The following is a 72089-nucleotide window of genomic DNA, read 5'->3' on the forward strand; positions in this document are numbered from 1 at the left end:
TGAGTTCATGGCAGCAGGAAACAAAGCAGGTGAGCAGAATCACAGTGGAAAGATGAGGGTCCAGACATAGATTCTGGATTTCTCTCCTGTCGCATAGGTCAATTTATCTATTTTTTAAAACTGGTATCATTCAGTTTTCATGGAAATCTCTATAAAATATGTTTTGAAGCCAGAGAATGTGATGTGTCTAGCTTTTTCCTTTTGTTGAACCAATCTGTAGTAAGTTTGTTGTTCTATACAAATTTTAATTTTTTCATGGTCTGTTAAAATAACTCTAAACATTTGATAGATATTATACTGAATGTAGGGAACACTTAAAAACATTCATAACTGATATGTACTTTTTAAAACAACCATGCTTTTGTCTGAATCTATCAAAACATGGACTTATTTGAATTTTAGCTACATAGTATTCTTCCCTAGAATTCTATAATGATCATTTCTTTTGACTGAGGTCCTTCACATTTTTCTTTTTTCTTTTTTTTTAAATTTTATTTAAGGAGAAAAAAAACAGAGAAAGGGTACAAGTTATACAGAGTTACAGAAAAAAATAAACAGTAGGAAATCACTAGTTAATGGATTACATATTGTCATCCTAGAAATAATTGTTCAAGTCACAAAATTAAAGCTTGTAAAGGTGGACATTCCAACAATGATACTGCAAACAGTTCTGTTCAATGATCCAATAAAACTCAGTGATATCATTTTCTATCTTATACAGTTAAATATACATGCAGTTGTATCGTTTAGAGCACTTTCTTTTCCTCTCTTTTGTACAATGACTATTACCCATTTTGGGTTTTATTGCTCCCACGGTTCTTATTACTTTTTTTGGAAGAGAGTAAAACCAAATGTGACATAACAGAACAGAATCGGTCAAATCAAAAGGGTGGACATAATAGATAATGTAAAAACATAATACAAGATGATCAACAATGGTTACCATAATGCCTACTGCTATCTCTAATAGAATTGCCCATATCATTAGTTATAATAAAATTGAACAAAACAGTAAAGAACAAAACCGACAAAACCAAAACTTTGGAGACATTGTAGGTCTTCAAAAGTAGATAAAAGTCAAAGAGAATGGGCGTCATAATGAATCTCACTATCTTCACAGCTGTTGCCTAAACTTTTGAACCTGGTACTATCCAGCAAAACAGAATAGTCAAAAGCAAGATGGTGAGAGTAATACAGGGCTTTAAATCGAGATAATGGAAAGTCAAAGTGGGTTACTATAATATATCCTGCTATGTTTATTTATTTTTCTGACATACTGATTTTTTCAACAAAATGAGTCAATGACTCTTTTTTTGTGGTTTTTATATATCCTCATACAGTATATCAACCCATTTGCTTCAGTGTTCAAGTTGTGGGCACTTATTTTTGCTAAGTAGAATTAAAAATATTTCCTGTGTTGTATAAATACAACTACAAATTTTAAATTCTATTAGCTAGGTGTATTGTCTATTCTTAATGTATTTAATTATAGTCATTACTCAACATTCATTTTTTCATTAATTTCTCTTTTATTTTTATTTGTTTTAGATGCCCCCTTTTTGTTGAGACAATATACTTGGCTCCTATAGTTTAAAAAGGGGAGTTATATTTGGTTAATGATTTCCAGTGCATTCAGTACCTAGCTATCTGACTCCAGAACAGAAAAAGAGGAAAGTTGTCATTTAACTCTTGGCTGTAAAGAAGCACAGAAGTTTGAAGAACTAAGCCCAGGTATTTATCTCTCTGCACACTGACACACTTCCAACCAGGCTGTACTTCCTAACAAAACATTCAACTTCTGAGCTCACAAATGTATGAATCCACTAATAAGAATGACATTCACATGATCTAATTACCTTCCAAACACATGACTTAAAAGTATTTCACAATAAGTATTTTTCCAGTACACTAAAACAAAATAATAATTGTTTGTAATTTCTTAATACATTTATAAGTGTTTTACAGTTCTTTTTTGAGCAAATTTTTAAAAATTTTATTTAAAGAGAAAAAAGCAAAACATAAAAAAGGGTAGAAGTAATACAGAATTTCAAAAAATAAACATTAAGAAATTACTAGTTGATAGATTACATATTGTCATCTTAGAAAAAGTCGTTCAAGTTACAAAACTAAAGTATAAAAGTGGATATTAAAACAGACTGCAAACAGTTCTATTCAATGATTCAACAAAAATTAGTAATATGGTTATCTATCTTACACACTTAAACATACATGCAGTTATATCATTTAGAGCACTTTCTTTTCCTCTCTTTTTTACAATTACGCATTTTGGGTTTTATTAATTCTACAGTTCATATTACTTTTTTTTAAGAGAATAAAACCAAATGTGACAAAACAAAATAGTGTCAGTCAAAACAAAAACATGGACATAGTATATGATGTAAAAACAAAATGCAAGGTGATCAACAATAGTTACCACAATGCCTTTTGCTATCTTCAAAGTAATTGCCCATATAATTGAGCAAATTAGTACAGATCAAAACGAATAAAAATGAAACATTAGAGACATTACAGGACTTCAAAAGAAGGTAATAGTCAAACCAGAATGGGTATCATAGTGAAACCTATTTCCTTCAAAGTAGTTGCCTATATTCTTGACTTGATACTATCAAACAAAACAAAATAGAGTAAAATCAGTCAAAACAAGATAGTGAAAGCAATACAGGGCTTCAAAGCAAGTTAATAGGAAATCAAAAATGGTTACCATAGTATATCTTGCTATCTCTGGAATAGCTAGCAAAGCAATCAAATCTAGTACAAGTAGACAAAATGGAACAGAATAAAACCAAACTAAACAGAACAATGAAAGCAATATGGGTTTCAACTCATGATACAAGATTAACAATGGCCACTGACTTCCCTTTTTAGACAATTCCTCCCCTTTCACTTTGACAGGGTGCATTGTACATTTTGCATCCCACTAACTTCTTTGGTTTTTAGATTAGGGAGACAGTCTGATAGTCACCTAAGTGATTCCGCACCTTTTTACCCCTGAGCATGATCTCAAGTTGTATTCAATTACCTACAAGAATCTTAAGATTTTCTTTCTTCATAGCTGAGTAGTTTTCCATTGTATCAAAGTGTTATGGCTTTCTAGTCAATCTGCAGCTGATGAGCAAGCTACCTCCACATTTATCTGGTTCCGTTTCACACAAAGCATTGTTTTCTCATCTTTTACTTTCAGTCTATAAATCCACTTTGAGGTTAATTGCATTTCTTATACAGAGCCTATTGATAGACTCTATCTCCTGATCAACTCTGCCTGTGTTACTTTTTATTGGTGAATCAAGGCCATTCATATTAGTGATTATAGCCAACTTTCTCTGCCTCATTTCTGCCTGGTTATTTTTCTACCATTGCTTATCTACTTTTCCCCTTCATTCCACTCTCTGCTCCATTCAGTGTTCCCCCACTGCTACTGTCCCTGAAACCATGGTCTTTTTTATTTCTCTCTAGAATGTCTTTCAGTATTTTTTGTAGGATTTGCTTGGTGGCCATGAACTCCCCCAGTTCCTCTTTGCCATGGAAGTATCTTGTTTCTCCATTAATTCTGAGATATAGTTTTTCAGTATACATCAATCTGGGTTGGAGGTTATTTTATTTTATTTTATTTTTTTGTGTGTGGTCTTTTTGTGAGATGGGGTCTCACTATGCATTTCAAGCTTGCCTTGAGCTCACTTTGTAGCCCAGGCTGGTCTCAAACTTGCAACAATCCTTCCACCTCAGTCTCCCAAGTGCTGAGATTACAGAACGGAGCCACCACACCCAGCTGGAGGTTATTTTCTTTCAGGATTTAGAGAATACTTCACTCCAAGCTCTTCTTGATTTGGTTTGTTTCAAGAAGTCTGATATGATTCTGATATTTTCCTTTATAGGTGATCTGTTTCCTTTCTCTGACAGCTTTTAATATTCTGTTCTTGTGGTGAATTTCTGACATCTTGATTATTATATGTATGGGTGTAGATCTATTTTGGTTGTAGTTGGCTGAATGCCGCATATATCTGAATATCATTTTCTTTTCTTGGAAAGTTCTCTTTAATTATTTCTGTAATTAGCCTTTGGGCAGAACCGAGCAATTCAAGCATCATTGTGTTTCAACACCAGATAATCTAACATAATAGTATTCACCATAGTGCCTCATTCCTTAAATTATTTGAGTGTAACTTCACATGCTATAATATCAAGCATATCTAGACAGTGTGAAGCCTTTCAAGAGAGTGCAAGAATTACAGGGTATTTAGAACCTGCTAATAGAAAATGAGCAATGGTTTCTATATTATCTCTTTGCCTATAAAGAATTTTGTTTATACTATAGCATATAGTGAAATATAGTAAGATACAACATGTTAAAACCAGTGGAAACAAATGTACTACAGCTTGATGGGACTTCAAAACAAGATGATATTAAATCAGCACTAGCTTTTATGTTTTGTTGCTTTCTTCAAAATAGCTATTCGTGCTATCATAGATACTAAAATCGAACAACCCAGGTTAAAACCATTGCGGTTAATGAGTGAAAACATTATATGACTTCAAACCAATATGATTGGGAATCATGATTATCACACTCTTCTATGTATTCTTACCATTTCTTACACTAGGGAAACTATTTGGTATTTATACATGTGAGTTTGATTTATTTCACTTATAAGTGTGGTCTCAAGCTGCGTCCATTTATTTATAAATGTCTCAATGCAGTCATTCTTTATATCTGAGTAGTACTCCATTGTATAAAAACACCACAACTTTTTTATCCATTCTTCAGTCGATGGACACTTAGGTTGTTTCCAAGATCTGGCTATTACAAATTGTGCTGCTATAAATATGGGTGCACATATATCACTGTGGTATGATGCTTTCAGTTCTTCTGGGAATATGCCTAGAAGTGGTATACCTGGGTCATATGGGGCTTCCAGTCCTAGTTTTCTGAGAATTCTCCAGACTGACCTCCACCATGGTTGCACTGGTCTACACTCCCACCAACAGTGCAAGAGAGTTCCTTTTTCTCCACAGCCTCTCCAGCATTTGTTGTTGGTGGTTTTCTTGATCATGGCCATTCTTTCAGGAGTGAGATGAAATCTCAGTGTGGTTTTGATTTGCATTTCTCTAATGACCAATGATGATGAACATTTTTTCATATATTTATTTGCCATTTGTATTTCTTCATCTGAGAATTGTTTATTCATCTCTGATGCCCATTTTTGGATTGGGTCTTTGAATTTTGGGGGTCTGGTTTTTTTTAATTCTTTATATCTTTTAGACAGAAGTCCTTAGTCTGAGGAGGAGTTCACTAAGATTTTTTTCCCAGTTTGTGGGTTTTCTTCTCACCACACTGGAGACTTATTTTGACATGCAGAAACTTTTTAATATGAGATGATCCCAGTTATCGATTCTGGGAAGTATTTCCCGTGCGGTTAGAGTCCTGTTCATGAATTCTCTACTACTCCTATATCTTCAAAGTTTTTATCCAATTTGTCTTCCAATAGATATAGTGTTTCTGTTTTAGTATTTAGATATTTGATCCATTTAGATTTTACTTTAGTACATGGTGACAGGCATGGGTCTAGTTTTAGTTTTCAACATATGCAGAGACAGTTTTTCCAGCACCATTTATTAAAGAGACTGACGTTCTCCCAGTGAACATGTTTGGTCCCTTTATCAAAGATAAGGTGGTTGAGTGTGTTTGTAGTTGTGGTTGTATCTTCTAATCGATTCCACTGAGCCTCAGCTCTGTTTTGGTTCCAGTACCATGTTGATTTTACTACGGTTTCTTTGTAGTATAGTTTCAAGTCAGGGATTGTGATACCTCCTGCCTTGCCTTTGCTGCTTAGAACTGTCCTTGCTATTCTAGGTCTCTTCTCCCTATGAGATGAATTTTAGGAGTGATTTTTCAAGTTCTATGAGGTATGTTAATGGTATTTTTATCAGGATTGCATTGAATCTGTATAAAAACTTTGGGGAAATGGCCATTTTCACAATATTTATTCTTCCTATCCATTAGCAAGGGATGTTTTTCCATTTTCTGAGATCATCTTCAATTTCATTTTTAGTGCAATATAATTTTCCCTGTACAGGTGTTTCACTTTTTTCGTGAGAGTAATTCCTATATATTTCATTTTTTTGATTGCTAGTGTGAAGGGTGTGGCTTCTCTTATTTCTTTTTCTGTGACTTTGTTGTTAGTGTATAGGAATGCTATTGATTTTTGAGTGTTGATTTTATAGCTAGCTACATTACTAAATATATTTATGGTATCTAGCAGTCTTTCAATGGAGTTTTAGAGTATCATGTCTTCTGCAAATAATGATAGTTTTACTTCTTCTTTTCCTATCTTTACACCTTTTATTTCTCTTTATTGTCTAAATGTTCTGGCTAATATTTCCAGTACTATATTAAATAATAGCAGGGATAAGGGACATCCTTGTCTTGTACTTGATTTTAAAGTAAGGGCCTTCAATTTTTGGCCATTTAGTATGATATTGGCTGTTGGTTTGTCATAGATGGCCTTTATTATATTGAGGTAAAGACCATCAATTCCAATTTTCTGCAGGGTTCTTATCATGAATGAATGCTGGGCCTTATCAAAAGGTTTTTCTGCATGTATAGAAATGATCATGTGGTTCTTACTTTTGGCTCTATTGATATGGTTTATTACATTTATTGATTTACATATATTGAACCATCCCTGCATGCCGGGGATGAATCCCACTTGATCATGGTGTATAATCTTCTTGATGATTTGCTGCATCCTATTTGCCAATATTTTATTGAGGATTTTTTCATCTGTGTTCATTAGGGAGATTGGTCTGTAGTTCTCTTTTTTAGTTGGGTCTTTCTCAGGTTTTGGTACTAGAGTAATTGTTTCCAGCAATGACTTAGGAATGATTGCTTCCCTTTCAATTTCATTGAAGAGTTTGAGGAGTGTTGGCATTAGGTCTGTATTTCTTACAGAATTCTGCAGTGAATCCATCTGGGCCTGGGCTCTTCTTTGTAGGTAAGGATTTAATTATGTTTTTGATTTAATTAATATAAATTGGGTTATTCAGTAGTTTTACATCTTCATGACTTAGTTTTGGTACTTCATATGCTTCTAGAAATCTGTCCATTTCCTCTGTGTTATCAAACCTTTGAGAGTAGAGGTTTTCAAAACAGATGTTGATGATTTTCTGTATTTCTGTAGGGTCCATAGTGATTTCTCCTCTTTCATTCTTTATTGCATGAATTTGAGCTTTTTCTCCCCTTTTTTAAACAAGGTTGGCTAGGGGCTTATCAATTTTATTTATTCTTTCAAAGAACCAACTCTTTGATTCTTTTTTGAATTGTTTTCTTAGTCTCTTTTGCATTGATTTCTGCTATGATTTTTAAAATTTCTTCTCTTCTTTTGGCTTTGGGATTGACTTGCTCTTCTTTTTCTAGCTGTTTGAGGTGTAACATCAGGTTATTTATTTTTTTTCATTCTGTTTTCCTGATTTGTGAACTCAGTGCAATAAATTTTCCTCTGAGGACAGCTTTCATTGCATCCGACAGATTCCAGTAAGTTGTATTTGTGTTTTCATTTTCTTGTAGATAGTGTTTAATTTCTTCTTTGATTTTCTCTGTGACCCACTGATTACTCAAGAGTGTGTTATTCAGTTTCCATGTGTTTGTGGGAATATTGTAGTATCTTTTATCATTAATTTCTTATTTCATAGCGCTGTGGTCTGATAGCATGCAAGGGATGATTTCAACCCTTTTGAATTTATTTATATATGTTTTGTAAATTAATATACAGTCTATTTTAGAAAATGCTCCATGCACTGTGAGAAGAACGTGTATTCTGTTGTTGTTGGGTGCAATACTCTGTATATGTCTATTAATTCCATTTGTTCACAGGTGCGATTCAGTTCTTTTATTTCCTTGCTGATTTTCTGTCTGGGTGATCTGTCCATTGGTGTCAATGGTGTGTTAAGATCTCCTGTTAGAGTTGTGTCACTGTTAACTTGGTTTTTCATTTCTGTTAGTACTTGTTTTACATAACTGGGTGCTCTGGAATTTGGTGCATATATATATATGCAACCCCAGGCAAATCATTAAAACCATTAAAATCATTATTTGTTCCTCTTTGAGTTCTTCCCTGACCAGTATGTAGTGACCTTCTTTATCCCTTCTGATCATTATTGGCTTGAAGTTCACATTGTCTGCAAACAGATTAGCCACCCGTGCTTTTTTTTTTTTTTTTTTTTTTTTTTTTTTTTTTTTGGGGGGGGGGGGTTCCTGTTGCATGAAGTATTGTTTTCCATCCTTTGACTTTCAGTCTGTGGGTATCCTTTTGAGTTAGATGGATTTCTTGTAGACAACATATGGTTGGATTTTGTTTCTTGATCCATTCTGCTAGTCTGTTTAATTGGTGCATTGAGACCATTTACATTAATGGTTATAACTGTTATATATTGGTTGATTGCTGACATGTTATCTTTCTGCTGTCACATCTTTGTCTTTCAGTTCTCTTTAATTGTCTGCTTTGTTTAGTGGTTTTTTCCTAGATGCATCTAGGCTGTCTTTCAGTATTCTTTGCAGGGTTGGCTTGGTGATCATGTAGTTTTTCAGCTGTTCTTTTTCATGGAAGTATCTTATTTCTCCAACCATTTTGAAGGACTGTTTTGCAGGATACATCAGCCTAGGTTGGAAATCATTTTCCTTTAGAATCTGAAATACTTCACTCCATGCTTTTCTTGACTTTATTGTTTGTGCTGAGAAGTCTGCTGTGATTCTGATAGGTTTTCCTTTATAGGTGATCTGTCTTTTCTCTCTTACAACTTTTAATATACTATTCTTTTGTTCAATTTCTGGGATTACCATTACTATGTGTCTGGGTGTAGTTTTGTTTTGATTATGGCTATTGGGAGTTCTATATGCTTCATTGATCTTGATATAAGTTTCCAATATTCTGTTTGGGAAATTTTCAGCTATTACTTCTCTAAATATCCTCTTGACATCCTTTATGTTGTTCCCTTCTTTTTCATTTATCCCTATTAACCTTATGTTGTGCCTCTTTGCATTATCTTGCAGGTGTTGAATTGTTATTTCCTGATTTCTTGTTATTTTTAAAAGATCTTTCCTGTCCCGTTCACTGGCTGCAATCTTGTCTTCAAGGTCTGAAATTCTATCTTCACATTCATTGAGGTGGTTTTTACAACTTTCGATGGAGTTTTTGATTTCCTATATATCTCTTTGCATCTGCTTTATATATTCTGTTTGTTTCTTATATTGTTCATCCAGGGATTCTAACTTTTTGTTTATCTCCTCAAATTTTTTAACTGTGTCTTCTTTAGATATGTTCAGCATCTCCTTCATTTCTTTTATCATTTCTTCTTTAGATTATTTCTAGCTTGATTTCTTTAAGGCTTCCCAGAGTTGCTTCTTTATTTCAGTTACTATTATTTCAGGTATTTCAGATATGTGGCATATATTTTCTTCTATGAACATGGCTTCTAGGCTTTCTTGGGATGGGCTGGATATTTGAGACTGCATTTTGGCCTTTTGTTTTGTCATTTTCCTATATTTTTGCACTTCAAGTTTTGTTCCAAGTGAGGTAGAGAGGTCAGCCAGGCTGGGATAGAATTTCCTGCCCCCTCCTTACTCACTGATTTCGACAGAAAGCTGGATCCCGGACCCCAGGAGAAGGAAACAGTTTGCCGGCCTAGGGTGGGGTTCCCTGCCTCTGCAGGTCTTACTGAACCAACAGGGAGCAGGGGCCTGGCCCCCAGGCAAAGAAGTGAGCTCCACGGCTCCACTGGACTTATTGGACCCACAGGAAGCCAGATCTTGGTCCCCAGGCAAAGAAAAAAGTCCGCTGGCCTATAATTCTGTTATAGAATTATCTTGGTAGCTTTCATATTTGGAAGTTGATTTATGTTTTAAGTAGGTATTTAGTTGATTACTGCATATTCTTTATGATTTTCACTGATTGTGTCAATTCTATTAAACTATTCTCTTGTGTATAACATCTTTATTTGAGTTCTTGGAATAAGATAGACTATATGGTATTTGCTATTATTCCAAAAGTGATATGACTTAGAATCTGAAAAGTAGAAAGTAGAAAAAATATATGAGGATAGGAAGTTGCTGGATATTCAGTATGAATGGAAAATTATTTATGCCTACATCTATAAATTTTAAGTATTATTTGAAATAAATTTTTCTTTTAAAATATGTGTTCACTGTGTATGAGACTTAAGTAGGATCAATTTTGTGCCTGGCCTTTGTAACTTAGCAACTCAGAGAAACTCTTCTCCAAAACAATAATTTTGAAAAGTTATAAAGATCTGAGGACATTTTTCAGTGCATTCAATTCCTTGGGGAGGAAATAAAAGAAAAAAAAAGAATATGAATGTAATAGATTTTATCCAACTGAAGTCTTAGTATGTCAGGTCACTGACTACTTCAGAATTCAATCCTTTCTGTGTATTTGGGGTACACAAATTAGAATGCTAACTCTTTTAATAATAAACAAAATATTAACAAAAGAGTTATCTGGATTAATGGACTCCGATCTGTGTTTGAAGGTGCTGTGAAACTTTACACTAAAACACAAATGGTATATTTTACTCCCTATAGGGTCAAATAAAGCCCTCAGACACAAGTTCTTAACAAATATGAGAAACTAAGTGAAATTTGGATGAGGCATGTTCACTCTTTGTGCCTGGAACTGAGAGATAAAACTAGAAATACTGTTATCAGAGTTGGCATAATGAAAGTGGTAGCCAAATTATTCTAAGTGGAAGGAATTACAATGTACATAGTGGAGGAATGAAAGGATCTATGATAGAACATTAGTGAGTCGATGTATTTAATTACATGCAGTAAGGCAGAAGAGAAAGAAGCCAAAATAGTTTAAATTACTGGTTTAATGCTCAAAAATAAACTGAGTCTAGTTCATTCAGGATCAGTTAATACTGCACTTACAGGGGAATTTCTGGGAGGGCCATATCAGATTCTGTTCACATTAATCTTTACCTCGTATTCACTTGAAATCCATTGTAAGTTGTCTCTTCCATTACAAGTCTCCCTAAAGTTAGAAATATTTTGATGTTTATCAAGTCTCTCTCAGACAATTATACAGGACAGACTAGAAACATGGTGAACCCACATGACATATACAGATATGTGCCCACCTGTGTATCTTTCTTGATGTTCTCATGATGGATGACGTCCTAAATTACAGCACAAGAATTGAAAATTGTGACATTTGAATGTTTGTTTCTGATCCAGATTACATGATAAGATTCTTTCACACATCAGGGTCATAACACAGTTGATTTTTAACAGAAGAGAAGATGCAGCAGGGAGAAATGAATAAAAATCAATTAATTGAGACAAATCTCATTTAGACTCCTACATACTGGGCATTAAAAAGGTATATCATGATGAGTCACTCTGGGGACATTACTGAATTTGCAAAAAGGGCATAAGCAAAATAAAACTTTGAACAGCAAGACTGCAAAAATCCAACAAGCAAATATGGATAAAGCCATAATTATGAAATAGAATAATTTTCTCTAAAAGAAAAAGAAAATATCGTCTCAGTGAAAGAAATTATCACAAGCAACTTTTAAAGACAGAGTAACACCAGTATACAAGTATTTCTGTGTCTAATAATGTTTTATAGCCAGTCTGTTGACACATATCTATAACCCAAGCACAAGGAGGCAGAGACAATAAGATTGCAAGTTTGAAACCAGTCAGAGGAACTTTGATTTCTTAGGAAAGTTACTTGAGAAAACAAAACTAAACAAAACAAAATAATCAGAGATCTAAGTGATTGCATGTGCCCTTGGTTCAATCCCAGTGCTACAAATTTATAAAAAAATCCAAGAGAGAGAGAGTAAATTTTTATAAGAAAACAGTCAAAATGTAGCTTATAGAAAGAAAATCTATACATCTCAAACATTATATGTTTAGCCTGTTAGGAAAGAAAAAAAGTACTTAGCGAGACTCTTGCATGTGTGGAGGGAATTTAAGACATATTAGGTCCTAATAGAAGAACCATAGAAGGTTGTCTTAATGTTTAGGTCCCTCATGATTGTGACTAGGGACAAAGAGAACCTTAATTCCAGTTCATAACTCTTCCTCCTTTTCCACATTTTCATCAGGGGACACCAACTTTCTTCTAAATTTGAGCTCAAGAAATCCACACTGTGATCTAAAATGCTGCAGACTTTGCCATGAGTTTTGTTACAAGGTAAACACACAAACAATGACTCAGACATTGAGAGGAAAAGAGCACATTTATTGCAAAGCCAGAGAAAAATGTAATAATCTATCCCAGAATTATTCATGCCATCTGATTGACACTTCATGGGTACCATTAAAAAAAACACAATGTATAATGTGTAAAGAATTGAAAGACTCAAATTAAAAATGGGCATCTGAGATGAATACACACTTCCGAGATGAAGAAATACAAATGATAAATAAATGTATGAAAAGATGTTCAGCATCACTGATCATTTGAGAAATGCAAATTAACACAATGCTGAGATTCCATCTCACTGCATAAATAATGACAACCATTAAGAAATCAACCTATAACAAATGATGGTGGGGTTTTCACGGTAGATGAAAGTATGGACTGGTAAAGTCACCTTGGAAACCCCTGTGAGGATTCCTCACATGTCTGGATTAGCGCTTTAATTTGACTTAGCTATTGCCTTACTGGGTATCTTCTTGGATGAATTAAAAACAACATGCTGCAGCAATATATACACACCCATGTTTAAAGCAGTACATTTTATAAGAGCTAAATCTTTGAAACAGCAAAAATGCTCATTAACTGTTGACTGGATAGAGGAGTTGTGTTTTTAACACTATGGAATACTATTCAGCCATAGACAAGGATAAACTTGAGACATTTGTAGGTGATGGATGTTTCTTGAAACTATATTCTTCCATGAAATAAACCAGATACTCCTCTGTAAACATTACATTGTCTCTCTGTTTTAAGAAGCTGAAAGAGTAAAAAGGATGGAAAAATACAATTGATATTGTGAAATAGGAAGAAATTGTTCAAATGGAAAGAGTAACTTGTGGGGAGGCAGGAGGAAGGCAAAGATGGGAAAAAGGAAAAACATTGAAAAAGTATAATTGGTAACAAGGCTTTGTAAATATTGAAGGGAAGAGGGGTTGAATGGTTTGGAGAGATGTGTGAGAAAAAGAGGAATTAAAATATATCATATATATGCATAAATTCATTATGATTAATATATTATTATGTATATCTAGATAGTATCAATAAACTTAATTTAAAAATCAATATTATATTAAAAATTAATGCAATATGGTTTGATCATCTCAGTAGCTGTTAATGAGGGTTTAGGAAAAATTGATGGGTTAATTATGTATTTTTAGTATGAAGATAAAACAAAATAAAAGTAATTTAACTACACAAACATATGAAAGAGGCAACACATTAGAATATTAGATTTCAAATGTAGAAAGAAAGAGAAATGTAAGATTTTTATTAGTATTTTTCTTTTCATTTAGTTATTTGATTGTTTTTATATCTTTGTGATCAATGTTAAATTGCTCTTATTTTGAAATTGTTATAACCAAATATTTTTTTACAAACTTGGTGATAATCACAAAGCTAAGATCTATAAAAGACAAATCAAAAATCATAAGAAAGAAGTCAAAACCTGGTACTAAAGTGATACACATTACTAGAAAGAAAGTCAGAGAGGAGAAATAAACAAACAATTGTAATAAAATTGGAAAATGAGTACCAAAATGTTTGAAGTAAGACCTTTATTGACCAATGGATATTTTGAATACAAATGCAAGAAATGTTCCCATTAAGAGAAAGAGTGAATAGATAAAGATCCCAGGCACAGAAATGAATGCATTGTATGCAAGAATCTTACTTCACTTTTGGAAACACAAACAGAATGAAGGACATGTGTGAAATTAGATAGTACATACAAATGGGATCGAATATAATGCAGGAACAGTTGTATTTTTACTAGAAATATTTAACTTTAAAGCCAAAACAGTATAAAAAACCACAAAGCAGGTCAGTATATATGACAAATGAGTCATTTTGTATAAAGAAATGACTCTATATGTAACAATATTTTATCATGTAAATACTTAAAGGTAATACTAATTGAATTAAAGACTCATAAACTCCTAAAATATGTTAAGGAATTTAACACCCTCATCAATGAAAATCATCAAGACAGAAAACAAAAATAATACAGCAGAATTAAACTCCATTTTTGAATGATTAATCCTAATCTAGTGCCTATGGAATACCCATTCTTCTCAACAACATAATCAATAAGCTCACAAGAGACTAGAAGTCATAAGACAAATTATAGTCTTTGTAAAAATAATGAAATCATGCTAGTATTCTTTTCTAGCTCTGCTGCAATAAAAATTTTAAAAAAAAACAAAAAATGGAAGCTATAGAAGCACATAAAGATGAAGTATATTAGTCATGAACAATGAATGAATTAAGGAGGAAATTAAGAAAAAAATTAAAAATTCTTGATACAAATGGTAATGAAAACACAACATGACAAAATTTATGGTGACACTGCACAAGTAGACCTAACAATGCCAGAATTGCCAGAATTATGGCAATAATTGAATACATAAAAATGGAACCAAACAAAAAATTTAACTAAATGACCTATAAATGTGTGACAAAAAACTAGAAAAATAAGGACAAAGAAAACCCCAAATTAGTAGAATGAAATAAATAATATCAGTGCAAACACAAATGAAATGGAGAGAAAAACTAATAGAAATCATTATGCCATTCTTAAATGTGGATCATTTGAAGAAATTGATGAGGAAATCATTGAAATCAGTGAGATTTATTAAAAATCTAGAAAGCATCTTTGTGAATGTGCAGGCGGAAGCACTTCTGTCATTTCTAGTCTAAAGTGGGAAGGGAAACCTTTATAAGCACTCTGACATGGTGGTGGGTGGAGAAGGGCACCTGAGGACTTTTCATGTCTTGGTAGAGATGAAGCCAGCATGAGGACTAATAGAGCTGGATGGGAGTCAGGGAGAAGCACTACAAACAGGGGACACTTTGGATTCTTATTTTCTTTCAGTATTTGTTATTGACACATTAACTCACAGGGCAAAAATGGATGTTGACAAAATTGATTACAGTTAGACATGAGGCAGGGTAGATAGAAAATAAATCAAACTTGTGGTTTTCCCCAGTATCACCCTTGTTCTAAAATTGTACCCAGTGTCATGTGTGGTGGTCTAGATAGTGTTCTTCCTACAACTCTAAAAGTAGTCATTTGACCATAACCTTCTCCTCATCTAGTGGGACATTCAGAATTGAGCTTATAACCTACAGATGGAAGAGTTTGGCAGTTGAGGGGAATATAGCTGCTTTGTATCACCTTCCATTGAATTGTTGACAAATATACACACCATGTGAGTAAAAGTATGCATTAGCATGGACCACCAGTGATAATCCTCTGAATTTGGGGTCCTTGATAGATAATGTGTATGTCATTTAAATGTCTACTACAATAATTGAAGTGTAAAGAAAATTGGGAGTATATTCAGAGTCAGGGGCAAAAGTAAGAACAAGTCATATTTCTGATAGTTTCAAAACAGGAATTAAAGAGACAGAGATGTGAACATTTTCTTGTCATAGGGCATCCTTTTTCCTTTTCATAGGCCTTTAATTTAAAATAAGTCATTTTCTTGTGAGATCAGTTACTTCTCGAGGTTGTAAATAGCCTATAAAGCTATGTACAATGGGATATTTTAAATAAATAACACTTTAAGATGGATAGAGTCAGACATTTTGCATTTTGTAAAGCTAGTTGTTGTGCTAACTGGAGCTGGTTTTATAATTTAAACTTTCCATTCTACTTTAATACATTTTATTTGTTATTGGTGCACATGGCAACATGTTACATGATATAGTTAGCCAACAGACATTTATTACTGACAAATATGTATGGGCATTATTCATTGAGCTAGTCTTTCAGTTTTAATCAGGTCATATTTACTTAATTTACTTTATTTGTAGGACCAGTACTACAGAATGAGGGAAACTGACATATGAATCTGAAGATTTGATTGAAAATCTTATCTTGAGTATTGTATGATTTTGAAGAAGGCAAGACGAATGACTGTCATTCTGATCAAGTATTATATAAAGCTCATTCTGATCAAGTATTATATAATGATAGTTTCTGTGTTATGTGCTGTTATTAAAGTCCTCAATAAGCCCTTCTCATTGGTGATAGCACATTTACAAATTCTATGTGATACTATCCTGTTCTAGATGTAAATCAATATTTTATTTCATACTATATTGCATCATCTATTTCAGATACTGAGGCAATAAACTTTTGAAAATCCCCAATGCATTCTTTCTTCTATAAAGTGTAATGTAGCACTGCCCTGGACCTTGGAGAGAGATCTTGGGAAAGGCCATAACTGATACTTAGGCACCGAGGGGGTTACAGGCTCTGTCCTGCATTTATCTTGGGCCTTGTGTCTCTGAGGACTGCAGAAGCGCATATTAGCTTATCCTGCTTGTACTGAGGACCAAAACATTCATTAATGACAAGAGGAATCATTCTATCATGTATGTAAGACTTCGGGGTAAGGGAACATTTAAATGGGAGAAAGTAGGAAGACATAAGAGGATTTTGAAAAGCAATAGGGAGGAGGACAAGAATTAAAAGTATGAGAAAAATTCAAGCACTAGTTCAGCAAATGAGCCGTTCTCACTTAAGTTTAGGACATAATTTTCACCAAAATATGTTTGTTGCTTATGTTTATGCTTGAAATTCCAAATTCTAGTAAGATTGTCAAATCTTAGCAGGAATCAAGGTGTCAGCTAATGGCTTGTTATTTAGACAAACTGGAGGACTATTTGTAGATATAAAAAAAAAGCAGCAACTTCAAAATGAGACTAGAATTTCACTAGGTAACAAAGTCCCTTCCAATTCCAAATATCAATGCTTTTAATATGCATTTAAACACTCTCCAGAGATCACAGCCCGCTTTTGTTCATCCACTAGACTTTCTGGTTTATAAGCAGAACACATATGGTCCTTCTTCCTATTCTAGGGCACCCTGGGACAGATCACATGGACATGTGTGTAAGCTTGAAATGATTTTATCAGGAGCAATAAGAGTGGGATAATCAACTTCAAGCATTGTCATACTATAAAGATTTATAGAGTGAAGGAGATCATTTTTAACGAATATATTTTCTATGGTGCCTATATATGTCATAGATACTTCAAAATATATAGTGCAAATGATCAGATTGATAGGTCACTGACATCTAAAGGATTGTATTCCTTGTCTAGGATAAACTTCACTTTTTATTTTGGACAATACTTCTTTAAAAATTGTCACTAAACTGAGTAAATAGGAGGAGAAAATGCAGATTTCCTAATTCTGACAATGGTTGAGAAACTGGAAAAGATGGATCAAAAATATATGAAAGAACTGAAAATCAAAATCCTAAGTGTCATTATGAGTGCAATCATTGAATAAACACTTGTGTGTGAACTCCCATATTCAGTGCACTGAGGTTTGATGTAGTTGTAAGGCAGAGTGCGGGAAACAGCAGGGCTTCATGCATCAAGTCCTAAATTATGTAGATAGAATTTAATGATATTATAAACAGTAAAAAAGGGTGAGTTTACTGTTCTTATTTGTTGTTCATAGTCTTTTATTTCCCAGAAAATTTCCATTAATGCCATCCTGATTAAATGGGACTTAAGATGATAAGACTTCTGGAAATAACTATTTGAGAGTTTTGAAAGGTATAAGGAGATTTTACAACACAGAAATGTACCAGTTTGTTTGCTCATAATTGGGGTAATTTGATGCATGGGTTTGAAATTAGCCTATAAATTTTTAACATCGTGGATGTTTGGCACATAATGTGAAATGTGGATTTTTAAGGGACAATTAGACTTTTTCTTTCAGAAATGTTTGTCTGGGCCATAAAAAAATTAAGAACAATATTTTTCTCATTTTATCTGTATGCAAAATTTTGTAGTGTCAAAGTCAGATGCTGATAGGGTATTATTCCATTGGCCTTTGTCTTTTGGTGGAAAGAACTACTCTCTAAAGAAGTCATCAGGTTTTAAATAGGAATACATTTCTTCATTTCTAAAACCACAGCCAGAGTTGTTTCAGTGTTCTCTAAATTATGTATTTTATTTAAATATTGTGTTTAAAAATTTATAGATTATCCCAGTAAAGTCTACCTTGATATTCAGTTAGCTCTTGGGATGACAGGATTAAAGCAAAATGCTAATAAAGTTGTCAGAAAAATGGTGCCTACAACATAAGTTATACAATAAGAGATAGAGTAAGAACAAGAGTGATACTATCCAGTTCTTTCTTGGGTTCTATAATCATTCCTTGTATGGTATTCTATTCTATGAAAGAGAATAGCAATCTGAGATAGATAAAAATTAAATTACCCAAGAAGACATTAAACAGGGCTAATGTCAGTCCAGAACCTCTAGACATGAACATTTCTATTAAGTACATATTAACATTTAATCTAGAAATTGTGTGTGTGTGTGTGTGTGTGTGTGTGTGTGTGTGTGTGTGTGTGTATCCCTGCCTGGGTAGCCTTTGAAATGTTATCCACATTTAGAGGGGATGTTGAATGAATTTGCATATGGGATGCAGCAATGCGGATCCTGGTTAGTATAGATCAATAATTGACAACCAACAATGAAATGAAGAAAGACCAAAGCAGAAAAGTTGTAGTGGATTAAGATCTAGAGGTTAACATTGAAGTTTATTTGATTTCTTTTATGTTTTTTTATTAGTGTATGTTTTTAGTACATAATGATTACATATATTTTGGGGAGTCTGTATTTGTACATAACATATGTTAATTATTGTTCTTTTCTTTTCCTGTAACTAACTCTCTTGCCTTTCTCCATCTGCAAAAGCTTTATTTCCATTTTTTGACCCTTTTTAAAAAAAATCCCTTTTCCTTCCATTCCTCCTTAATTACTGCAACCCTTGTTTACTTTTCCATTTAAAAAAAAAGTTTTCCCTATTTCCTATTATCCACCTGTGTTTCTTTTCCTGATGCAGCTCATGGACTTTTCAAATGTCCTTATCAGTGGAGTGTGACTGTGGAACTACACTGTGGTTGAACACTCATCTCCATGGGAACCTCAAACGTCAGCAGCACCCTGTCCTCCACATTCTATCTCACAGGTATCCCTGGCTATGAAGAATTTCACCACTGGATTTCCATCCCCTTCTGTCTCCTCTACCTTGTTGGAGTAATGGGCAACTGCACCATCCTGCATGTTGTCTGGGCAGACCTCAGGCTGCATGCGCCCATGAATTACTTCCTGGCAATGCTTTCTCTCACTGACATGCGCATGTCCCTGCCCCCAATGGTAACACTTTTCAGGGTGCTCTGGTCCATTTCTAGGGAGATTCAGTTGAATATCTGTGTGGTCCAAATGTTCATGATTCACACTTTCTCCTTCACTGAGTCACCTGTGCTCTTAACCATGGCCCTGGACCGATATGTAGCTATCTGCCACCCACTGCGATATGCTACCATTCTCACCCCAAAACTGACTGCTAATATTGGGATTTCAGCCCTGCTCAGGAGCACTATTTTAATGATTCCACTTCTGGCTAGTCTGGCATTCTTTCACTTCTGTCACTCCCATATTCTTTCTCATTCCTATAGTCTTCACCAGAACATGACTGGCCTTGCCTGTGGTGCCTCTAAATTTAATGTTATATATGGTTTGATTTTGGTTGTGATGCTATGGGGCCTGGACTCTCTGGGAATTTTAGTATCTTGTGGCTTCATCATTCATTCTGTGTTAAGAATTTCATCCTGAGAGGAGACTGAAGGCACTCAACACGTGTGCCTCCCACATCTGTGCCGTGCTCATTCTATATCTGCCTATGATAGGGTTATCTATTGTCCATCATTTCACCAAGCATTCCTCTCCCCTTGTACACATTTTCATGGCTCATATGTACTTAATGGTTCCACCAGTTGTCAACCGATCATCTATAGTGTGAATACCAAATAGATTTGCCAAGGAGTCCTCCATATACTATTTCACCCCAAAATTAGTTCTCTTAAGATATAGACATTTCCTTAACAAAATAACAAGTTTCTCACAACAATTGACATTAAACTATGATTAAATATCTCCACTAGCCATCCTGGAACAACTGTATTCGGAAAAATTCCTTAAGAGAATAAAGGTTAAAAAGCATCATGCAACTTTGGATCCAGTGGTTTAGGATAGCCTGTCTTTACAAATGCTTCATAATATTTGTATATGCGTGAATGTATTGCTAAGGCTTGTGTTGGAAATAATTTCCATTGATTTTCTCCAACTTCTATCCTCAAGCTTTTGTTAAGCTTTTGTTACATACCTGAGTACTATTAGAAGACTATTCATGGTTATATTTAGTATATTTTCATATTTATATTCTTCTTGACATCTTGTAGCATTTAATATGGAATCTTATGCTGCTTTGTTGTTTCACTGTGTTTTTTGAAAACAGGCTTATTTTAGCTTTTTTGAGGGTGGTAACATATATTTTGATATAAAAATATATTTATACTAAAAGCAGCAGTGATGAACTATGACACTGCTTCAGAATTGCCTAATTCTAAAAATTTATATTTCAATAGTCTCTCTAACTGAAGAAGAATAATTGCTTTGCAATTCTAGAAGCAATTTGTATTTTAGGAAAATTGATTTTGCTCACTTTTCTTGGGAAATCTAATCTCATAGAAAGCTGAGGATTATTTTTTTTTAATTTGTATGTATTATAGTGTAAACCTATTTGCAACCATTTTCTTAAAACCAACTTTGTCTATATTATTATTTAATCTGCCAGTTAAGGTGAACACTGTAACTCATTATGTCTTAATGACTTTCAAGTGCCTAACAGCAGGAAACAGATAATACAGAACTTTTAATATTTATGTAATTTTTAAAGCACAAAAATCTCATCTTTTTTAATTTTTAATTTTTATTAGTACAAATTGATACTCTTCAATGATTCCATTCACGTGAAGTGTCAGTACATGTACATAGCAAATCTTAGTTCTTTTTACCCTTTCTTGTCCTCCCCTCTATCTCTCTCTATATATATTTGATTCCTTTAACTTCACAAAAGCTCTAATTCTCAGCCCTTTTCTGTCTTTGGTTTGGTCTCTTCTAGTATCTCTGAAATTATATTGCATAGAATCATATATGGCTTGTATTATAATCTTTATGAAGGAACTAGAAAAATATTTCACTTGTTTATTGTTTTGAAGAAAAAACAAAAACTGAAAAATGTAAAAATGTTTTATAGCTTCTAATATTACAGACATCTTAATAATTCCAGCAAGTTTTTTCATTAATTTTTGTATTGATTAGGCAAGACCTGAGTTAGCACTTAACTTTGTTATAAAAATTGTCACTCTCCTAACACTGAATATTATATGATGGTGAAATAATCACGGAATAAATTAAGATCAGTTGCGTATATATTCTGAATCCAGTAGCCAAGCAGAACCCTTGAATTCTTGATTCAGATCTAACTGTGGACAAGGGATCAAGAGCTACTACGAATCCAAAGAGAGGTTGGGGAGAATGAACTATTCTCTCTACATACATCTACAGTTCATTTTGAGCAATATAACAACAACAATCCTGTATAAACAAGGGTTTAGGTTTCTCTCCAGCACAAAGTATGGTAACACACAACAGACTTCCAGCAAATCTCAGTATGGTAACTACCTGGTGCTGAGAAGCCAAAGTACTAGTGGGTGAAGAGAGAATGTGTAGTCTGCTTAGAACTTCTAGAAATATGGGTCCAAACAAAGCCAGATAAACATTTAATAAAAACTTTATCCTAAAATTAATTCTTAACCTTTCAGTTTCTGGAAGGTTATTAAACTGTCAAAAACCTTCAGGGTCATTAAAGAAACCATGATTTCAGCTAGTCCTCAACCTAGGGTATCAAAAATTGATAGCTAGTAATCAGTATGGGTTAATTCTAAGATTCAGAGTTAAAAAGTGCTGTGAAGAAATTCAGGGTTTTAGGGTTTGGGATTTAGCTCAGTGGTATAAGTGCCTGTCTTGCAAGTGCGCAGTCATGAGTTCAATCTTGGGTACAAAAAAAAAAAAAAAAAAAAAAAATCAGGGCTTTAAAATATAAAGAAATATTTCAATGCTTTAACTGAAAAATTTAACATAGGAAATAAAGTACCTTTTTTATTCTGATGATAGTAAAATACAAGAAAACAAAGTCAAATTGGTACAGAACTTCAGAGCAGGATAGTGGGATAATAGTCATAGGTAGCATAGTATATTTTCACAATGGTTGTCCATTCTATCAGGTATAGCAACATCAAACCAAAATGAAATAGAAAAAAAAAAACAATCAAAACAGAATATTGCATAAAGCAAGACAATCATAACAAAGCAAAGCAAAGAGAACAATATTTGCAAAGACAAGACAAAAAGAAATACCCCATGTTTGCTATATTGTATATGGTCATCTTCCCAAGAGATGCTCAGGCCTCTGTCCTCAGGTCAGCACAATCAACCCAACAATACAAACATTCAGTTGTTTTAGGTGCCTTAGTTGCTATCAACTCTGGCTGCCCACTACAGCATCCTGTTGTTAACTAGAGTGGGGGGGGGGCATTTGGTTCCCAGCCCACGCGGAATTAGGCTCAAGGGAGACATTGACTTGTTCCCTTCCTGGTGTGCCCACTGCTCACATCATCACCTGCTTACCAGGAAGGAGGGCTCCTTGCTTTCTTGCTCAGTCCCCAGGTTCCAACATGGATCTCGGGAGTCACTGACTTATTCTCAAGAAAGTACCTTTTAAAAATTAAACAGAAACCTTGGAGCCAAAGCACATGGAGCAAAAATAAAAACACAGTTGAAGTCATCGGTAACAGAATAAGTCAAAAGGAATGAGTTAGCGAATAAGACTGCTGGTTCTCTGCAAAAGCACAGTTGTGGAGGATAAAAATAGAATGAAATAAAATTTTAAAAATCTTGTGAAATTTAGGGACAATGTTAAAAGAGTAATTGGCTATGAGCATTCAAGAACTTGAAAATGCTGACAAGAAAGAAAGTTTATTCAAAAAAAAAAAAAATGCCAGATAACTTCTCATTATTAGAGAAGGTCACAAAATTAAGGCAGAGTAAGGTCAAGTGTTGCTAGTGAGATTCATGTGTAGGTCGACTATGTCTATCTCGAGTCATGCTGTAAGTCAGCTCTCAAAGGCAAAAGACAAAGAGAAGTTCCTCAAGTCATCAAGAGAAATGAATAAGGAACAAAGTGGAGGCTAGACATTGGGAATTAGGAAGAACTTGTTCCAACTGGAAGGGGAAAGGAGGAGAAAGGAAAGAAAAAGGATTTTTTAAAAAAAGAAAATGAAGAAAAACTGAAAACAGCTATTTAAATTGGAATGGGAAGTAGTACTTAAAGAAGGTGAGGGGAATGGGAAAAGAGAATGACGATATATTACATACAGGTACAAATTCTCCATAATGTATGTGATCGTGATGTAAGGTACATACTTAAAAATAACAAATAAAAACAAAACTTATCAACACAAGAGTATCTTTCAATTTGAATGACAGTAGTCTCCTCAGTGAAAAATGTATAGCTCTGGCAACATTTGCTGAAAAAAATATTTCAACCAAAAAAACTGTGTTCAATAAAACAATTCTTTATAAATTCGGAGGAGACAAAAAATCCCAGACTACCAAAACATAACTGAATATATTTCATCTAGACATGTACTACAGAAATATTGCAAGAGGTTCTTTAACCTAAAAGAGGAATAAGAAGAAAACATGAGAGGGTTAAAAACAAAACAAAACAAAACAAAACAAAACAAACAAACAAACAAAAAAAAAAACTTCAATAGTAAGAACTATGCAGAGAATTCAGAATGCTTTAATACTAGAAGCATGGCAGGTGAGACTAAAAGTTAACCCACTACAATAATTAATTGCCATTGATATAGTAAGAGAGACAATATAGGAGTCTAAAATGAATGTTCTGAAAGTCAGGTTTCTAAATCATTTCAAATAGCTTCTTATTCCCAGAAGACATTTTTGTAAACCTAGTAAGAACCACAAAGATGACATCTGTATTACACCAAAAATAATGAGCAAAAGATGAAACTTACTAAGGAAAAATAATTTAAACAAGCAGAAAGACTATAAGAGGTTAAGGAATATGTATTAGCGGTAAAGTTTAAAGAATGTATCAAAATACAAACAGTAAGATCTGATAGCTCTGTAATTATTGAAATGTAAATGAATTAAATTTCCTAGTTAAAAGTCTGAGGATAACAAATGAATGGAAAAAGATCCAATTACATGTTGCTTATAAAAAGTTTGCTTTATATCTTCATTTTTGTTTCTTTCTTTCTTTTTCTATTCTTACTTCCATCCTTTCCTTTCCTGTTTTGTTTTGTTTTGAGATAGGGTATCTTTATGGACTCAGGCTTATCCTTGAATTTACTATGTAGCTCAGGCTGTGCTCAAATTCATGGTGATCTTCTCAACTTCTATGATTATAAATGGCTACTACCATACTGGGCTTGCTTCACTTCTAAAGAGACATATGGACAGGAAATTAAGGAAGGGAAAGAAAATGTTTCATGCAAAATGAATCCAGACCACGAAAAGTAAAAAAAAGAATAAAATATAAAAGAGCAAATGTAGTAACAGATTTACCAGATATAATGGACTTTAAACCAAAAGGTATGAAAAGAGGGAAGTAATGATAAAGTAGTTCATTAAAAAAGAGGCAATAAAAATTTTAAAATATGCATCAACTCCATGTTAGAACAGCCAAATATATAAAGTAAATATTACAAGACCTAAAGGGAGAATAGACTCCAAAACAGTAATAAATGTAGAATTTAATCAACTGATTTACACAAATGGACAGCTCATACACAGAAAAATTCAGGAAAGTATAAACAAGAGTTTCTCTAGGTTTGTAAACCTCATATATTTACCAAGCACTCCATTCAATAACTGAAGAATAAAGGGTTTTCTCTTGAATAGAAAATAAGTAACATCCTTGAATATATTAAGTTAATAAAGATTTACTGAGTTTTCTGCTCTTCTGCAACACAGTGTACATTGTTTGCAACAGCACATGCTATTTTTTTCCAAAATAAATTGCATACTACCTCACAAAGCCTGATTAGGTAATTACAAAAGAACTAAAATTGACACACCAGCTGTCAGATTGTGCAATGAAAGTAGAAATCAGTAACAAGAAATCTGAGAAAAAGGAAAGTTTTGGAAAATTAACAACATACTCCTAAACAAACAGTAGGTTTGAAGAAATCAAATTAAAGAAGAAATTTAAAAATTTCTGAAAGTTAATGAAAATGTCTCTACAACTCACCAATACCTCTAGGATACTTGGTAAAACAGTTCTCAGAAGAAAATTCATCATGATCATTTCTCACACTGGTAAAACAGAGGTAGCACAAAAAATACTCTTAAGAAAAATTTTAAGATAATTGAGAAACAGTGGCAAACCATCTCCAAAATGAAGTTAAAGCTGGAAATTAAAATGATGAAAGTGGATATCAATGAAATTGAAACAAATGATATAATAAAATATGCAACAAACTGATGTGCTGGTTCTCTAAAAGAGTACATAAAATACATAATCCTTTAGCCAGACTTACCCAGAGAAAGAGATAAAAGGTTCACATCAATGCAATTAGATACTAAAAATTAGAAATCATACCAGACACTGTCACAATCAAGAAGACAGTTAGAAACTACTTTAAAAATTGTATTTCAACAAATTATCCAATTTTGAAGGAATGGACTGATCCAAGAAGCATAATAACAGAATACTAAAAGCTGTTAGAGAAAAGATACAAATCACCTATCAAAGAAAGCCTGTTAGAATCAAGGTAGACTTTTCAACAGAAAACCTCAAATCAAAACAAGCTTGGAGTGAAGTGTTTTAAGCCCTGAAAGAAAACAATTTTCAAACCAGATTGATGTATGCTGCAAAACTTTCTTTGAAATTTAATGGAGAAATAAGATACTTCCATGACAATAAATGACTGAACAAATTCATGTACACCAAACCAACCCTAAAAAGCATACTGAAAGACACATTGGATGGAGATAAAAATGACTACAATTTCCAGAACAACAACAGAAAGAAACCACCAGACAGGTGAAGCAATTAAACAAAAGGTAAAGCAGGAAACCACCAAGAAAATAACATGACAAAATTGAGCTAGTATATATCACTTATGTCCATAAATGTAAGCGGTCTCAATTTAAAAGAAATAGGTTGACAGAATGGATCAAGAAACAGGATCCCACAATATGCTTTACACTGGAAGCACATCTGACTCAAAAGGAAACTCATAGATTAAAAGTCAAAGGATTGAAAATAGTATTCCATGCAACAGAAACCCAGAAAAAGCAGGGGTAGATATTCTCTTTGCAAACAATGGAAATTGCAAACCTAAAAGGACTAAAAGAGATAAAGATGATCACTACATATTTGTTAGTAGGAAAACTTCAAGAAAAAGAAGTAACAGTGATAAATATATATGCATCAAATACAGGAGCACTCAACTACATAAACAATAATAATAGATATGAAAAATCAAATACACAAGAACACATTTGTAATAGGGGACCTCAGTACCCCACTGTCACAAAAAGATAGATCAGCTAGACAAAAAGTCAGCAAAGAAATAAGAGAACTGAATCAACTCTGTGGCAAATGGATTTAGTAGATGTTTACAGAGTGTTCCACCCAATCACATCAGAAAACACATTCTTCTCAGCTGCACATGGGATATTCTGCAAAATAAATAATATATTAGCCCATTTTTTTCATAAATGCAAAGGGACTAAAATTATCTCATACATATTATGTGACCATAGTGCACTGAAATTGGAAATTAATAGCCAAAGAAACTACGAAACCTACATAAACACATGCAAATTATATAACAACCTCTTGAACAACCAATGGGTTACAGGTTAAATTAAAGAAGAAATTAAACAATACCTACAATTCAATGAAAATGCAGATAAAACACACTGAAGCCTGTTGGACACAAAGAAAGCAGACCCAAGAGGGAAACATATAGCAGTGAATTGTCACATCAGGAAACAGAATGAGCCCAAATAAATGATCTATTGTTACATCTCAACCATGTAGAAAAAGAAGAGCAGGTTAAGCCCAAACTCATAGAAGAGAGGAAATTATAAAGACCAGAGTAGAAATTTATATAATTAAGACTAAGAAAGCAAATAAAAAATTAATGAACCAAAGAGCTAGCTTTTTGACAGAAAAAATAAAATTGATAAGTGTCTAGCCAACCTTGTAAATAAAAAGAAAGAGAAACTCAAATTCTTGCAATAAGGAATCAAGAGAGAGAAATTACTACACATCCCATGGAAATTATAAGATTATGAATACCTACTTTGAAAATCTTTACTCAGGTAAGGTGTAAAACAAGAAGGAAATGGGCAGATTTCTAGAAATGCACAAATTACCAAAATTGAATCAAGAAGATACAACAATCTTTAATAACCCAATTTCAGCTACTGAAAATGAAAGTGTGATTAAAAACTTATCAACAAAGAAAAGCCCAAGCTCATGGATTTACAGCTGAATTTAAATTTCTATAAGAAATTTAGAGAAGATTTAATACCAATACTCCTCAAATTCTTAATGAAACTGAAAGAGAAGCAATTTTTCTGAACTCATTCCCTGGAGGCACGTATTACTCTGATACCAAAAACAGAGAAAGACCCAACCAAAAAGGAGAATTATAGGCCAGTCTCACTAATGAACATTGATGCAAACATTCTCAATAAAATACTGGCCAACAGAATGCAGCAAATCATAAAAAAGATTATACATCTTCACCAAGTAGGGTTTAACCACAGAAATGCAGGGATGGTTTAACATATGCAAATCAATAAATATAATACACCATCTAAACAGAGTCAAAGACAAAAATCATGTGATTATCTCAATAGATGCATAAAAAGCTTTTGATGAAGACCACAGTTCATGATAAAAACCCTACAGAAGCATGGAATAGATGGTATCTACCTCAATAAGATAAAAGCCATCTATGACAAACCAACAGCCAACATTATACTAAATACACAAAAACCTGAAAGCTTTCACTCTACAATCAGGAACAAGAAAATGATGTACACTATCACCACTTCTATTCAGTATAGTTCTGGAATCATTAACCATATCAATTAGGAAAGAGAGAGATATAAAACGAATAAAGATAGGAAAGGGAGAGATTAAACTCACTATTTGCAGATGGCATCATACTCTACATAGATGATCCCAAAAACTCTGTCAAAGGGCTACTAGAGTTAATCAGCAAGTTCAACTTTATTTGAATTTTACATACATGTTATCCTTCCCTAGAACCCTATTAATGATCATGTCTTTTGGCTGTCTCCCACATTTTTCTGATTTGCTGACTTTTTTCAATGAAGTGAGTCAATGTCTCTTTTTTTTTTTTATTTAAGAGGAAAAAGAGAAAAACACAAAACAAAACAAAGCGGTGTAAGGGTACACATAATACAGAACTCCAAAAAACAAAAACAAAAACAAAAACAAAAAAAAAACCATAACAGTAAGAAATCACCTATTAGTAGATTACATATTATCATCTTGAAAATAGTTGCTCAAATCACAGTATCAAAGAATACATGGTGGACATTCAAACAGGGAGACTGCAAACAGCTGTGTTCAATGATCCAAAAACATTGATATAGTCAGCTATTTAACACCCCTAAACACATTTGCTGTTATATCCGTTAGAGCTCTTTTTCTTTCTTTTTTTTCCCTCTCTTTTTTACAACAAAATTTACACATTTTGGATTTTATTACTCCTTAGTGCTTATTACTTTTTTTTTGGGGGGGGGGGAGAAAATACAGTCAAATATGGCAAAACAAAGCTGTCAGTCAAAACCAAGGATAGACATAGCACGTGGTGTAGAACAGAGTACAAGGTTATCAACAATGGTTATCAACGTTGTCTCTTGTTTCCTTAAAAAGAATTGTCTATCTCATTAGATATTATAAAGTTGGACAAAACAGTAGAGAACAAGACCAATAAAACTTAGGCATTGTAAACATTACAGGACTTCCAAAGAAGACAATAGTCAAACCAGAATGGGTATCTTAGTGAATCTTATTGCCTTCAAAGTAGTTGCCTATGTCTTCAAACTTGATACTATCATATAGAATGGAACAGAGTCTAATCAGTCAAAACAAGATCGTGGGAGTATTACAGGACTTCAAAACAAGTTAATAGGAAATCAAAAAGAGTTACTATTTATATATCCTAATTTTTTAAATTTTTTCTTTAATTAAGACAAACATAAGAAATGACTAAATAATTTTTTTAAAGAATAAGGGGGAGATTGAGATAAAACAGGACATAACAATATAACAATAGAGGTCAAAGCATGACTGTTTCAGCAACCTAGTACTTCACCACCATATAACCCGACTTAATAGTAGTTACCATAGTGTCTGTCTTTTTCCTTGAAATATTTGGATAAAACTTCATATACTCTAGCTTCAAATATTTCCATATCAAGAAGCCCAGAATAAAGCCTTTCTAATTAATGAGTGAAAACTTTATAAGGCTTCAAGGCCACCTAATGGGGAATCATGATTACCACATATTTTTATATATATGAATCATTACTTACATTAGGGAAACTATTCGGTATTCACACATGCGAGATTGATTTATTTCACTTATGAGTATGGTCTCAAGCTGCGCCCATTTATTGATAAATATCTCAATGTGACCCTTCTTTATAGCTGAATAATACTCCATTGTATAGAAATACCACAACTTTTTTATCCATTCCTCAGTTGATGGACACTTGGGTTGTTTCCAAGATCTGGCGATTACAAATTGTGCTGCTATAAACATAGGTGCACATATATCACTGTGGTATGATGCTTTCAGTTCTTCTGGGAATATGCCTAGAAGTGGAATAGCTGGAATAAATGGGACTTCCAATCCCAGCTTTTTGAGAAATCTCCAGACAGATCTCCACAAAGGCTGTACCAGTCTACACTCCCACCAGCAGTGCAGGAGAGTTCCTTTTTCCCCACAGCCTCTCCAGCATTTGTTGTTGGTTTTCTTGATCCTGGCCATTCTTTCAGGAGTGAGATGGTATCTCAGTGTGGTTTTAATTTGCATTTCTCTAATGACCAATGATGATGAGCATTTTTTCATATATTTATTTGCCATTTGCATTTCTTCATCTGAGAATTGCGTATTCATCTCAGATGCCCATTTTTGGATTGGATCTTTGAATTTCGGAGGTCTGAGTTTCTTTAATTCTTTATATGTTTTAGACAAGAGGCCCTTGTCTGAGAGAGAGTTCACTAAAATCTTTTCCCAGTTTGTGGGTTTTCTTTTCACTATTCTGGAGATTTCTTTTGACATGCAGAAACTTTTTAATAAGAAGTGGTCCCAGTTATTGATTCTGGGAAGTATTTCCCGTGCGGTTTGAGTCCTGTTCATGAATTCTTTACCTACTCCTATGTCTCCAAGGTTTCTACCTAATTTGTCTTCCAATAGATTTAGTGTTTCTCTTTTAATATTCAGATCTTTGACCCATTTATATTTTAATTTAGTGCATGGTGATAGACATGGGTCTAGCTTTAGTTTTGAGTCAATGTCTCTTGTTAGGCTAAAATTTATTTACTATAGTTTTTATACATCCTCATATAGGATATCAACTCATTTGCTTCAATGCTTCAGTTTTCCGTGCTGATTTTTACCAAGTAGCCTTCAAAATAAGTTGCCTTGCAATATATAAATGCAACTACAAATTTAAAAACCCACTAGCTACATATATTTTTTGTTCTTATTTATTGTATTTTGTTAAACTCATTATTCTCCACTTATTATCTTGTTAATTTCTCCTAGATTGCTATTTGTGTTAGATGCTTCCCATTTGTTAGGACAAAATTCTTGGCTCTTACAACTTAAAGAGGAGAGGTTCATTTGGTTAATGATCTGCAGTTGGTTCAGTACATAGCTATCTGACTCCAAAGCTCAAACCATATGGTGCAAGGACTCAGAGAGGAAAGTTGTAGTACACCTCATGCAGCGAGGAAGCAAAAAAAGATAATGGAGGAACCAGACCCAAGTATCTGTCTCTTTGCACACCAACACTCCTCGAACCAGGTTCCACCTTCTAAAACTACATTCAGCTTCTGAGCTCTTCCGTGTAGGAAACCACTAATGAGTATGGCACCCACATGATCTAATTACTTTTCAAGCACATGAGACTTTGGGGGGACTTTTTAGATCTAAGCCACATCAGTCATTTTAGATCTATACACTATTAAAACATTTAATTATGCTCTAGTCTCATCATTATTACTGTATGAAATCTAAATATTCAAGAAGATGCAATAGTGAAGCAATTGCGGTATGTTCTACTCAGTACTAGACAACACGACACAGAGTGACATAAATACTGAATTAGAGAATTTCCATGTATTAAGCAAAGAGAATGAAGATGCTAAATAAAGCATTTGGTAACTTCCTTTTGGGATAACACGCTTAGAAAAGGGTTTAATTTCTCTGGGAGTCTAGAAAAGAGTGAAAAATGATTTATCTCACCTTGGTCAGTTCAATGTCATAGGCAGGAGGAAGAGACTCTTAAACTTTCCACTTTGTAGCTCTTATTGATCGACTTGTTTTATACCACTGAGCTAAACCCCTGGCTGATTGACTTGTTTTAATGAACAGAGGCACATGTTCTCACATAAACATTCTCTCCAAAGTACCTGAGCATGCCACCTAGACAGAACTGTGGTTTTTCTAAAGTTTTTCCTTAGTGTTTCAATAGAACTACTTTGGGAAGGGTTGAAGGCTACAGAAATATCAGTTCCAAACAATAGGGAACTTTACAGCCCACATATTAATGGAAATAAATGAAGCTTTCTGTTCTGTTTCCCCAGCACAAATCAAAGCTGCATTAGTTCAGGAATGAGAAAACAAACAAAGAAACAAAAACGTAGGTCCAGTTATCAGTTATGCCTAAATTAATGTTTAAAATAAAGATATTCTGAGATTCCTCACCTGGACTTGATTTACATAGCCCTGGGTACAATGAAGGTTTTCATTTGATTTTCTCTTTAACTTTTTACTAAGTTGCTAGATATTCTGGACTCTTTCTCCTATGGAACACTATTTAGGTGCTTTGTTTATGTGAGCACTCACACCGTGCTCTTATGTGTATCTCCTTATAAATCTTTCTCATGTCTTTAAAAAATAACTATCTAGGCTTTCTTCAGAGCATCTCACTTGTTAAAGTAGAATTAAAGCTAAAATCATAACCAGCCCCACATCTGTAATTCACAAAAAGGACATTCACAAAAGTGTCTACCATTATTTTACTTAACAAGTCTGTGATTCCTTATCCATTTCCTTGATATCTATCAAAATTTGAAAACTGAAGCTTTTGATACAACAACCTGACCTAAAATTTTGTCCAAATCTGACATAAATGGATGGAAACCTACAATTTTTCTTTATACTACATAGTAATATATTTACATGTTTCCTGAAGAAATATATATATATATATATATATATATATATATATCATATATATATATATATATCAGTATAATTACTGATTAGCAAGTTGGATTATTCATCTCTTGTTTATTGTGTGTAGATAAAAAAAATATCTACCAAACAATTTTTATTTAAAATCTGAGGAAATAGGACAAGTACAGATGGATATTCTCTAAATTTGAAAATATCAGAGTAAGTTATCAGTAGAACCTAGAGTTTTCACCTGTGAACCTAATTAATTACTATTCTGGTCACCACTGGACAATAGGAAGTCAATCTTCATTTACATATGAATTCTCATTTATGCTCCTCTATCCCTTCTCAATTTATTTTCCTTAATATATTTTCATTGCCTTAAGTTGTTTTCCAAGGACAAATGGGAAGATGACTGATACATAGGCCACCAAATTAAGAGGTGAACTTTCAACCTAGATATGGGCTGCATCAACCAGTAAGCTTGTAGCCTCAACAAAATAAAGAAAAAAAGGAAATGTGGTCATTTGGTGAGATCCATTCTTTGCCATTGTCTCTGGATGTTGGTTCTCATTTTCTTTGGCATTCTTTCTTTCTCTTTTCTTCGTTTTTTCCTTTAGCTTTGTAATGCAGATTTATTCTGGTGACTCTATGGTGACCTTCCAAGCCTTTGACTCTATCCTGGTGCTACATCCTTATTCGTTTTTGTTCTCTAGCTTCTGTCTTCTTGGACTGAGCAACAACTGGATCCTACAACTTAACCGATCCTTAACAGAGCCCCGTGTGTGTGTGTGTGTGTGTGTGTGTGTGTGTGTGTGTGTACAAAATTAATATTGATTCTGTTCCTCTGGAGAATCCTAATACAATAAATGTTGGTTAGTTTGAACCTAAAGAAGGAAAATGAAAGTATCCCATTAGGTGTCATTTATAATTTTAACAATTTGGATGAACATCATTTGAAATAAAGGAGGACTTTTGTGTATTTCAGCTTCCTCATCTAACAAATACAAAGATGTCTAGATGACTTGATGGGACATGTTGGTGTTTACCAAGTACTGATCCTGAAATCAAGATCATTCAATGATCAGGCAGTTCTAATGTAGGTGGGAAGCATTTAGGGAATTCTAAGTAAATACCTGAAAATTATAGATATTTGAGAGTTTCCACTTGAGAAGAGTTAATGAAAAAACATCTTCAATCATTTTCACACAAATTTCTTGTTTGCATGGTGTCAATCTTGAATCCAATGAATATTGTGACATCTATCTTCATGTCTTTTTTCCTCTGTATTACATCTCTTATTAAAATATCCTTAAAAGACAGAAAGGTTGATGGCATTTATGGACCTTCCTAAGGTTGACAAGTACTAGCATGTTACAAATAAGAGACAGGGAAATCAAGGAGTCTTAAGATTTCAAGAAAATAAAGTGAGAGAATTTATGTTCAGGTATATCCTAGAAAGCACCCCACATTATCCTTTAAATAGCATGTACAACCTCTACTTGTAGATGTCTCCAAGGAACAGGGTACAGTTATACTAGCCTGAATCTTTTACATCCAAAACTTGAACATGTCTTTTAAATTGGGTATCTGTGAGTGTTAGGTAGAGAAAATCTCATGGAAATTGTACAAGAGAGAGCAGGAATGTTTCTCCTTGTAGACCTTGTACCAGAATCAGCTCTGGGCAGTTTTTCAGGGTCAAACATAGTTGAGTCCTATGGGACTGAAAACATTGGACCCAAGAGACGTTTAAGGAGGTATACATAAACAGCTCCAGATTTGCTGTGTGGATTTTGGGTATCGTCTTGATTTTATTTCTTCTCCTTTAAATCTGATAAATATTATCAGAATTCTAGACAATGTAAGTAAGTCAAACAAATTATGTTCAATGCAGACGTAGAAACTGGTAGGAGAAAAGTTAAAAAAAAAACTGCAGAAACTGCTCTTTCGTGTAAGAACTTAATCATCTGACATTTTCCTTAGTTTTAACACACGGGATACTGCATTAACTTTAGGTACAGTCAATTTGTATGTGCTATTTTTAAATGCTGTTTTATTAAATGTGTCACCCAGGGAAAAAGTTCATTATTTCCCTTTAAGATATGTATCTGTGAAGTTAAAATAAACTAAAAGTTAAAAACACGAATTAATGTATAAATAAATTTCATAGTTAAAGATTGTTGTACATACACAGTATATATATATATATATATATATATATATATATGCATCTATTTCATAAACTGAAAAAAATTCTACATGTCAAATATTTAGCTAGGCACAGATCAAAAGTATGAAGCTAATTTTATTGCATGTGCAAAATACTTTTCTCTGGTGATGAGGCAAAGATAATACTCCATTTCAAACTCCACATGCTCATCACTGTGCTAAATGTCTGCACTTTAAAAACATAAAGATAAATTTGGAGTAAGGATTACCAATTTATATTATGTGTACAACATAAGAAGATACATCTTGGTCCTATGAACACCCTAAATAAGTTCATTTTCAATTTAGTAAATTGTAAGCGTGACATCCAGTGTTATATTTGTTTAAAATAAGAAATATTTTGATTTTAATGAGGTTATATTGCTAGTACTCTACAGCATCTGTTGTTGGGATAGAGTAGTGTCTAAGTTATGTAGCTACCATTTTAAAATAGGAACTTCAGAATTAAAATTGTGTTACTATTTAGGGATTTTGTAGGCAAACGACTGAAGTTCAAAGAAATTAGATTCCTTGGACCATGAAGCTAGAATATGACCTAAGTGCTTAATTCCAATTATACAAGACTACATAGTTCATTGCTCCTTCTATTACCCTGTACAACATCTAAACATTCAGAATTCAGTCGTACTATGCCATCAGGATCACCATAGAATACTAGTAAAATGGGCATGAGCTTATAATTTGAGCAATAATATTGGTAATATTACACTGAAAACAAAGCAAAATAAAGGACTGTGTCCTAAAAGATCATTAGCAGAGTTAAAAGAAAATATGTAGAATTTTATTCTCTTTCTTCTCATCTTTATTTCTGCTTCTTTCTTTCAAATATACCAGTGCACTCTGTCTCTGATGTCCTTTAGAGGTCACACTTTGTGTATCCTCCTCATGAGTATTCATCATTATAACATGTTGGGTGATGAGTACTGTGGCTTGGATCTGTGGCAAGAGCACTTCACAATTAACTTTATCTTTCTCTTTCTAAAACCTAAAAAGTCTTCTTTCAATTGAACAATAAAAACTGAATATTAAAATATACACAATTGGTTTCTCCAAACTAAATCATACATGTACACCTTAACTTATTACTGCAATATTTTTGGAGACTTTAAAATAAAGCTGATTGGTTGATCATGTAGGCATTGTATATTTAACTGTAATTTTGAAAAACAGGATCCAAATATTGCAAAGATAGCTCAGAGAGTTAACACTTACTGAAAATAAAAAGTCATAAAACTATACTACATGTATCTAGTACACAGAATTGCACTGAAATAAAGATATAAAGAGGTAATCATTTCTTAAGAGTGTTTAGCATGGCAGAAATAAAAACTTTTGCTATTTTGTCTGACAGAGGGAATGTTGGAGAGCAGGAGCTATCTATCAACCACAAATCTTACTTTATTAATTTTATTTATATATATTGGGTTTATTACCAATTTTTAATCAGTGATCCAAGTGGAGGAGAACAGAATAATTTTTCTTTGTCATATACTTGGAAAACATATTTAAGATCTTAGCTCAGTTTATCATTGCCAGAATTTAGATTTAAATGTCTGATATGATTTTGAGAATCTGATTTATTGGCACACAGGGATTACTTTAATCATCTATGTGTGATCTGTAGTTAGTATGCAGTTTAGCATCAAATTAATGGCCCATTAATACGAAGGAGAACATATGATTAAAACTGATTTTTTAAAAACTTAATCCTTCCATAAGGAAAAAAAAAAACTGTTTCATATCTAGTTTCTTCAAGGATATGATCAATAACAACTCAGTGTGTTTTTGTATCAAGCTTTATTTCTACAGGCAGTAGTAGCTTGTAATTCAAATCAAAGCTTTTAGATTTATCCTACCTGCTTTTGGACCTAGAATGAGAGCCTCTTTGTCTGGAGGATCTTCTTTATTTATCTGTCAAAAGAACATTATTATTCATGTTAGGGTTATTGTAGAAGCCTTTTCAACAGGCTACTTTAAAGTATGCTCACATATGTGAAGTACTATTATTTATAATAAGATTCTATTAAATCATAAGTAGTTTTCAAGATGCAAGCATTACTTATTTTATAGAAACAGTAAAGTTGTAAGCTAGTTAATTCACGTCACTGTCATTTCACACAGATGAAACTATTGAGAAAACATGACCAGATCTAATTCATCCTGAAGAGTCACTCCTGAATCCTCAACCTTGTAATCTTCCATTAAAAACACAGGGCCTCTACTCAGCGGCACAGATGATGTCTTCTTTCCAGAACAAAACCAGTGCCGGACGTGTGGTATGTTCTGATTGGAATCTCAGGACTGGAAGCCTTGCACACCTGGATCTCCATCCCTATCTGTTTCATGTACACTGTGGCTGTCACAGACATCTTCCTGGTCTTCCTGATTATGACTGAGCACAGTCTCCATGAGTCTATGTATCTCTTCCTCTCTATGCTGGCCCTAGCAGATGTCCTGGTTTCCAAAGCCACAGTCCCCAAGATGTTGGCCATCTTCTGGTTCCATTCCTCAGATATATAGTTTTGTGGCTGTGTGTCACAGATATTCTTCATACATTTCATCTTTGTGGCTGAATCTGCTATTCTCTTGGCCATCGCATTTGACCACTATGTGGCCATTTGTTACCCACTGAAATACACCACAATCCTTACCTCCATGGTCATTGGGAAGATTGGCATAGCAGCTACAGTCTGGAGTTTTCTCATTTGCTGTCCATTCATCTTGTTGATAAATCGACTCTTATATTGTGGGAGAAAAATCCTTCCCCACTCCTACTGTGAACACATGGGCATCGCCAGGTTGACTTGTGACAATATCAATGTCAACACCATTTATGGCCTGATAATGGCTCTATTGTCCACAGGGCTGGATGTAATGCTGATTGTTATGTCTTACATGATGATCCTTCACACAGTGTTTCAGATACCTTCCTGGACGGCCAGACTTAAGGCTCTTAACACATGTGCTTCCCACATCTGTGTCATCCTTATTTTCTATACACCAGCCTTCTTTTCATGTTTTGCCCACCACTTTGGAGGTGAAACTGTCCCCTGTCACATCCATATCTTGATGGCAAACCTGTATGTGGTAGTCCCCCCTATGCTTAACCCCATCATTTATAGTGTGAAGGCTAAGCAGATTCAAAATTGATTGGTTTTGATTTTCTCCTCTGTGACTACAAGTTGTTAACATTATGTCTAAGGTGAAATGGTAATTCTGAATAAAAATCTCCCTTTAAAAGCCTGTTTTGGTGAACAATAGTAATAAATAAAATCCATAGATATTTTAAACACACTTAAAAGGATAGTACTTGAAAGTTTCCACTCTACTCATCTAGTGTGATCAATGATTTGAAAGAAAGTACTCTGAACAATAATATTTATAATACTTCGAAACAGCTTATTTTCATACATTTTAACTTACCTTAGGAAGAAAATAGAAATATTTTAGGGCTAATGCAAATTTACACTTGATGAACAGCTTTGTACATTTTGTAGTCACTCAGTATTTCTGCCCCAGATTTCCCCTACTTCAATCAAAAAATATATGGATGAATAACATGAAATCACCATATTATGCATACTTTTGTGAGCCCCTGATTAACCTATTGCCTGTAAATCATATTCTCAGATTCACTGTTATTTCATAAGGTCTATTTATGACATCAACATATAAACACTATATATCTAAGAAATTGATGGTCATTCTATGAAAATAATAAGCATGAAATTAATCTACATGAGACCAGCAGTATAATTTAAAAGATTTTCCCTGATTTTTTAAAAATTTCATTCAAATAAAAAAAAATAGTATAAGGGTACATGTAATACAGAATTTCAAAAAAAAAGTAAGAAATCACTAGGTAATAGATTGCATATCATCATCTTAGAAATTTGTTCAAGTTACAGAATTAAAGCATACAAAGTGGACATTCAAAGAGTGAGACTTCAAACAGTTGTGTTCAATGATCCAACAAAAACTTAGTAATATGGTTATCTATCTTACACACCTACACACACTTTCAGTTGTATCCTTTACAGCACTTTCTTTTCCTCTCTTTTTTATAATAACATTTACACATTTTGGGTTTTATTACTCCTGTAGTTCTTATCACTTTTTAGATATTCCCTGATTTTCCACATGCTGAAAACTGAAACTAGACACATGTCTACCACCATGAACTAAACTAAACTCGAAATGAATCAAATATCTAACAATTAAACCAGAAATACTAACTATACTGGAAGACAAAGCAGATAGAAATCTTGAAGATATAGGGGTAGACAGAGTTCATGAACAAAACACAAACTGCACAGGAGGTACTCCAAGAAATCAACAACTGGGATCTCATTTTCTAAAAAGTTTTTTTTTTTCACATAAAAAAGTAAATTACTTATAGAGGAAAAAGAAAACAGAGTCAAAAATTTTTTTTCCAAGTGTTCCTCTGACAAAGGACTTTGATCTAGAATGTATAAACAACTGAAAAAACCTCAAATCTCCCTATATACAAAGACCCAATCCAAAACTGAGCATCTGAGACAAATATACACTTCTCAGATGAAAAAATAACAAATGGCAAACAAATAATATGAAAAAATGTTGGACACCATTGGTCATTTGAGAAATACAAATTAAAACCACACTGAGATTTCATCTCACTCCAGAAAGAATGTCCAGGATAAAGAAAACTACCAAGAACAAATGCTGAGGTACTACTGCATTTGATTAAGTGTGATTAGCACTTCATTTAAGTGAGACTGTCAGAGGCTGTCATCAGAATCTGAGACTCGAAGGTTCTGATGGCTTATAGGCTGGGTGAGGAAACAGCAGCTTGCTGACACTTCCTTATGGTGTCCGTTCTGTATACCCTAGCTGTGATAAAATTCTGTGACACAATGCATAGCATATCAAAAGAGGATTTAATTATTATTGTTACCTGTGCTTCTGGGTTAATATTCAACAAATCATTGTCCACAAAATTAGGAATATTTTCCTTTATTTTCTTCCAAGGATTTTATAGTTTCAGGAATTTTAGAATCCATTTGGAGCAAGTTTTTGTATATGTGTTAAGAACTTGATTTCATTTTCTACATACTTTACCCATTACCACTTATTAAGTAATTTATGGCTTCTTTTTTGTATATTCTTGGTACTGTAGTTAAAAATCAGTTAACTAACTATAAGTGTGGGGCTTTATTTCTGAATTTCTCTACTGTCAATTTATCTGTTTTTTAACTGGTACCTTTCGGTTTTCATTGCAATCTCTATAAAATATGTTTTGAAACCAGATAATGTGATGTGTCCAGCTTTTTCCTTTCATTTAAGATTGCTGTGGTAAACTTGTGTTTCTATATATATTTTAATTTTTTCCATTAAAAGAACTCTACTAAAAAGAACTCTAAGCAGTTGATAGAAATTGTACTGAATGTAGGGAAAACTGTTGAAATTATGGGCATTTTTGAAATATTTATTTTCCAGTACATTAAAATGAAATAAATTTCCAATTATGTGGAATTTTTAGTTTTTATATCGCTGTTTTACAATTCTTAATATATACAGGTCATTTATTTTGTTGGTTAAATTTACTTCTAAGTGTTTATTATTTTTGTTGCAACTGTAAAAGGAATTATTTACCTAATTTACTCTCTGGATAAGTTCATTATTAATATTACAAATTACATCATTTTTCCATATTGATTTTATTTCTTATAAACTTACTAAATTTATTTATAAATTATAAGAGTTTGTTTTGCTGGAGTCTTCAAGATTTTCTACATTGAAGTTCATGTTATCAGCAAACGGAAATAATCTTATATCTCTTTCTTATTAAGGTGTCTTTTTCATTATGTTGTCTAATATGCCTGGCTAGAACTTTCAATATCAAATTAAGAAGAAGTGTTTATAGTGAATGTCCTTCGCTTGCTTCTGATCATAAAGAAAAAGCATTCAGTTTAGGTTTGAATGACAGCATAAGCACCAATCTCTTTTACATACGACTGATAGACAACTTGCAATCTGTACAAGTATTAGGAGATGATAAAGAAAAACTTTTAAAAAAACTCTCTGATAATGGTTATAAATGTTGGCAAAATTTAGAATACATATGTTTTGCAATTATTATTATTATTATTATTATTATTATTATTTCATGGTACTGGGGATTAAACTCATGACCTTGCACTTACCAAACCAGGGATTGAAACGTTTTGTTATTTTATACCATTTTATTTTATACCATGTTATTTTATACCAAAATGTTTAACTTCTAATAGTGTCTATGAAAGATTGAACGTATTACGAGTTTGATGATGTACATATTTTTAAAATTTTTCATTTTAAGAAGTTATACCAAACACAAAGTTGCAAAAAAATTTTTCTAACAATTTTAGATCTTTCATTTTGATTTATTAATGATTTCAAGTTATGTTGGATGGTTAAAGACATGTTGATAACTTTTTTCTACATATATGTATTCACTTAAATACATATCCATGTGTATGTGTGTGTGTGTTTGTGTGTGTGTGTGACAGACAGAAAGACAGAGAGAGAGAGAGAGAGAGAGAGAGAGAGAGAGAGAGAGAGAGATTTTCCAACTCTATTTCTAGAAAAAAAAAACCGTATATTTTGCTATTGAATTTATCTCTGTGGTCTTTACTTTTGGAAATTGGTTTATCTTTTAAGTAGGTACTTATTTCTTAACTGTATAACTCGTATGACTTTCAGTGATTGTGTCAATTCAATGTAAATTAGTCTCTTATTTGAGATATTGAAATAAGATAGTCCATATGCTGTTTGCTATCATTCCTTTACAATGATACCATTAGGAGCCTGAAGAGCATAAATTGGAAAACTAGCTGTGGGTAGGAAATGTGGAGATATGCAGCATGACTAGTAAGAATTAATTCATCCATCCATACAATTTAATAAATTTAATATGTTATAAAGAATACCATGGCAACCTGGTGCAGGCCCCTTTTAGGTAAGAATGTTTTATTTCCCCAGGGGTAGGGAGTGTTGTCAGAAGACGGTCCTCACCTATAGGCTGTTTTTGGGTAGTACAAGGCTGAATTCACTGGAATCACCCATGAGCAAGGCAACTATAATCCAATCCAATGAATAATGAAAAAAATTAGAATAGCCACTAATGTCAATAAAACACATGCTGTTCTTAGCGGCTCAAACTAGGGTAATGGTGGAAAAATGTCATACACAATGCAGAAACATAGAAAAATAAACTGTAATTGTAGAAGAAAGTTTGGGTATTATAAAATTTGAGTGCTAGTGTACAAAAACGTAGGGAAGCCAGGTGTGGTGGCACACACCTGTAATTCCAGCACTCAGGAGACTGAGGCAGGAGGATCACTGTGAGTTCAAAATCAGCCTGAATCACCGTGAGTTTGAAGCCAGTCACATAAGATCTCAAGGCCAGACTGTACTACATAGTGAGATTCTGTCTCAAAACAAACAAACAAACAAACAAACAAACAAACAAAAAACCTTGTGAAAAGCTAAAAGCAGTTAGTTGTTAGTTAAAAGTTAAAAATCCTTGAAGATAGCAAATATGCTCAATGGTTGCAGGGGCTGATTGGAGGATGAAACAAATAAATTGAACACAGAGGGACTTAGGTCACTAAAATGCTCTATATGATTTTGTCATGGTGGATGTATGCCACTATGCATTTGTCAAGGGACGTAGAGAATACAATACCAATAGTAAACCTACATAAACTATGGACATAGCCTGCTTCTCTGTCAGACTGATTTATTGATTATAACACTTATCACTCTGGCAGGGATGTTTTATTGGAGGAAACTGTATAAGATTTCTCTGTATTTTATACTCCATATTGTTATAAACCTAAAATAACTTTAAAATTATATGTAAAATTAGGTGACAATTTGGAGTATATAGTGACTATGGATGGCAGAAAATTCTTGGCCAGCTAGTCAGGGACTTGGAAATGGAAACGACTGGAAAACTCATAATATGATACTTGATTAGATGTTTAGGAAAAACATATGGTAATAAGAAGAACTGTGAATATTTTCTTCTTGCATATGATTGTCAATTAGGAAGATTCTGTAAAATAAAGATGCTATGGCAGAACAGGTAAGCCACTATAGAGAAAATAATATGGGAGATGATAACCTAGAGATTGTTATCAAACACAATAATGTTTGTATGATATACTCAGAAATGGCATAGAATGAACACCATGAATGGTTAATATAACATGACAGCCTGGGATAGCTGTATCTATGGGTGAATTACAACTGGAAACTGAATTGGGGTTTCCTCAGAGGGACAAACAACTTACTTAATGGTAACCAGTTCATTAGCTTAGGGCTTTCTAGTTGCAAAAGTTAATGATCCACTTTGGTAGTTATAAATACATTACTTAAATGTTTACTTTTCTGCCACAATGGTACATTTAATGATCAACAAAAATACTTAGTGACTTTGTCCCAAACTGGGACAAGTCTACATAGCATACATACCTCAGAACCTGATGTAAAAACTGAGCCCTGGCATAATATTCTAACAGACCCACCGTCTTTTTAAGATCCCAAACCATCTACACAGCAAATAAAACAATCAGCAGAGAGAAGAGACCCTAAATAGTAAGACCATTATTTTGCAGGTTAATTTTCTGACAGAGGACCAATATGCAGATATGTAAAGACATAAGAAATCCTAAAACCAAAAAAGTGAATAAACAGACAAATATGTACTGTTTGGTCCAGATATACACTCACTAATATACACAAAAAGGATGACATATTATGAGGGAAGTATGTAGGGAATATATTGGCACAATTCACAATTAATTTTTCAAATGGAAAAGGAGTCAGAAACTTTTCAAAAAATAAAAAAAAAATGTTATGTATTAATAATGGAGCAATGTTCAGCTGGGAGAAATGAAACCATGTCATTTGCAGGAAAATAGATGTAACACAGAAGACAAAAAACACATATTTCCTTTTAAATATGGAAGAAAAGGAAAATGAGAGGTCACATAAATGTAAGAAGGCTATTAGAGGAAAGGAAGAGAATCTAGGAAAGGGGAGGAAGAGAGAGGATGAGGAAGAGTAAATGATGAAAATATGTTCCATGCGTCTATGAGTATGACAAAATAATATTCATTATTCTGTGTAATTAACATGAAAAAAACCAAAAGAAATACCCAATATCCTAAAAAATAATTATAGCAAAGCAAATAAGCATCTTTAAATGTTTAGACTGTGGCAAATTAAATTAGTAGCTATGAGAAGGTATTTCATAAATGTGTTGTATCTCAGCAAAATGAAAGCTGAATTAGAATTCCTTGTAATCTCATTGTAACCTATCAAGCATCTGATGATGGGAAACTAAATCACATTATTGTGTGCCCATAAAACATTCAGGTACAAATGATGATTTTCAAGATGTTATAGCTTAACAGAAAGATATCATGACCATTCAACTTATTCATCTTTTGTGCAATATTTTGAAATAAAATGTTCTTCTTTTTAAAAATGAGAGATAAGTGGTCAGTATGTAGGAGGCTGAAGTAAGATCATGTTTGAGCCCAGCCTTTTCAACTTAGCAACTCAGAGAAAACCTTATTCAAAATAATAATTTTGAAGTTATAAAGAGCTGGAGCTGTCTCTCAGTGTGAAGGTCCTGGCTCAATTCCCAGGGGAGAGAAAGAACAATGAAAAGGATAAAGAACATGGTCTAATAGATTTTACTCAGCTGAAGTCCTAGTATGCCAGATGGTGACTACTTCCCAAGGCCATGATGTCTATGTATTTGTGGTACACAAATGACTATGGCTTTTTCAAGAATAAACAAGAGACTAACAGAGAAGTTATCCAGATTGATGGACACTGATCTGTGTTTCAAGGTGCTTTTTAACAATACAAATAAACACAAAGGCAATATTCTACCGCTTGTAGAGTCAAATAGAGTCGTCAGTGACAATTTCTTAAGAAATAAGAGTCATGAAATGAAATTTTAATGAGGCATGTTCATTGTTTGTACCTGGAATTTAGAGATAAAAGTAGAAACAGTATTATAAAAGTTGACACAATGAAGTGGAGCTCAAATTACTTTAAGTGGAAGAAATTACAAGAAAATGTATGTAGCGGAAGAATGAAAAAGACTTAGAGGGCTGGGGAGTTGATACATTTAATTAAGTTTAGTAAAGTGGAAATCAGAAAAACTAAACTAGTTTAAATTATTTGTTTATGCCTCAAAAACAAAAACAAAAACAAAAAAAAAACTGAGTCTAGACCATCCAGCATCAGTTAATACTTCATGCACAGGGCAAATTCTGGAAAGAACATATCAGATTCCTTTCACATTCACATTTCCCTCATATTTGCTTCAAATCTGTTGTGAGTTCTCTATATCACTGTTCTCTCTAAAGTAAGAAATATTTTCGTGTTCACCAAGGACCTCTTAGCTAGGTATATAAGGGGCTATCTAGAAGCCTGGTTAGCACATGTGAAGTATACAGATATGTGCACACCAATGTACGTTTCTCAGTGCTTTCATGATAGGTGATATCCTAATTTAAAGAACATGAAATAAAGGTTGTGACCTTTGAATGTTTGTTTTTGATCCAGATTACATGACAAGATTATTTCACACATAACTGGCAGATCACAATTGATTTTTAACAGCAGAGAAGAAGGAAGGAACGTAGCAAGAGACGAGTGAATAAAAAGCTATTTGAGGCAAAATTTGGTTAAACTTCTGCATGGTAGGATTTAAAAATATCCATTATGTTGCATTACCTAGGGGACATTGTTGCATTTTCAAAAAGGCATCAATAAAATAAAACTTGGAAGAGTAAGACTAGAAAAATACCCAACAGGCAAATAAGAAAACAGATGTAATTATGAAAATAGATTTTTTCCAAGCAGAAAGAAAATGAAATATTGTCTCAGTGAAATAAATTGTCACAGGGAAATCTTAAAAATAGTGTGAAACTGGTATACAAACATTTCTGTATCTAAGAGTGCTTTACAGTAAGGCGTGGTGACACATACCTATAATCCCAGCACAAGGAGGCTGAGGCAAGAAGATTGAAAGTTTGAATTTGGGCTGAAGAAATTTGATTTCTTAGCAAAGTTCTCTCTCCAAACCAAACCAAACCAAAACAACTAGCACTATAACTCAGTGCAAAGTCCCTCGGTTCAATATGAGTCACACACACACACACACACACACACACACACACACACACACAAATAAGTACACAAGATATAGGAATTTACATTTTTATAAGAAAATATCAGAAAAAGATTTTGGCTTACAAAGTACCTATACATATCAAATGCTATGCAATTAACCAATTAGGAAAGAAAAATTAATGAGTGAGATTTCTGCAGGGGTGGAGAGAATTAGAGACATATTAGGTATGAATGAATAAAAGAGGGCTGGCTTAACATTTACTTGGGCCCCTCAGGGTTATGGTGAGGGACAGTGAGATTCCTTATCCCAGGTCCATAACTCCTCCTCTATCACCACATTTTCACCAGGGAGCATCAACTGCATTCTCAATCCAAGCTGGAGAAATTTACACTGTGTTCTAGAATGCTGCAGATCTTGCCATGAGTTTGTTGGAAGGTAAAAACACAAGCACGGACTTAGACAGACTTCTAGAAGAAAAGATCACATGTATTGCAAAGCCAGAGAGAAATATGAGAAGCTACTCCAGGAGTGTTCACACTATCTGACACCATATAGGTACTGTTAAAGAGAACACAAAGCACAAGGTGTAAAGAATTGAAAGACTAAACCAAAAATGGAAATCTAAGATGAGTACACACTTCTCAGACAAAGAAATACAAATGTCAAATAAATGTGTGGAAAAATATTCAACATCACTGATCATTTGAAAAATGCAAATTAAAACAGTATTGATATTCTGGCCCACTCCAGAAAGAATGGCTATTATTAAGTCAATCTATTACAAATGCTGTTAGGGGTTTGAGGAAAAAGAAGCTCTTCTATGCTGTTGATGGAGCATAGACTAGTGCAGCCACCTTGGAAAACACTATGAGAACTCCTTAAATGCCTAGGATTAGAGGTCCCATTTGACCGAGCTATTCTCTTATAGTATCTTTCTGGAAGAATTAAAAACATCACACCACAGCAATACATGCAAACTCATGTTTACAGATGTGCTATTTCTAATAGCTAAATCTTGCAAATAACCCAAATGCCCATCAAATGAGGAATGCAGAGAAAATATATGTCTTTTTATACAGTTATAAAGAAGGATAAACCTTTTAGGCAGTAGATACACCTTGAAATGCTAATCTGTGGTGAAATAAATCAGATACTCAGGTGTAAGCATTGTTTTGTCTCCCTGGTGTGAGAAACTGAAAGAGTAAATAAAGGTTAGAATCTATAATAAATATTGTGAAATAAGAAGAAGTTATTCTAATGGAAAAAGAAATTAAGGTGGGGGAAGCAGGAATTGAAAGAAAGGAAATGGACGAAAGATTAAAAAAAGGTAAATTAGAAACAAAGCTTTATAAATAGGGATAGGAAGAGGGACTGAAGGGTTGCGAGAGGTTTGTGACAAATAGAGATTTCTGTTTACATCCTGCACCCATACAAATTCTCTATGATGAATACGGGCTTTATGTATATCTAAACAGTATCAATAAACTTAATTTTAAAAACCATTATAATAAACAACTGAGACATGTTGTGTTCATCTCAATAGATGCAAAAAAAAATACTTGAGATCAACACAATTCATAATAATGCTTAGCAAACTAAGAATGATATAATAAAGAATATTTGAACCAATTAAAAAGTTAATAAAGATGCATCTATTAAAAGAAGATGGTGGATAAACTATGCATTTTTAGGATGAATATAAAATATAAAAGTAATTGTAATTACACAAACATATGAAAGAGGCAACACATTAGAACATTAGACTTCAAATGTAAAGAAGAATGCAAGAGAAGTGTAAGATATTGATTAGTATTTTTCTTTTAGTTAGTTGTTTCTTTTCATATCTTTATGATCATTGTTAAGTTGCTCTCATTTTGAAATAGTTATACCCAAAGATAGTTTTTATAAGCTTCATTTTATTCAAAAAGCAAATATCTATGAAAGACAAATCAACAATCATAAGAAAGAAATCAATACATGGTACCAAAGTGATGAATTTTACTAAAAAGAAAGTCTGAGAGGAGAAATAAGCAATCAATAGTAATAAAAGTTAATAATGAGTATTAAAATGGTTGAAGTAAGACCTTATCACTCAATAGGTATCTTGAATATAAATAAAGGAAAGGTTCCAATTAAGAAACAGCGTGAATAGATAAACATTTCAAGACTATAACGAATGAATTTTTTCCAAGACTCTTACTTTACTTTTGGAGACACATACAGACTGGAGGGAATGTGTGGAATTCATAGTGCATGCAAACGGGACCCAAAAGAAAGCAAGAGCTGTTATACTTTGACTAGTAATACTTGACTTTAAAGCCAACACATGGTAAAAGAGACAAAGGAGGACAGAATGTGTGATAAGTGAAACAGTTAGTATAAAGAAATGAATCCATATGTACCAATATCTAGTTCATAAATATTTAAAGGAAATAATAATGAACTAAAAGATAAACTCCCCAAATATCAGTTGTAGATTTTAACATGCTTCATCAATGAACATCATCTAGACAGAAAACAAAAATAATACAGCAGAATCAAACTCCACTTTTGGGGAATTAATTGTAAACAGCATCTACCAATCTTTGCATCTGTTGGCTACAGAATGTACAATTGTCTCAACAAAGCAACAATAGTCTCAGAATAGCCCCGAAGTCACAAGACAAAGCATAAGCTTTGTAAAAATACTGAAATCATACCACTCACCTTTTCTAATTATAATGCAATTAAATAAAAAATCAATAAAATAGAAACTATAGAAAGACATAAATATGAAGTAAATTGCTCATGAACAATGAATGAGTTAAAGAACAAGTTAGAAGAAAACTTTAAAATTTCTTGAAACAAATGATAATGAAACACAACATGCCAAAACTTATAGACACCACAAAAGCAGTGCTAACAGGGAGAATTATGGCAATCATTGCTTACCTAAAATCCCACCAAACAGTAGAAAAATTAAATAATAAATCAATGTGTCACAAAGCACTAGAAAAATAAGAACAAACCAAACACCAAGTTAGCAAAAGGAAATGAATAATAACAATTATTGCAGACAGAAATGAAATGAAGACAAAATGAATACAAAATATTGTGTCATCCTCAAAGGTGGATCCTTTGAAGAAACTGATGAAGAAGTCACTGGAATCAGTGAGTAAGACTTAGGGAAATTCTAGACAGGATCTATGTGGATGTTGGGGTGGAAGCTCATCTGTCATTTCTAGTTTTAAAGTGGAAATGGGAATCTTTATCAGAACTCAGAAATGGTAGCCTGTGGAGAAGGGCACTTGAGGATCTTGTCTGTCTCTGCAGAGGTGAAGCCAGCATGAGGATTAACAGTGAGGGTCTGGTTCAGTGTCCATGCATAAGGACTCCAAACAGGGGACCTTCTGCATTCTTATTTTCTTTCCGTATCCTCTACTGACCAAGTCAATCCAGAGAACAGCAATGGATGTCACACAGTTGATTGCAGTCACACACAAATCAGGGTAGAAATAAAATTTATCAAGCACATAGTTTTCCTCAATATCACCCTAGTTTTCATACTGTATCTGGTGTCATGGATGGTGATGTAGGTAGTGTTCTTCCTACAACTCTAAAGATGACAGTCATCTTCTCCTCATCCAATGGGACATTCAGAATTGAGCTTATTACCTAAAGATGGAAGAGAGTTTGGCATTTGAGGGGAGTGCAGTTGCTTTATATCTCCTTCCCTTGTACAGCTGACAAATAGCATGGACCACCAGTGACAGTCCTCTTAATTTGGAGTCCTTGTTCGTGTCCAATTTAGATAATGTCAATGCAATTTAAATTTCTATTGGAATAAAGTTGAAAGCAACTCTGGAGCACTTTCAGAGTCAGGGGCAGAAGTAAGAACAAGCACTGTTTTGGTAGTTTCAGAATAATATTTATGGAAATTGAGATGTGAAAATTTTTCTTGTAATAGGGTATCTTTGTTCCTTTTTTAGGACTAGATTTGAAAATAACACATTTTCTATGAAAACATTTATCTCTCTTGGCTGAATGTTTTAAATACAATAACACTTGAAGTTTAACAGACACTTTACATTTTATAAAATTGATTTCTGTGCTAAATGGAGCTAATACTATAATTTAAACCTACAACTCTTCTTAATTACTTTTTGTCTGTTAGTGGTCCAGACAACAATCTGTTGCATGATGTAATTAGCTAAAAGGCATTCATTACTGAAAATTTTGTATGGGCATCATTCATTGAACTATTCACCCAGTTTTAATCACATCATATTTACTTAATTTATTTTATTAGAAGGAACTTTATGACAGAAATAAGGAAACTGATGCATGAATGTGAATATTTAATTTAAAATCTTAGTTCCATTGTGTATTGTATGTTTCCTAAGAAGGCAAAACTGTCATTCTTATCAAGCATTATATAAAAAACCCTTTGATTTTGGTTTCTGTGCTCTCTCTGCTCTTATTAAAGTCCTTAATAAGTCCCTCTCTGGTTATATCACATTACAATTTCTTTGCTGTATTCTCATATTCTGCATGTAAACCAAGGTTTTATTTCATATTTTGTTGCATCATCTATTCAAAATATTGAGGCAACAAACATTTGATAATTTCCAAAATGTTTTTTCTTCCTTAAAGTGCAATGCAGGCATTTACTGTGGGACAGAGGCACTTGGGAAAGGCCATAACTGATATGCAGGCAGGCAGAGGGTTACAGCCCCTGTCCTTCATTTCTCTTAGGACCTTAATATCTCTAAGGACTGGAGAAAGCCATATTAACTCAGCCTGCTTGTACTGAGCACAGAACATTCACTAATGACAAGAGGAACCATTCTACCAAGTATGTAAGACTTAAGGGGAACATATTTTGGAGAAACTAGGAACACATATGAGGGGACTGTGAAGAGCAAAAAGGAGGAGGGCTGACACTGAAAATGTGAGAATAGTTCAAGGACTAGTTCAGGAAAGAGCAGTGCTCACTTAAGTTCAGGACATAATTTTCACCAAAATATGTTTATTGCTTGTAAATTCCAAATTCGAGTTAGACTTGTCAAACAGACAGGACTTAAAATGTCAGTGCATGGCTTGTTTTTTAGACAGAGTGGAGGACTCTTTGCATATATAAAAAAGCAGTAATTTCAGAATGACACTGGAATTTCACCAGATAACAAAGTTCTTTAAATTCCCAAATATCAGTGCTTTTATTATGTATTTAAATACTCTCCAAAGTTGATAGCATCACATTTTGCATCCAGTAGACTTTCTAGATGATAAGCAAAATGCGTTAGCCCCCTATTCCTATTCTAGGACATGCAGGAAGTGATCAGGTGGACATGGGGATCAGTTTGAAATGATATGATCAGGAGCAATAAGAATAGCATAATCAAGTTTAAGCATTTTTACACTATAAAGATTTATGGAATAAAGGAAGAACAGTTATTACCCAATATATATGTTCTATAGTCCCTGCACATGTCATAGAAACTTCACAATATGCAATGCAACTGATCAGATTCATATGTCATAGGCATCTGAAGGATCTCATTCTGGTCTAGGGTAAACTTCACTTTCTATTATGGATGTAGTTCTTTCAAAATAGCCACTAAATAAAGAGACAGGAGATTAATATCCTTACACTGCTTTGTTTTGTTTTGTTTTGTTTTTCCTTTTAAATAAAACGAAAAAAAAGAGAAAAAAAATTTTAAAAAGGCAAGTTTCCTAGTCCTGACAATAGTTGAGAAACTTGGAGGAAGGATCAAAAATATAGGAAAGGACTGAAAATCTAAATACTGGATGTCATCATGAGTGCAATCATTGAAAGAACAAAATCAGTTCCACAGCATAAACTACACAATAGGAGATGGAAGAGTTTGAATAGGAGTGATGCTTCTCAATTCTTTCTTGAATTCTACCAGAGTTCTGGGCATGGTGTTCTACTTCCTGAAAGAAAATGACAATCTGAGACAGACAAAGAAATCAAGTAAAATCATCCAAAGAGTAATTAAAAAGGGCTAATATCAATCCAGTGCCCCTGGACCTGAGAATTCCTAATAAAATTACAAATTAAGATTTAATCCAGAATTTGTGTGTGTTGTGTGTATGTGGCTGTGTGCCCACCTGTCCAGGTAATCTTTGAAAGGTCATCCATGTTTGGAAGGGAAGTTGAATGGATTTGCATATGGGAGGCAGGAGTGCAGATCAAGCTTAGAGTGGACAGATACATGACAATAACCAGCAATGAAACGAAGAAAGAACAAAGCAGAAATGTTAAAGTGGATTAAAAATCTAGAGGTAAACACTGAAGTTTTGATTTATTTATTTTTATGTTTTTTATTATTATCTGTTTTTAGTGCATAATTATTATCCTTATTTTGGGGAGTCTGTATGTGTACATATTTTAATTTGCTTTCTCTTCTTTCCCTGTAACAAACTTCTGCCCTTCCTATCTGCCCTATTAACATTTTTTCTTGTTATTTTTTCTTTCCTTTCTTCCTTACTCCCTGAAACTCTCGTTCATCTTTCAATTAGAAAACGTTCTCCATATTTCCTATCACCTACCTGTTTTTCTTTTCACGATGCAGATCTTGGATTTATCAAATCTCCTCCTCCCTGCAATGTAGTGTGGAACTGAACTGTGGTTGAACACTGAACTCCACGGCAACCTCAACGCCAGCAGCACCCTGTCCTCCACATTCTATCTCACAGGTGTCCCTGGCTATGAAGAATTTCACCACTGGATTTCCATCCCCTTCTGTCTCCTCTACCTTGTTGGAGTAATGGGCAATTGCACCATCCTGCATGTCATCCGGACAGATCTCAGGCTGCATGAGCCCATGTACTACTTTCTGGCAATGCTTTCTCTCACTGACTTGGGTATGTCCCTGTCCCCGATGATAACACTTTTCAGGGTGCTGTGGTCCATTTCTAGGGAGATTCAGTTCAATATCTGTGTGGTCCAAATGTTTTTGATTCATACTTTCTCCCTCACTGAATCATCTGTGCTCTTGGCCATGGCCCTGGACCGATATGTAGCTATCTGCCATCCACTGCGATATGCTACCATTCTCACCCCAAAGCTGATCATCAAGATTGGGACTGCAGCCCTGCTCAGGAGTGCTATTCTAATGATTCCACCTCTTGCTCGTCTGGCATTCCTTCCCTTCTGCCATTCTCATGTTCTTTCTCATTCTTATTGTCTTCACTAGGACATGATTTGCCTTGCCTGTGCTGACACACAATTTAATGTTTTATATGGTTTGGTTTTGACTGTTATGCTATGGGGCCTGGACGCTCTGGGAATTTTAGTATCTTACTGCTTCATCCTTCATTCTGTGTTAAGAATTTCATCCCGTGAGGGGAGACTGAAGGCACTCAACACATGTACCTCTCACATCTGTGCTGTGCTCATTCTGTATGTGCCTATGATAGGGTTATCTACTGTCCATCGTTTTGCCAAACATTCCTCTCTCCTTGTCTACATTTTAATGGCTCATATCTACTTAATGATTCCACCAGTGCTCAATCCAATCATCTATAGTGTGAAAACTAAGCAAATTCGCCAAGGTGTCCTCCACTTATTTCTTTGCCCCAAAGTTGGTTCTGTGGTGAGATAGCCAGTTTTTTAAGAAAGTAGCCATTTTTTCTCTACAACTGATGTTAAACTACAATTAAATATTTGTACTAGGCATGTTGCAACAAGAGTAGTAAGAAAAGCTTCTTCAAGAGAATGAAATAGATTCAGTTTAACATGCAAGTTTGTATCCAGTAGAGCAGTACAGCCTGACTTTGCAAATGCCTTATAATCTTTGTATATGCATGAGCAAAATGCTCAGGTTTGTGTTGCAAATAGTTTCTATTTATTTTCTCCTTCTTCTCTATCAAGCTGTAGTCAGTATTACTTATCTGTGAAGTTTTATATGAATATCCAAACCTACGTTTGCTATGTTTTTATTTTTATTTATTTCCTGACATTCCATAACATTTAACATGGAATCTTATGCTTTTTGTTGGTTAATTGTGATTGTTTTAAATAGATTAAATTTAGCTTTCTTGAGGATGGTAACATTCTATTTTGATATAAAAATATATTTTGACTAGAAACAGATGTGATGTACCTTGATGCTACATCAGAATCACCTTCTAAATGTTTATATCTAGCATCTTCTCTACCTGAAGAAACATAATTGCTTTTGGGATTCTAGGAGTGTCTTCTTTTTTGACAAGGTATGTTTTGTTTAAGTAATTATTTTGGGAAATAATTCAGACCATCTAGAAAACTGAAACTTATTTTGTTTTAACTGCAGATATTATATTATAAACATAGTTGTGAACTTTGTCTTAAATATGTCTTCTTTGGTATTATTTAGCTCACTGCAGTTGATATATAAACCAAAGTTCACTGAGTCATATTGTATAAGAGCAGGAAAAAAATAACATAACTTTTAATATTAATGTAAATTTTTAAAGAACAAAACTCTCTTATATTTTTTCAGTTGTTAATTTTTATCAGTACACATTGATCCCGTACAATGATAGCATGCCTCATGAGGACTCAATACACGTACATGGCACTTCTTAATTATTTTTACCTTTGCTTCTCCTCCCCGCAATCCTCCCTCATTATCATTTAGTGTCCCTTGCTTCACAAAATCTCTGAATCCTTATTTGACCTATCTTTATAGTATCTGTGAAATTATGTTGCATATAGTCATACATATCTTGTATTATAATCTTTGCAAAGAAAATAGAAAAGTTAATTCATTTGTTTTCCCTGTTTCAATGAAAGAAACAGAATGAACAAAAAATGTAAGAATACTTTATATTTCCCTATATTTGCAGAGATCTTAATAACAGTGAGTTTTTATACTAAATTTTATAATAATTAGGCAACAATTGTAAGGATTACCACTTTTCTTTTTTTATAAAAGTTGTCACTTTACACTGAATGTATAAATGATCGTGAAATAAATCAGTCATTGAATAAATGAAGATTAGTTTGGATATACTTTTCAAATCCATGGGCCAAAGAGAATCCTTCAATATCTGACCCAAGAACATTAACTTTGAACAAGGTATCTGGGGCTACTCTGTACACAGAAGAAGCTGGTGAGAATGAACTACTCTCTCCAAGTTCATTCTTCATTCATTTGTGCAATATAACAACACTGTAGCTTTGTAAATCTGGATTTGCTTTTTCTCTACCATGAAGAGTGATAACACAGAAGACTACCAGCAAAATTTAACATGGCAACTACTCAGCATTAAATAGTCAAAATGTTGCCAGGGTGCAGAAAGAATGTGTAGCCTGGTTAGAGCTTCTAACCTTAACCATAACCTTAACATTTAGAATCCAAGACTAGCAAAAATTGAGATAATCCATTTCATCCAGACATATATTACAGAAATACTGAAGGAGATTTTCAAGCTAAAAGAAGAGTCAGAAGAAAGCATGAGAGAGTAAAAAAAAAAAATACTAATCAATAAGAACTGTACAGAGAATTTAGAGTGCTCTAAAACTAGAAGCATGGCAGATGAAACTAAAAATAAACCAATTACAATAGTTAATGTCGTTAATATAATAAGAGAGGCAATATGCAAGTTTTAAAATGAGATACTAACACTTAAATTGTTAGCTTATAGAGTTTTCAGATTAGTGTGTACTTTCTAATTTTTTGTCATATATATATATATATATATATATATATATATATATAATGTTGGTAAATAAGCTATTTTGAAATGATAGTGACATAATTTTATATTTTTATTATATATACTTATGTGTATGTGTGTGTGTGTGTGTGTGTGTGTGTGTGGTACTGAGGATCGAATTCACAGCCTCACACTTGCCAGACAAACACTACCCAGGATATATTTTTGTAAACTTATTTAGAACCACAGATGAGACCCATAATACATACATCAAAAATAATGAACAGAGAGTCAAAATCTGCTAAAGAAAAAGAAAGACTGTAAGAGGTTTAGAAAAAAGCAGCAACAGTAAAGGTAGAAAGAATGTATGAAAATGTAAACAGTAAGATTTGACATCTCAGGAGTTATTGAAATGTAAACAACAAATTTCCTACTTATAAGGCTGAGGATAACTGAATGGATGGAAGGAGATCTAATTATATATTGTTTACAAAAGGTTCACTTGGCATCTTTCTTTTCTTTTTCTTCCTTTCTTTCTGTTTCTTTTCTTTTCTTTTCTTTTCTTTCTATTTTTTGAGATAGTGTATGCCGATGTATTTGGGATTATCCTTGAATTAGCTGTGTAGCTCAGGCTGCCCTCAAACTCATGGTGATCCTCTCAACTGTTGTGGTTATAAATGTACACTATTATCCTGGGCTCACTTCATATTTAAGAAGACGTACAGACTAGAAATGAGTGAATGGAAAGAAGATGTTCCATGTAAAAGGAATCCAGACTGAAAAAAAAAAAAAAAAAAAGAAAGAAAGAAAGAAACTGAGTTAGAACACAATAGGAAAGAACAAATGTAGTCACAGATTTATCAGGCATAATAGACTTTAAATCAAAAGCTATAGAAAGAGGGAAATAATGACAAAGTAGCTCTTTAAACAAGAAGTGTTAAAAATTTGAAATATACATCAAGCCAATATTGGAACAGCCAGATATTTAAAGTATATATTATGAGACTTTCAGGGAGAAATAGACTTCCAAACAATAATAAATGTACAATTTAACCAACCATTTTCAGCAATGGATAGCTCATACACACAGAAATTCAAGAAAGTAAAAACAGAGTTAAATTTTGTCCTAGACCCACGGACCTAATATATTGACCAAGCACTCTATCCAAAACTTGCTGAATAAAGGTTTTTCTCCTAAGCAGAAAATAAGTAAAATTGTTGAATATAGGAACTTAATAAAGAGTTAGCGAGTACTTCATTCATCTACAACATAATATAAACTCGATTTAGTAGCACCGGCTATTTTCTCCAAAATAGATTATATTTACTAAGCACTCCATCAAAAAATTGCTGAAGAAAGCTTTTTCTCAAAGAAGCCATCCCCTTCCTGTGAGCCACTGCCAGTCACGGTTCCCAAGGAGGAAAACAAAAAGCCAGTTAAGAAAGAAATCTAGAGCTTATTTCCTTCATGAACATACACAAGAAAATACGAAAGGGAAATCTACTAGGCATGCTTCTTGTGGCATAATTTACACAAGAAGCTCTGTAAGCAAAGAAGGAGAAATCATTTGTGGAAAATTTTTTAAATACCCTTTATATGTTCACAGTGGAGTAGTGTTCAGCCAAGAAGGGTCGAACCAGGTCATCTTCAGTTAGATAGACCAACTCCAAAGACAAATAGCACATATTCTTTTTCACATAGACAACAGTGGTAAAAATGACACATCACGTGAAAGTAAAAAGAGAGAATACAACGAGAGTGAAAGAAAGGAAGGGAAAGAAGGGATGGAGGGAGAGCAAATGGTCAGAATAGAATAAATGTATCTATGAGAACATCAAAGTATTACTTGGTATTCTGTGTAATTAATATGAAAAAAGAGAATAATACTTAAGATCATAAAATAACTGTATCAAAGGAAGTAAACATTTCTTTATATATATAGTTATAAATTACCAGTTATCAGAAGTTACTTAATATATGTGTTATGTCACAGCAAAACTAATGGTTGGAGCAAATTCATTGTAATGCAATTTTAATCTGTCAAGTATCTGAGAATGGGACACTAAATCACACTATTGTGTGTTCACAGAGCATTTTGATACAGAGGATGACTGTCAAGATGCTACAGCTGAATACAAAGATGTCACGGACACTCAACTTATTCATCTTCTATACATTTTCAGATAAAATTTTCTCTTTTTAAAAGTAAGAGATAATTTAAACATGGTGGCCCGTTCTGTAAGAGGCTGAGGTAGGATCAAATTGAGCCCAACCTTTGCAACTCAGCAAGTCAGAGAGAACTTTCTTCAAAAGAATAGTTTTTAAAAAGTTAGGAACAGTTGGGTGTGTATCAAAATGTGAAGGCCCTGGGTTCAATTCCCAGGAGATCAAAAATCAAACTGACAAACAAACAAACAAACAAACATCAATGAGAAATTAACACAGGTCTAACAGATTTATCCAGATGAAGGCCTCGTATGCCAGGTTGATGACTATTTCAAAATGTAACCATGTCTATGTATGTGGGGCATACCAATTACAGTGATGAGTCTTTCAAAAATAAGTACTTGACTAACAAAAAAGTCGAGATGGATGGACTGTGATCCATGTTTAAAGGTACTCTGTAACTTTACAAACATGAAGGTTATATTTTACCCCTTCTAATGTTAAATAAAGCCTCGTTGACCATTTTATAAAGAATATGAAACGTGAATTGAAATTTGAGTGAGATGTGTTCGCTCTTTGTGCTTGAAATCAAGTCATCAGTCTAGAAATACTGTTACAAGAGTTGGCATGACGGAAGTGGCAGCTACATTGTTCTAAGTGAAAGGAATTAGAAGAAAATGTTCACAGTGGAAGAATGGAAAGGACTTATGATAGAATGGTAGGGAGTTGACACACTTAATAAAGTTCAACAAAGAAGAAGAAAAGAACCACCCTCGTTGAAATTACTTGTTTTTGACTCAAGATTAGGTTGAAGATTATCTTAGCTGCCGATATGCTCTTTGAGTCAAGTCCACTCAGCATTAGTTCATATTTCCTTCACTTTCTTTCACAGGGGAAATTCAGAGGAGCATATCAGATATCTTTCATGTTCATCTTTTCCTTGTATTTTCCCTGCAATCCATTATGGGTGCTCTCTACCATTGCTGGTCTTCCTGAGGCAGTGCTTTAATGTTTTATCAAGTACTTCTCAGACATTTTCATACAGCACAATCTAGAAAACTGGAGCATAAGTGAAGTATACAGATGTGTGCTCACTAATGTCCAGTTCCTGATGCTTTCATGGTAAATGAAATCCTGACTCCTAGAGAGTGAGTGGAATACTGTGACATTTGAATGTTTGTGTTGTGATCCAAACTATGTGATAAGATTCTTTCACACCTAAGCAACATATCACAATTGACATTTGAAAGAAGGAAAAAAAGTAGCAAGTGTAAAAAAAATTAAGTCTTTTTTGAATTGTGCCATACCTGGGTTAGACTTCTACAGGATAGGCCTTGGGAATGTCTATTGTGATGGGTCTTATTGGGGATATTACAGAATTTGCAAAAAAGGCATGAGCAAAATGAAACTGGAAAGAAGGAGACTGCAAAAGATGAAAGGTAAGTATGGGAGAAAACAGTAATTATGAATATTGATTTTTTTTTACTTATAGAAATAAAACAATAAACTTGTCTCCTTGAAAGTATCACATGGATTTTTTTTAGAGTGAAACTGCTATACAAACATGTCAGTATTTAAGACTGCTTTACACACAGGAATGGGTATGATCCCTGTATGGGGAGGATGAGACAGAAAGACTGCAGATTTGAAAATCATTTGAGGAAGTTTAATTTCATAGGAAATTCTTGTCTCAATAAACAAACAAACAAAAATATCAAATAAGTAAGTACCAGTGATGCACTCAATGCAAAGGCCCTTGGTTCAGTCATAGTGCAACAATTTTTCTTAAAACATGCAAAAGTATAAAATTTAAATTTTGGGGTCAGAACAGCAGAAAAAGAATTGATCTTATAAAAACAAAACGTACATCACAATCCCTCTGCACTGAACTATTGGGAAAGAAAAACAGACTTTTGAAAATGTCACAAATTAGAGACATATTAGTTCTTAATGAATCCAAAAGGCATGGCAATGCTTAATTAAGTCCCTTGAGGTTTTGGCTGGGACAAGAGATCTCTTATTCCAGGTTCATAGCTCCTCCTTCTCCAGACTTTTGTCAGGGAATATCAGAATTGGCATCTGGCAGTTTCTTATCGAGCTGGAGCTGAAGGGATTCACAGTGTGTTCTACAATGCTGCAGACTTTGTATGAATTTGTTGGAAGGTAAACATGAACTCAGACTTACAGAGGAAAAGAGTATGTGTATTGCAAAGACAAGAAAGGAGTGAAAAGCTGTTCCAGAAATGTTCACACTATTTGACTGACACCACCCAGGTGACATTATAGAGAACACTCAGCATGAAGAGTAAAGAAATAGACTGAAATCTCTGGAAAAGCATCAGTGAGAAATGAGTAGAAGTGACAAAAAAAACTGACAGTACTTTTCAGACACCAAGTAAAAACACTACCTCACAAACAGCATCTCTAGAAAAAACGTAAATGTTCTGAAAATTACTCGCTGTAATTTGTCTTTACCAGGTTTTGCAGTAACACCCACACAGTTTAGGTAAGTAGATATTTACATGCTCCCACCAAATACTACCTTTGTTTGTGAGTATGTGTACTCACAACTTAGCTGCTTATTCTGAAATTAGTCAGGAGATGATTGCTAAAGAATTGATCTTCTAACTCTGATTATGTTTGGATGCTATAGAAATTTCCCCCTATTAGAAAGAGTCAGTGATTCATGGATCCTAATGCCATAAAACTAAGCATTTGAAAGAAAACCTGTGCAAACCATAGTACTTAGTTAACTAAACAGTTTGTTCTAAACACATGTCAAATAATAAAGCCTTTCGAACATAAAATGCCTTCTGGTGATTCTCATCCTTCACTGAAGGTTTAGGGTCATTAAGCCTAGCTGCTGATGGAACTGCTGGTGTTATTTTGATATGACATACAAATTTAGCTGATTACCTGAGCCTGCTAAAATACAGAAAAGTCATTAGAAAGTCTAAGAATGAAAAATAATACATTTTTACTTTTTACAAAATCACTGATAATTCTCTAGTATACAGTGTAAAATGTATCAGTTTAAAATCTGCAGTTTGTAACTAGTGAAAATTTCAGTTAAAAAATTTCAGATTGGGCAACAGAAAAAAAAGTGTAGAGAAAATTCAGTCATCAGAGAAATTAAGAAGTGATTAAACCTCTAAGTTATTCTGAAGTCCTCATCTGAAAAATTTCTGATATCCCAAAATTTGTTACCTATTTTACTTAACTAACAATATATTCGGCTCTTTAACTAAATCTCTTCACCCCCTTAGTTTTCATTAATTCCTTACAGATAAGTTCATGAAATGATATTTCATTACAAAGTAACGAATCTATATGGGTCATGTCTCATGCAATTAATAGTTGCAGGAATTTTAAAAGCAAGATATTGGCTTTTATTCTGAATAAATTATACAACTGCTCTTTTTCTATGTTTGGATTTCATTAAGAACATTTTCTTTAATCAAGTGCATTAGTGTTGTCAATTATTTTGTTTCTTAGGGGTTTCTCCTATGATTCTCTAGCATTTTACAGGATTTTTGCCATTTTAAACTAATTGTAAGCATGTAAGATGCAGGAAATATAATCAAAGCAAAGTAGAAATTCAAAGTGGGAAAGAAGAGTGACTCGGACACATCAAAAGTTCTTTCACATTACTTGTGTGAATTAATTAACCACAGTAGATGTAATTATTGTGTACTGTAAATATGACCAAGAAACAAAAGAAGAAAATGGAAATTTGAAAAAATATTTTAATTTTGATTTTTATATAATTTTTTTCAGAATATGTTGAGAAAATATGCTCAAATGTGCTGTGCCGTGTTTCTTACTGCCATGATTTAAAAATTCTATACAGATACAAATGATACAGACATTTATTTATTTATGATATTAATATTGATCTCAGAGCCTTCATACTTATCTATAGCTCTACACTTCCCTAATTTTTAAAATTTCAGATGAGGTCTGGAGAGCCTCCTCATTTTACAAGAGTTCTAAAACTACAAGTGAGCACCAAGACACCTGGTCTATATTATTCTATTGAGCTACAACTATTTCTGAGGCTACTTCCTTATCATGCATGGAGCCCACTTTACATTAACAAGTGAATCATACTTAAAATTTGCTAATTGAAACAGACTGATCTTCACTAAAAGATGATTTGAATAAGAATACTATTAGAAGAACAGACAAACTTCAGATACGGAGAAACATAGCAGGACTTTAAGACACTTTGAATTTCCAATAAAAACAAGTCTAATTTTTTCACCCACAGGTTTCAACATAAATTATCAAAAGATCAACAAGCTGGTCTTGACTCAGCCAATTTTGCTGAATTGAACACAGCCATTGTTTTACATGGAGAGCACCTCACTGTGTTAGACTACACATGCATTTCTCTCTGAAAGCAATAATGTGTCCCTGTGGAGCTTTCTTTCTCCTTTGATAGTATGAAGGAGTTCCCTGAGACTATCTTAGAGTTCAGCCAATATCAAAGAGACACAGTATGGTGGTTTTGGATAAAAACACAAAGTAGATCTACAGTAGCTGTGGATCTTCTGTTGACATCAGGGGGACCAAGAACACCATGTCACTCTCCAACATCACAGTCTTCATGCCTTCTGTCTTGATGCTAATTGGGATCCCAGGCCTAGAGTCTGTGCAGTGCTGGATCGGAATCCCTTTCTGTGCCATGTATCTTATGACTATGATTGGAAATGCTTTGCTTGTGGTTGCCATCAGGTCAGAGTGCAGTCTCCATAAGCCCATCTACATTTTTGTAGCCATGCTAGGCGCTACAGACATTGTGCTTGCTACCAGCATTATGCCCAAGATGCTTGGAGTCTTCTGGTTTCATTTGCCAGACATCAATTTTGATTGCTGCCTGTTTCAAATGTGGCTCATCCACACCTTTCATAGAGGCTGGCATTCTGCTCTCCATGGCCCTTGATCGTTATGTGGTAATCTGCTATCTGCTGAGACATGCCACCATTTTCAACAGCTGGTCACCCAAATATGAGCTATGGTATGGCTGAGGGCTGCCATCCTTGTGGCCCCATGTATAGTGCTGATAAAGTGTCAGTTCCAATTTTATCACACAAAAGTCATCTCCCACTCCTGCTGCAAGAATATGGCTATTGTGGAACTAGCTGAAGGAAATGTCAGGTCAACAAAATGTATCGTTTGTTTGTTGCCTTAACTGTTGCAGGATTTGACCTCACATTCATCACACTGTCCAACATCCAGATATTTATCACAGTTTTTAATTTGCCCCAGAAGGAGGCTAGGTTGAAGGCTTTCCACACCTGCATTGCTCACATCTGTGTCTTCCTCCAGTTCTACCTCCTGGCCTTATTCACCTCTTTTACTCACAGGTTTGGCTCTCACATCCCCTCATGGATCCATATCCTCTTTTCTAGCTTTTGCTTGCTGATTCCTCCATTCCTCAACCCACCTGTCTATGGTATAAAGACAAAGCAGATTTGCATTAATGTGGTAAAAATGTGCTGTGTGTTATACACTGTCCTTGGTAGATTGAAATCTGATGGTCAACATAGACACCAGCTGAACTGCATCTGCATAGTGCTGTGTGTAGATGGCTCACTTCCAGATGGTTCCCAACTTACAAAGGAGAACTGAAGAGGCAAGAGTTGTTTGGTGCTCTTGGTTCTCCCATTACTGCTAGTCCTCCTGGAGGAGTGTGTCAAGCTTCTTTTGTGATATGAACTTGGCTGTTCCCATTATCAAAGGATCCCAGGACCTTGTTGTTGCTGAGCATAGTTGCAGTTCACTTTGGTGGAGCCATGGTTCTTATGTTGGAAGAAGCATCACTTCTTGACTTCAGAGGGGAAGTTGGTGTGCTGCTCAGTCTCCAAAAGAAAATTTCACCCTGGCTTCCCGATATGACATTGGTTGTTCTCATCATCAGAGTAGCTCAAGACCTCATAGTTGCTGAGGATGACCATTGTACTTTTCAGGGGAGCTCTGATTCTTACTTTAAGCATTACTTTCTAACTCCAATGCAGAACCCTCACCTTGCTGGCACAGATTCTTCATCCTGCTGGCCCAGACTTTTATCTTCACCACTGACCTTCGGGCCTTCCTACTGCAGATCCATGAAAAAGATTAGAATGAGACATTTTTGTGAGCTCTTGGTATCTGGTTGGACTTGTTGGAGTCGTTAGCATGGGCTCCAGGTCTTCATCTAGACTTATGCAGTACATTGCTTCGGATCCAGATCCTCTGCTGGTTTCTCTAGATCTTTAGTTTATGGACAAATTTACTGCAATTTCTTTGTATTTGACTCCTTGGGTGACCATTATAAATAACATCATAATTTATGTGTCCTGTATTATTGTGTTCTCCATGCTACCCCTGACTATAACATTGCCCTTTCTTCATTGTGCAATATAACCATCTCTCATATAAAGCAACAAGGACCACATTATTTGAGATCTCAAAGTTTTCCTTTTACAGAAATTGGCATGAGAAATTTTCTAGAACAAAGGCAATATTCAGTTGCAGCTGTCAGTCAAAGGCCTTATGCATCCTCCCTAAGGAACAAGTAAGAAATAGAAACAGAACAAAATAATGAACATTTTTTACTCCTTTTCCCTTTACTTTTAAATTCCTGCTTCAGTTCACATTGAAGAATCATGTCTAGGAAGATTCATGAAGTACACATCTGTCACTGAATTGAAATCACTCCAGGCTCATTATTTTGTAGTGTCCAGGCACTATTCATTCTATTAATTTTGACAATCTCACCAATTTAAAGAACCAAAGGAAGAAGTTCATAAGTATGGTTTTATGTAGAAATATTTGTATAGTGTCTTTTAGAATAAATTTAAAACTTTAATCATTCCAAAGGTCATTCAGAAGTCATAGTCCCATAGACTATGAAAGCTACGTATTGAATTTTAGGCATCAGTAATTTTTCCACTACCTCCCACATTTGCTTCTTAAATGCACAAGTGCTAAAAATCACAATGTTTCAAATCTTATGTAAGAGAATAATGATATATTACTATATGAAATGTCATGCATGTCTTATATTTTATGAATTTACAGCTGCGCGTTTTTCTTGAATGAAATCTGAAAAGTAGAGAAATGAGGGCATGAATAAAGAGGGCAGGGAAAGAGGAATAAAAATGTGAGAATTTTAAGTTTCAGTTAGGTAATCTAACTCCTAAAGCATAATGAATGCCCAAGAAAGTGAAGACACAGGAAATCAGGTCTATGATGGGACATTTCAACCAGAGAGTGTGGCTCTACATAACACAGTCTATTTTTTAATATGTTTTGGTTACAAAGTACAATGCAGTAAAGAGTGAAAATAGGAATAGGAAATATGGTCATTAATGCTGTGCAAAACTGTCAGTCTATCTTTGGATAGAGTATTTCAGTGGAGGGTTTATCTCTACAAGGAAATCATTCACATGTGTGAGCAGAATACTCTCTCAGCAGGAGTAAAAAGACAGACTATTAAATGAGTCAGACTCTTTCTCTAACAAAGATATTAAGTGTTTGGGTAAGACTGATGACATGAGAAATTAGAGCTATGTGATTGTTCCTAAAAATCTAAGAGCATACATCATTTTAAAGGTTATAAAAACATTCCCATTGGGGGCAGAGCAAAGATGGTGGATAGATAACAGCTGGCTTCAGAGGCTCCCTCAGATAGTCTATTTAGAATTCAACATAATACAGCATTGGAAGCCCTGAACAGAGGGAGATGAATTCTCTCATCCCAAGAAGAAACTAAGGTGAGAAGAACCAATCAAACATGCAGTTCCAGTGCTATTAGTGGAACAGCTAAAGATTCAGTGCTCTTGTCACACATAGCAGGTGACTTGCCCAGCCCTCCGAGGTTCTGCCGCTTGGAATCACTGGAGGTGCAGTCACATTGAGGTGGGGGTTGGCCAGCCGAATGGAGAGCTGGCAAGGAGCCTGAATTGACCTATGGTGAGTGATGGAAGTGGAGCCATTCCACAGAAGGGGGGCTCCAGCAGATGACAGTCTGGAACTGGGCAGGACCGGCAAGTACAAGAGGCAGCAGTGACTTTAGTCAGTTGATCCCTTCCCAAACAGGATTGGTGGAGTGAGTTAGGCCTGGGTCATGTGACCTGGCTTAGACCCAATAGGTTATTCGAAATCAATTGCCTACAGAGGTGGTACACACTAATGCAGTGAAGACCTCAGCAGGTTGACTGACCTGGAGGGGAGGCCACACACACTAATACAGTGAAGGACTTAGAAAACAGAAATCAGAAAAACATAGGTACCTGCAAAGGAAATCAAGGTAACCTGGGGTGTGTACCATCTCACAAACTTGCAACAAGAAAACTGCAGAATTAAGTATCCAACATAAAATTCTTTGAAAGAGAAAACAATTTATGAATAAATTTCAAGATTTCAAGAAACTTCAAAATTAAATACCAAAAATATTGCAACAGTGTCCACAATGACTAAAATAACGTGCTTGATTTCCTAATAATCATTGTAACTACCAAAATTTATAGACTTTGATCATCTAATAGATGACACATGATTCTCCTTATAGCTAGTATTTAACAAAAGAGAATTTTGTTTTACTATTCTTTCACTTGTATTCCATTTATATGAATTATTACATTATTTTCTTTGTACATTTAATAAAATTCTTATGCAGTTTAAAATCAGATAGGTTAATATTTATTTAGTTTAGGAAAATCAATTTTGTCTTAAGTATGCTCAGAAATTTTTACCAAGACTTTTTGACAGGTGTTTCAGTTTATCTCCCAGAAGATATGCTGATATGGAAGTGTCACCCTTTTATTTGCTTGAGTGTTTATTTTGACTTCGTTTTTGACAGCTATGTTGCTTAGATATGAAATTCCAACTTACACATTTCCATTTACTCAGCAGTGCTTTAAGGATGGCACCCTTTGGGTTTTTGACATGCATTGTTATTTGTTCCTACATTTTTACTAGTGCATATTGCTTATTCAGATGAGTGGGGTGGACTTGTACATGCACATAACATACTTTAATCATTCTCCCTTCATAATCTCCCTCAAATCACTCATGGTTACACTTCTGTTTTAAAGGGCTGGGTCAATTTATAAAACATTATTTCACAGTATTCATGTTTGCAAGGGCATTATTTCTCAAAATTTTGTAAGAGGGCTTTTGATAGGCCATTGTAAATTTTTTTTTATTTAGAGAAAAAAGCAAAACAGGAGGATCCTAAAATGGCGGCTTGCTAGGGGATCAGGTGGAGAGTCTCTCTGGAGGAATCATATTAGATGCTAGAATATGACAACATGGGGAGAGCCAGAGGAATGGATAACAATTCTTATTAACCAAGACAGCGCGGCTGGAGGATTTAATGTGCTGAGACTGCAAAGGCTGATAATGGGAGGCTGCAAATCCCGTGCCTTTAATGCAGCAAACTGACCTGTGGACCCAACAGGAAAAGCTGTGTTGGCTTTTGGTGACTGCTGGAAATTGAGACCTGGGACCCCAAGAAGCAGCCAGGACTGCCCGCTGCACTAGAGGAAATTGTGAAAGGCTCTGGAGCTCTGAAGCCAAACACTGTGCAGTTTTCTGACCATTCCACGCTGTGATGGGAGCACAGTGAGGGCGAGTGGCGTGGTGTGCAGTAGACTCAAGAGGAGGACCTGCTGAGTACTGGGGACTGGGTCCCGCGGCTGCTGGGGTTGGCCAGAGAACATCTTGGAACTGGGCCGAGCCTGCCACCATGGGGACATCAATAACACAGAGAGTCTGGCGGAAGACATCTTAGAGTTGGGTAGAACCTGCGGCATGGTGACATCACCGAGTCGCCCCTATAGAGAGGTCTGGTGGAGGACATCTTGAAATTGGGCAGAGCCCGATGCCATGTTGGCTTCAGTGTTATACAGAGAACTAGTGGAAGACATCTTGGAATTGGGCAGACCCGCTGTCCTGGTGCTCCTGTCACAGAGAGGTCTGGAAGAGAACAGCTGGGATTTGGGCAGAACCCTGTGCCACGGTCACATTAGTCAGCTGCTTCTGGCACAGAGAAAACTGGCCGGATCTGCTGAGGCTGAACCATGCCTCTGCTTGGGGCCCAATAAGCAGATACAAAATAGTCATAACTCAGTGATATCCAGGAAGTACAGCCTAATTTACCGATTGACTGGCGCAGAGGCTGGAGGCTAGCCTGTACTGTCCCTGCATCCCAGCCTACCCCAGAAAACAGCAAATTGGGGAGGACAGCAAAAATTCAAGTCAGCATGCTTTTGAAAGGCCCTAAGCAATACAGAGGGGGCCAGAGACCCCCAGGACACTGCAGTCTGAAAGGATCTAGAAACATGACAAGAGATAAAAATTTTTAAAAAATCTCCAGCTGCCCAACATGAGAAAATAATCCCAGGAGAAGTAAACACTGAAGAGAACAAGCACAGTAACCAATACTGGACACAGCATCAGCCAAAATTAAAAAATATCTCCATGACCTCATATATGAATTTAAATCTGTACTCCTGATCCAAGTGAGGCAAGATATAAAGAGATTAATTAAAGAAATGACAAGCCCCACCCAAGAGAACACAGATGGAAGAACTGAGGAAATCAGAAAAGAAAGAGAATCTTCTGAAGAATTTAAACATAACTTAGAATACATGAAACAGATCCAAAGAGATTACCAGGAAACAAAAAAACTCCATTGAACACTGGCAAAATATCCTGACAGAAACTAAAGACAGCCTTCTGAAACTTGAAGAGAGATTCATTGCATATGATTGTGAAAGAAAAAGCCTCTTAAAAATAACAAGGAACCAGAAAGAAACAATTCAAAGGCTAGAAGATGACAAAAAGATACATAACTTAAGAATAAAGAATGTGAGTGAGGAAGCAGGAGCAACCAAAAATGAAATACAAAGAATATTCACAGATATTTTAAAGCAAAATTTCCCATGTATAGCAAAAAGTAATGAAATCCAGATAAAAGAGGCATACAGAGCACCAGCTACCTACAACCAAAACAGATCTACGCCTAGACATATAATAATCAAGATTCCAGAAATCCACCAAAAGAACAGAATATTAAAAGCAGCCAGAGAAAAGAAGCAGATTACCTACAACGGGAAAATTATCAAAATAACAACAGACCTATCAACACAAACTCTTAAGTCAAGAAGGGAATAGGGAGAAATATTCCTAATCCTGAAAGAAAATAATATTCAACCAAGGCTCATATACCCATCAAAACTCTCTCTCAAAATTAATGGAGAAATAAGATACTTCCAAGACAAGGAAGAACTGTGGGAGTTCGTGGCCACCAATCCAACCCTACAGAGAGTGCTGAAGGACATTCCAGAGAAAGAGAGGAAGGGATACCAGGATTCCAGCAACAGTGGCAGAGAGGCCTCAATGAACGGGGCAGACAGTGGAATGAGGGAATAAAGTGGACAAATTATAGCAGAAAAGTGGAGTAACAGACATGAGGCAGAGACGGTAAGCTATAGTATAGACTTTAACTTTAACTTTAGTATTGACAGTATATAGTAACTTTAGTATAGACAGTTCTGAAACACTATAAAAAAGGCAGAGGTCATTGTTAATAGTGTATCAGGATTTAAAAGACACAGTAGTCTTATCACCATATTTAGTTTTAATTTAATTTGTTCTGGTCTGCCCACTCATGTCAGATTTGAGGGCACAGACATCTGACCCAAAAATAGCAGGTTATACCATGGTAACTATCCTTACTTTCCTATTAACTTAAACTGAAATCCTGTATTACTTACATTGTCTTACTATGACTGATCTTAATTGAATCTGAATCATAAGACCACAGGTTGGCCTTGACTGACTTTATTTGAATTTGGTATGCTTGTTAGTATCAACCCTAAAAGTAGAGGCAACTACTCTGAAGATGAAAAGATGTAAAGGATATCCATTAATTAATTTTATGAAAATGTTGGATTCTAATATGAACTTTTATGACCTAGATTTCCTTTGGAATGATATAAATTTATTACTCTTCATAGACATACACACATACAACTAAATACAAAGTATCCCATGTCTGTCTCTGGAAATCAAAAGTAAAAAATAAACATTGGCAATGAATGACACTTCTCAAGGTCTTGGTTTTTAGATAACTTTGTTCAGTCAGAAAGACCATGTTTCCTTGGAAAATAGTTGTTCTGTGACTTGGCTTTGGAAAGTATAAAATAATTTGGAAACATATGCTTCCAGAAAGAAAGGAAGTATTCAGCATATGATTTGATCATGCCAGAAGTATCCAAAACAGTCTTTGGAGATGCTCTTCCAAACAAAATTTACGGAAAAAAAAATTTTTTTTACAACAAACAAAATAATGCTGGTAATTGTTCATAGCTCATCATAAAATCAGATTCTTTAAGACCATACAGATAGGAGTAAAATACACAAATATAGAGCTTAAAGTCTCCCTTATTTAAAGTGCTAGTAAATAAATATGTAAGATATGACAGTTTTGGAAACTAATTAGTAAAACAGAATTTTTGGGGAGTAGCTTTTCAAAGATTATCATAGTGTCTCTTCTCAGAATTCTGTAAAATACTATTGAAATGAACCATTGGCAACCACATCCAGTGACCAAGTGACAGATTATGTTTAGAAAATGCAGATTCATAACAAATAGGAATATAGTGAAGAGAGAAAGATCAATTTATTTTGAAGTAAGAAATGTTTTCAAAAAACAACCTGCATCCTAATAATGAATAAACATCAAATAAACACAAATGATGCAAATTACGCACAACAGGAGGGACAAATACATGTTAACTGATAGACATCCAAGAGAAATACTGTTATAAGTATGAAAACAAAGTTAAGAAAACATAACTGATTTTAATGCTACTTTAGGAAAGTAAATATTTTATATCTTTGTGGTATAAATAGTATGTTGTGACAAATTAATGAAAAATCATGTTGCTAAAGTTAATCAAAATGAAAACCAAAATTTCATTCAGAAGTATACCAGTGCATTTCAAATATTGTGTATAAAATAAGAAAAGGAGTGGGAATTACTTGTATCAAGAAAAAAAGATATATATGTCTTTACTTAAAAGTCTTGGTTTCATTCATCTTAAAGAAGGAAGCAAACATTGCAAACTTTAAATTGGCAGTAAGAGGTTAAAAAATTAAATATAGCAGTATGAAACTGTAGCATTACAATAAGGCCATTCGAAACTCTATTAAAAAAAAAAAAACATTACACGGCACACTTAGCTGACCACTCTTTTGTGGTATGAAGGATAGTTAGGATACGGGTTAATTATTATGAATAGGAAGTCCAGAAGAGAATCTATGAGAGGGTATATCCTCAATTTTCCTCTGAATAAGGAGTTACCTTTGTATCCTTGAGTTAGTTGATGATAATAAAAATCAATATTGCAAGTAAATTTTTGTGTTGTTTGATGTATTATTAGTAAGTGAAAAAAAACAAAACAAAAAATCCCTGAATTATTGTAGAGCAAACAATGATAGAGTGGCTTCCAGATAAAGAAATAAATCTTAAATCACCATCTAAAGACCTGGAATACATTCACTCATAAATATACTACATTCCCCTAAGTTAAATTTCATGATAACACGTGATACAATTATTTTACTCTTCACTTTAAAAAAAAAACGTATTTTATAACTTAACCATGCATTCTTACATTTTGTATTCATTTTTGCATATTATTTAACTTTATGTAAGTGGAGTTAAACAATATGTATTTTTTTTAAGAGTAAAAAGAGAAAAACACAAAACAAAACAAAGTGATGTAAGGTTACACATAATACAGAACTACAAAAAAAATAACAGTAAGAAATCACCTATTAATAGATTACATATTATCATCTTGGAAATAGTGGCTCACATCACAGTATCAAAGAATACAAAGTAGACATTCAAACAGAGAGACTGCAAACAGCTGTGTTCAATGATCCAAAAACATTAATATAGTCAGCTATTTAACACCCCTAAACACACTTGCTGTTATATCCATTAGAGCTCTTTTTTTTCCTCCCTCTCTTTTTTACAACAAAATTTACACATTTTGGATTTTATTACTCCTTAGTTCTTATTACTTTTTTTGGGGGGGGAGAGAATAAAGTCAAATATGGCAAAACAAAGCTGTCAGTCAAAACCAAGGATAAACATAGCACATGATGTAGAACAGAATACAAGGTTATTAAC

At 34.1% G+C, this 72089-nt stretch overlaps 1 protein-coding gene and 3 pseudogenes across 1 annotated transcript; all 4 read left to right on the forward strand.

The window, feature by feature from the left end:
- Positions 1-19191: 19191 nt before the first annotated feature.
- LOC100730991 (olfactory receptor 51L1-like) lies at positions 19192-20148 on the forward strand (annotated as a pseudogene).
- A 16987-nt stretch (positions 20149-37135) lies between these two features.
- LOC100733668 (olfactory receptor 52Z1P-like) lies at positions 37136-38087 on the forward strand (annotated as a pseudogene).
- A 14224-nt stretch (positions 38088-52311) lies between these two features.
- LOC100733389 (olfactory receptor 51L1-like) lies at positions 52312-62292 on the forward strand. Its single transcript, XM_023563113.1, is given in 5 exon segments — positions 52312-52365; positions 52695-53678; positions 59270-59331; positions 59942-60055; positions 62163-62292. Coding segments are annotated over 5 exon segments (1344 nt in total).
- Positions 62293-62474: 182 nt separating this feature from the next.
- LOC100733101 (olfactory receptor 52A1-like) lies at positions 62475-63526 on the forward strand (annotated as a pseudogene).
- The last annotated feature ends 8563 nt before the right edge of the window (positions 63527-72089 follow it).

Source organism: Cavia porcellus, unplaced genomic scaffold (assembly GCF_034190915.1).
Source record: "Cavia porcellus strain 051 isolate PalLab524CR breed Dunkin Hartley unplaced genomic scaffold, mCavPor4.1 scaffold_9, whole genome shotgun sequence".
NCBI classification, from domain to species: Eukaryota; Metazoa; Chordata; class Mammalia; order Rodentia; family Caviidae; genus Cavia; species Cavia porcellus.